Here is a 72,089-nt window from a genome sequence, read left to right as displayed (position 1 = left end):
GCCCTTCCTGCCTGCGTACTCGCGCTCGTACAGTGTGGGATCACGTCCTGTCATCGACCACTGTCAAAACATACAAAGATTTCATTATGTTAAAATTAAAAAACTCATAAACCCTAAACTATCGAACATAAAGAGCAATGCGAAAACACTGACAAAATCGGCCTCAAATGATGCCCATCCACCGCTCCCCAAGTGGTGCGAGCTCCCTGCCTCTACTCGCGCTCTGGCTGCATCCTTTTGTTGCTTCCACTTGTCGGGATTCTCGCGCGCTGCTTTCTTCGCATTCTTCCAATCTTCTTTGGCCAGCCCATCTGGCCTGTTCCACCCATGCTTGATTGCTTTTTGCACTTCGGAACGCTTGTGTTTGCAGTATTCGCGCATTCGAATCTTCATCAGGTCTTCATTGAAGCGCTGATCCCGTGTTGGAACGGGAAACTCATCATGAAGTATGCTGATGACTCTGGCTTTTAAATCACTTGGTACTTCACTCCATTTGTTTAGTATGTAGTGTTTAAACAGCTGAGAGCAAAGACCACGCATGCGCGAGATCACCTTCTTGCCGTCATCATCCATGATGATGCCGCCGCTGAAGTCAACGGAGTAAGGCAAGCCCTCTGACCGGTGACGCGTGAACCTGGGTGTCCCGGCAGGGGTCTCTAGCGACGTGTCGATGGGGGTACGGACGTCAGGTGTCTCCACCGGCGTCTGGGCCCCGAAGCGAGGAGTGTCAAGTGGGGTGGCTCCTGACGGAGTAGGTAGAGGTGTGTAGCTGCTAGGAACAGTCAGCCGCGCAAAACCTGGCATAGATGGCGATGCTGTGGCTGGTGTGGGGGCGGGCAAAGAAGAGGAGGGTAAAGAGCCTCGTCGAACACGAGGCGGTGTGGAGGCATCGGCGGCGGAATCCCCACAACAACCGCCACCGCCACCACTAGAGCGCCGGTGTCTAGACGAGTGTGAAGATCGTCTCGTCGACACCGAAGCTTCGGAGCGCGCCGAATGCTCCGAAAGAGAGGGAGATGCAGATGGAGTAGGAACGCGCGATGATGCGCCAGAGCGATGACGCTCCACGTACCACTGTCTCTGCTGCGATGACAAAGAAGAAAGAAACTCCTCATCATCCATACCTGCATTAAACACACGAATATTTAAACTTAATATTGAATGAATAGAGTAGACAATGACGCAAAGACCATTAAATACAATGACGTAATGACGCATATAAATACAATGACGCAATGAATTGAGTGATAGAAGAGGCAAGTCGAAAACTCAGAATTTTCAATCAAAAGATGTGAGCGCGAGTAGAAAAGAGCGTTATACACCATGGAAGGTACTTAGAGAGCCAGAGCTTTTACAACACGGAGCAAATTGTTCAAATACAATATTTGTGGCTTTAAGAGATCTCTCTCTCATCCTCGCATAACTCAGCATAACTTCCTATATCTATATAGAGCTCTCCGTTTAAACACATATCCTCTGTTTCATTTTGTAGCTCCTCTGCATGCACCCCATATAGAGTAGTAGCATCTTGATGCTCGTCTGGCACCACCGCAGCGGCTTCTGATTGAGCATCTTCTCTGATCTCCTCCATTGATGCCGTTTTGATTGGCACATGGTAGCCTTCATACGTCCTTGCACTACGAGGGGCTACCTCTATGACGTACCACCAATTTGATGTAGACTTTGTAGGATGAAATATTACCTGCCAAAGCCACATAACTTACATGAGAGCTTTCAAGCACATAACTTGTAAAAGGGGGATGTTAACTATTTACATACTTACTTGTTCACAATGCTCGGGTAGTACGAAAGTGTCTCTTAGGTCAGTCCATTTCTTAGTAGAATCCACCTCAAGAAAACCAGACTCTCCTCTACGCACAGTAGCGTTGCGACCCTCCATGATTATCTTGAACCATTGCACGTCGAACAAGTCGACAAAAAATCCTCTGTAATCGATCCTCAAAATCTCTTGTAGCGTGCCGAAGTAAGTGAGTTCCGCCACCACAAGATCTGCATCAGAGGAACGTCGTCGACTAGACTGTTCAAATTTTGCCATGATTCCACAATCTTGAGTAAAACGCTTTTTGTCGATCCGTTCCACCCTAAAATGTCGACCTTTACACCATGCTGCTGTGTATGACTTATACTACAACGAACAAAGATTATGAGTGGCCGTTCAAACGTTTAGAAATAAAGTCACTAGCTAGTCGTACATTGCAAACTTACCTTGGTCGCGCAACCACGAGAGTACTCCCACTCTTCCTCAGTCACTTCGTCACCGCATTGTTGTGCGCTTTTCAATTGGTTGTGCAACCATCTTAAGCTCATGAATGTTGGTAGGCTCTCCAGACCCGTCGGATAGTGCATCGGTGGTCGTCTTCCCCGTCTCCACTCGATTTGTGCCCTTTGTCGCTCTTGCTTTGCATCCTCATATTGTGAAATCCACTTTTGCATCACTGGATTGTGAAGCATGCAAAATCGGTTGATTTTAGCCTCTAGATCTTCCGTCATCTTCTTCTCAACACCGAGATTGCACATGACAATCCCAGATATGCGCTCATCATCTATGGTTCGCCATAGCGTGTCCCTGGCTTTATCAAATCCATCTAGCCACTCTCCAATGTACACTAGGGACTCTGATACCAACCAAACTTCTGCCATGCTACCCTCCGGACGTGCCTTTTGACGCACATATCCCTTAAGCGTTTTCATGAAACGTTCTAAGAAGAACATCCATCTGGAATGAACTGTGCCAGCTATTTCCACCTCATCAACTATGTGAACAAGAAGATGCACCTGAATGGTTAGCATGGTAGTAGGAAAATGTTTCTCAAACATGCACACAAGCTCCACAGCATTTAGTTTGGCGAATGGTATGGAGTCTACGTTGATCTCCTTTTGTGAGATCCATTGCACCAGCTTTGCAAGTTTGTAGATTGTGTTACGGATGTCGAGAGACAAACATCCCTCAATGGCAACCGGTAAAATAAATTGTAAAGTATGTGCAGCAATGATATTAAAGTCCACATTTTATGCAATGATATTAAAGTCCACTATGAACGTACCTGACACATTTTATGCCAATCGTGTGACTTCAAACCGGTAAGCTTTCCTTCTTTAGTAAAACACGTTTGGAGCGAGTGCATTACGCCAGTGGGGGTCCGCAAAGATCGAATGGTCTCTTTTACTTTGCGTTCTTGGGCTCCTGTGAAAATCCATGGTGCTTTAGGAAGTTTTATCGATCCATCAGACGCTGTTTGCGGCCAATATTGCTCCATACGATCCACATTTCTAAGGTCAACTCTAGCTCCCAAAGTATCTTTCTTGCCGGTCAGATGGTCCCATAGTAGATTACCCACATTCTTGAATATGTGAATTGGATCGAGCAAGTGATTGATCATGAGTCGGGGCCAGTATGGTAACTCGTACCATAGAGATAGTCTCTTCATCCCTGGAGGCAATCCGTCATCGCACATCTCCTTCTGCTCTAACCATGCTTGTGTAGACATCCTTGGTGGCTCTCTTCCCAAAAAGCCGTCGTGTAACACATGATTCTCTGGAAGATACGCTTGATGACCTTCGTAGATTTGCTTCTTCAGTGAGGGCGCCCTACGTGCATTCAGTCTAGGTCCACATGTGACACATGCTCTGTATCCGCTTGTTTGAAGCCCTGCATGTATACACATGATAATAGATTAACTATGGGAAAAAACAAGATTTACAGTGTCTGAGTGAGGAGTGTCAATAGATCACCTGAGCATTCTGTTAGCCCGGGATAGTCATGCATGGTCCACATTAGAATGCCTCTGATCAAAGCATTCCGTCGTCCTGTGTGTCGGCTCATATCCACCACCTCTATGCCAATCCACAATTGTTGTAGCTCTTCCAATAGTGGACAAAGATACACATCCATATTCTCCACTTTATATCGCCCTGGCACAATCAAGCTTAGCCATAGGTGCCCCTTCTTTGTAGTCAACCACGGGGGAATGTTGTAGTTGACGATGACAACGGGCCATACAATGTAAGATATTGATCTTTGACCAAATGGATTTACGCCATCCATAGCCAGGCCTAAGCGCAAATTTCGAGCTTCCCTGGCAAAATCCGACCATGTTTCATCTATATGTTTCCAGGCTGCGCAATCTGCAGGAATTCGTAGCACACCATCCGAAGATTTATTCTCCTCATGCCATGATGCTAGGGCGGCCATGGACTTACATTCGAAGAAATGCTTGATGCGAGGAAGCAGAGGAAAATGTTGCAAAACCTTTTGTGGAATTTTTGTCCCGTGGAGATCTACTCGATATCTTTCGGAATCACATTTCGAACACTTCTCCATGTCTATGTATTCCCCTCTGAAAAGAATGCAGTCATTAGGACAAGCGTGGATAGAATTGTAATCCATCCCCAAGTTTCGCAAAATCTTTCTTGCTTCATCTCGGGAATCTGGCATCACATTGTCAGCTGGTAGTATGTGCTCTTTAAGCAATCTACACAACATAAAAATACGATACAGTCGTGTAAAAATCTATCAGATCATTATACATTTAGAGTTTTATTAAAGTAAACTAATTGTAATAGATCACCTGAAAAGCGCTGTGACGCTAGTGTCACTCCATCCAAAATTTGCTTGCATGTTGAGAAGAACCAGGAGTGCTTTCAATCTAGACATACGTGCTCCATTATACAATGGCGTATCGGCTTCACTTTTCATATCATCATAGATAAGCCTTTCTGAATCCATGATCGTCTCGATCATTTCATCAATCTCGGGCTCAAACATTGCCTCGTTGGGAATGTGCTCTGCATGATCATCCCCCGAGCTGTCAGAGGCTACATCTTGTGGCCTCACATATGCTGCTTGACGAAAGCGCCTGCGAACACGTCTATTGGGTTGCAAGATTGCTGCTTGTTGGCCAGCGTCAGAGTTCGACGAGTTATAATTGGCAACAACTCGATCTATAATAGATGGATCGAACTCGCCAAATTCGCGAACGTGCTGCAAAGAAACACGTCTTGTCCGTCGCACAGCATGCTTGCATTGATTACAAGGACATAAGACCCTCGTTGAGAGATAGGTGTTTCGGTTGGACGGTCCCACATCCTCATCACTACTCATAATGAGGATAAAAATCTTATAACCTGGACAACAAATTTAATATTCTATTGGCATTCTTCGTCTTATCTCTCTCTCTCTCTCTCTCTCTCTCTCTCTCTCTCTCTCTCTCTCTCTCTCTCTCTCTCTCTCTCTCTCTCTCTCTCTACCTCACATTCTCTAGTCATGTCCAATCCCCGCACACCTCGGTCTAGAGGTGCATGGAGATCAAAACCACCGGGTTATAATCTCGTCTTTATTGGTTAATACCTATATTTGTGGGTACAAGAAATCTACAGACCCACGTCTACATGATACTGCATGTAGTGGACAAAACCCCTTTGCCTCTTCTCTAGCTGTAGCACTTCACAGCATCTTAACATCTTTTCACAGTAGATCTTTTCACTGTTCGTCTAACTCTAAACCCTAAACCGTAAGTAATTCTTGCGTGGACTCGATCTAACGTAAATAAGCGTAAATCTAAATAAACGTAAATCTAACTAAAAATAAACCTAAATCTAATTTAACGTAAGTCTACATCTAACCTAATCTTTAACGTCTTTTGGGATAGTTTCCTACGACGTTAAAACTCTCTTCTTCTTGTGTGTGTGTGTGTGTGTCTGGGTAAACCTAAATAAACCTAAGTTTAATCTAATATAACATAAATCTAAATCTAACGTAAATTATGTTATATTAAAAACAAAGAACTGGGATTATAAGAGCCTTAAAACTGATTTAACACATAATTTTTCACATAACTCGGCAAGAGTTGGCATTCTCATCACTAAAGATGTGAGAGTTAACTTCCGGCGGTGACGCTGCCTCATCTCCATCCACATCTGACGACAGCAATTGGCCCTTTGGACCGTTCTTGCTCTTGTTACTAACTTTGAAGTTGCTGTTGAATGACTAGAGGTTGTCTAGATGGTCATTGTCGGGGATGTAGTGACTCTTGCCGCCCTGAAGATCCACCTTCTTCCCTATCTTCTGAAGGCATTTCACCAGTACTTTTGGATCGACGGATCCCACCATGAGTGAAGGCAGCAATACCCTATATTCCATTGAGGGCTTTCTTCACCCGCTTCATGCAGACATCGCAGTCTATGGAGACCTAAATCTAATCTAATATAACGTAAATCTAAATCTAGCGTAAATAAACATAAATCTAACTAAAAATAAACCTAAATCTAATCTAATTTAACTTAAATAAACCTAAATCTAATTTAACGTAAGTCTACATCTAACCTAATCTTTAACGTCTTTTAGGATAGTTTCCTACGACGTTATAACTCTCTTCTTCTTGTGTGTGTGCGCGTGTGTGGATGTGTGTGCCAATAAAAAGAGATAAATGGTATAACCTTTCTATCACCCATGCCAAGTATGATAGATTGGTTATGCCATTTCCCTATTGAATAATAGGTCTTGAGTTCAACTCCTCGTCGGCTAGATCTTTAGGTCTTTTAATTTTAATTAGTTTCCTACGACGTTAAATTAGTTCCTCTCTCTTTCTCTCTCAATGTGTGTGCGTTTTTTTGTTTATGCATGTTTTCTCTCTCTTTTCCTCTCTCAATGTGTGCGTTTTTCGTTTATGCATGTTCTCTCTCTCTTTTCCTCTCTCAATGTGTGCGTTTTTTGTTTATGCATGCTCTCTCTCTCTTTTCCTCTCTCAATGTGTGTGTGCATTCTTTGTTTATGTATGTGTGTGTGCGTTTTTGTTTATGTTTGTACTCTTTCTCTCTCTCTCTCTCTCTCTCTCTCTCTCTCTCAAAAACACTATGTGTGTGTGTGTGTGTGTGTGTGTGTGTGTGTGTGTGTGTGTGTGTGTGAGAGAGAGAGAGAGAGGGAGAGAGAAAGAGGGGAAGGGAACATGAGAGTGAGGAGAGGGAAGGAGCATACCTGGCTCTCCTTCCTCTCCTCGTGTGTGTGTTTGTGTGTGTGTGTGTGTGTGTGGAGAAGAAAGAGAGAGAGAGAGAGAGAGAGAGAGAGAGAGAGAGAGAGAGATAGGGAGAGCGTTACCTGCTCCTTGCTTGAGGGCGCCGAAAAACTCAGATCTGAGATCTGAGTTTTTGGGCGCTCTCTGTTATTTTTTTTAGCCCAGCCGACGTCGCTATGAGCGTCGCAAATTTACAAATTTACTTGTAAATTTGCGACGCTCATAGCGACGCCGGGAATATTTTTTTTTTGAGCGTCGCTGTGTGAGCGTCGCTAATATGAATAGCCTCTTGTAGTGAAAAGTAATGCATTCCTAAACTTTCACTCATAGTTTACACATTTAATTTTTAATTAATTACGATTAGCAAATATTTGATGTATAGAAATTAGATGTAAAACAACAACACTAAGTGTGAATCCGAGTTGAGGAGGGTTCAAATTATAGACTCTCTTTGGAAACAAGGAGATTACTAGGAAAATTGACCAATTTAAAGTTCTAAGTGTATAATATAAGTGTAGTACAAAAAAATGGCTCCAAAGCGTGCTCGAACACAAGGCGCTAATGATCATGAAGCTGGTACAAGTAACGGTGGAATTTCTGCGGAAAATGCTATGTCTCCACCAATCGGACCAATCGGAGCTATGGTACAGGTTAGTATTGCAGTTTAAGGTTATGCATCATTGCATATGCGAGACCATAGGAATATATTATTTACCTTATGAAAAGAAAACACGGACCGAAACCACGGGGCTTAACCCCAAGAAACTCGTCATATGTTTGACAAGTAGGAAAGATTGTCTGGTTAAACTGGTTGCTGTAGGAAAGAATGTTTGTCCAAAAACTTCGGTATGGTTTCTCTCAAGTCTCTCTACTTATTAGCGCTGGTGTTATGTGGCAGTTGCCGAGGCGTGAGATGACGCCCACGATGGCACCGCTGATGCTGTGGTGGGAGTACACCCAGATTAGCCCAGTTGGATACTGCAGTTTTGTTTTGCCGTGGCATGAGGATGACGCCCAGATTGGCACCGTTGTTTCTGTGACGGGAGTACGTCCAGATTAGCACAACGAGTACTTGTCGAGCGGTATGGGACGCTCATGAGGACAAGGGTTTTTATGAATAATGTATACACCGATCGGACATAATAGCGCCAGTAGAGATTCTTGAGTGAACCTAATCCAAGGGTTGTTGGTTTAAAATTGGACGACTTCTTGTTTGACAATTGTTTGTAATACTGTTTGAAGGGCTATTTTAACGAACCAGTATCATAAATTAAGTAAAGGAACATGTATGTTTAAACAGTGTGGTAGTAATTAGATAACAAAAGAAGGGTGAGTGTGGTGTGGAAAGTGGGAGAATGATACCCCGACGGTATCATTCTATCGACGGGTGGACCCGATGAGTCGGGTAACTTTCCAACGCTAGAATTTTTTATTTTTTTTAGTCATAAATCTTAAAAGAAACAAACCTTGGTGGCTGTGCTTCTGAAACATGGAGAAAAAAGCGTACAGGTTGGCCACTCTAAGATTTATACTTTTAGGTATAATTGATTATAGATAGTTTTTAGATAGGGTTATGGTGGTCACGCTCCGCCATAGCGAGATAGGACCAATCCTTCACTAACGGTTCATGCCCGTGGCTACGTAGTAGCTAAGGCAATGTCCGTTGGTTTTTCCTTATCAGGATTGGAGACCTATCAAAGGTACTCCGCTCCTCTTGACAAGGGGCAGGGACCTCACACTGGTATCACAGCCTAGGTTAAAGCTTGGGGAGATTTTTAGATTGATGTTTGGATGTTGAAGGATGCGAATGTTTTAAATAATAGAAGAACCTAGAAAATTTGTTTTGAGTTTTTATATGGTATTGAAGACTGAACTTTCCTGGTACAGGAAAATGTTCATTCAGCCTACCAGAAATTCTAGGTGTTCACCATCATGTTTGAAAATGCATGCCAATCACCAAAGGGTGATGATGATTTTGGATAGGGTGTTTGCACCACCTATTCCAAGGGTGCATAGAGGATGGGGCATCAACTGGAGTCCATCTAGAGGAATCTATACCATCGATGCTGACAAGATATGGTGCATGGATACCAACCTCAAGAAACTTCGATGGGCAGAGGAGTTAAAAGTCATCGAATTTTATCTTTTCATTGGTACTAAGAATCCGGATGCTACTATTACCTTGGGAGGAGAAAAGATATCTCAGACTCAATGGGTCTATGACCAAGTTACAAAAGTTATCCATGGTGGTAGGATTCGACCCATATGTGTATCTCGTAGCTTTCAAGGGTGAAAGGAAACTTATTATTTTGATCCTTTAGCCTATCCTTTTGTAGTCACTAAACTCAAAATATAGAGACATTACAATCCTTGTACCTAAAGACTACCAACCTTGGTAGTAAATAATGTGTATATAAATAAAGTTTGGATTACTATTATCTTTTGCTTGTATTATTGTCTGATCAAGTCTTGCCTTAAAGTGGATTAAAGTTAGAGTATCCAATAAAGTTTCACTTAATCTATATTGCAAAGAGTGCGGTGTACACATCTCTTCAAGAGAAAAAGCTACTTCTCAAGCAAGCTAAACTTCCCTCTTTCAAAGCGGAAGGAGCCCTAGTTGAGCGCGATGCTGAAGTGTGGCTCGAAGAGATGGAGGATTATTTTGCTGTTGCTCGTACTACTCGATAACCAAGCAATGTTGGCTATGTTTCGTCTCACGGGGGATACCAAGCTTTGGTGGAAACAACACTGCAAAGATAATCAAGTAGCTCAAAACACTCAAACTTGGGAAGACATTAAGTATGCTGTCAAAGGACGTTATCTTCCACCTACACACGAATCCCTTAAGATGAATGAATTCTTCAACTTACGTCAGTTTCATCTTACATTGGAAGAATACTACTCCAAATTTGTGACTCTTAGGCACTATGCTCCGCCAATGACCGCAGATCAACAAGTAGCCCGTTTCTGCCAAGGGCTAAATTCTCCTTTAAATACTCGTCTAGAAGCCATGAGGCCTATAAATTTGCAAGATGCTCTTTTAAGAGCTAAACCCTTAGCTAAAGAGATGTCAAACTCTCAAAGGGTACGAAATGGAAATTTAAGGAATGCTAGAAGGAGAGGACGGCCTATGATGTGGAACCAAAGGCAAGTTCACCCAGTTCACCAAACTCATCCAATAGTTGCAGCATCAGCAAATGGAGCTCAAAATGCAGATCTTAGATGCTATGAATGCAACGAGCTAGGACATTCCAGGAATGTATGTCCTCGGCGAGTCTCCGCAACAAATACACCTAATCAAGCTATGTCTCCACCAATCGGACCATTTGGAGCTATGGTACAGGTTAGTATTGCAGTTTCAAGTTATGCATCATTGCATATGCGAGACCATAGGAATATATTATTTACCTTATGAAAAGAAAACACAGACCGAAACCACGGGGCTTAACCCCAAGAAACTCGTCATATGTTTGACAAGTAGGAAAGATTGTCTGGTTAAAGTGTGAGGTCCCTGCCCCTTGTCGAGAGAAGCAGAGTACTTTTGATAGGTCTCCAATCTTGAGAAAGAAAAACCAACGGACATTGCCTTAGCTACTACGTAGCCACGGGCATGAAACGTTAGTGAAGGATTGGTCCTATCTCGCTATGGCAGAGCGTGACCACCATAACCCTATCTAAAAACTATCTATAATCACTTATACCTAAAAGTATAAATCTTAGAGTGACCAACCTGTGCGCTTTTTTCCCCATGTTTCAGAAGCACAGCCGCCAAGGTTTGTCTCTTTTAAGATTTTTGACTAATAAAAAAAAAATTCTAGCTTTGGAAAGTTACCCGACTCATCGGGTCCACTCATCCATAGAATGATACCGTCGGGTATCATTCTCCCACTTTCCACCCCGCACTCACCCTTCTTTTGTTATCTAATTACTACCACACTGTTTAAACATACATGTTCCTTTACTTTATTTATGATACTGGTTCGTTAAAACAATCCTTCAAACAGTATTATAAACAATAGTCAAACAAGAATTCGTCCAATTTTAAACCAACAACCCTTGGATTAGGTTCACTCAAGAATCTCTACTAGCGCTATTATGTCCGATCGGTATATACATTATTTATAAAAACCCTTCTCCTCATGAGCGTCCCATACCGCTCGACAAGAACTCGTTGTGCTAATCTGGACGTACTCTCGTCACAGCAACAACGGTGTCAATCTGGGCGTCATCCTCACGCCACGGCAAATCAAAACTGCAGTATCCAGTTGGGCTACTCTGGGTGTACTCCCACCACAGCATCAGCGGTGCCATCCTGGGCGTCATCTGACACCTCGGCAACTGCCACATAATACCAGCGCTAATAAGTAGAGAGACTTGAGAGAAACCATACCGAAGTTTTTGGACAAACATTCTTTCCTACAGCAACCAGTTTAACCAGACAATCTTTCCTACTTGTCAAACATATGACGAGTTTCTTGGGGTTAAGCCCCGTGGTTTCGGTCCGTGTTTTCTTTTCATAAGGTAAATAATATATTCCTATGGTCTCGCATATGCAATGATGCATAACCTTAAACTGCAATACTAACCTGTACCATAGCTCCGATTGGTCCGATTGGTGGAGACATAGCATTTTCCGCAGAAATTCCACCGTTACTTGTACCAGCTTCATGATCATTAGCGCCTTGTGTTCGAGCACGCTTTGGAGCCATTTTTTTGTACTACACTTATATTATACACTTAGAACTTTAAATTGGTTAATTTCCCTAGTAATCTCCTTTTTTCCAAAGAGAGTCTATAATTTGAACCCTCGCCAACTCGGATTCACACTTAGTGTTGTTGTTCTACATCTAATTTCTATACATCAAATATTTGCTAATCTTAATTAATCAAAAATTAAGTGTGTAAATTACGAGTGACAGTTTAGGAATGCATTACTTTTATGCATGACATTTCTAATCCAATTCTAACTTCAATTCTATACTTCAACTAAATCAATTTTTAGTATTATTCAAAATTCTATTTAACATAATTGACAATAACATTGGTGAATGAGAATTTGATCATGTATAATAAGCATATGATGAGTTCTCTTATGTATTAACTTTCAATTAATAATATATAAGTTAATAGTGGAGATGTACTAACTAGAGAGAGTAGGTATATTTAGAGAGATTAGAGTAAGAGAAAACATACACACACATCTTTTCTCAAGTTAATTGAATCTTACTATCCATTAGAAAGATTAGAGTAAAAGAGAACACACATACATACTTTTCTAAAGCTAATTGAATCTCACCAATCTATTAGAGAGATTAGAGTAAAAGATAACACACACACACACACACATATCCTTTTTAAAGCTAATTGAATCTTACTATCCATTAGAAAGATTAGAGTAAAAGAGAACACACACACATACTTTTCTAAAGCTAATTGAATCTCACCAATCTATTAGAGAGATTAGAGTAAGAGATAGCACACATACATCATTCTTAAAGTTAATTGAATGCTTAATTAATACGCACCTTACTAGAGTTATTGCTCTCTTAGTGGTTTGTGGACGCCTTCTCTCTAAGAGAAGTGGCAGCACTTCGTGAGCACTAAAGAGAAAATCTCTATGTCTAAAGTGTGAGCATGGATGCTCTATTTATAGCAAAAAGAAAAACATCCAACTTTTTTTTCAAAAAAAATTATTTTTTTTTATTTTTTTTATTTTTTTTTCCAAAAATCATACCCGCGTTTTTGGTACCCTTGTGGTACCCATGAGCTTGACCACTTTGTCATTATCATCAAAAGATAAGGCCACACAAGCCCCCTGTCATTAAGATTAGCCTCTCCTTTTTCATGTGACAGTGTGTCCCACTTTGTCCCCTCCTATGTGATCCATGTGCTTTCATTTGTCATCCCTGTGTATTCTTTTGTCTTTATAATTATTTTATTTATTTCCTTAATGATAATTTACTTTACATTTTTAAGTTAAACTTTACACTAGTAAAAGAAAATTCTACAATCAGTAAATAAGTCTTGCAATAAGTTAGTTAGTGATTCATATAGCTAAACATGTCTGAATTTTGTAGCGTAAATAATTTAATTTCTAGGTTTTCTCAACCTACGATTCATAATTTGAACTCGAATATCTTAAATAAGGAGTGATGGTTCAAAAAAATACAAATGCGTAACAGAACTTGTGTGCAATTTGAAAGTAGAGACCTTACAATCTCCCCGACTTAGAATTTGAGATGCCCTCATCTCAAGAACAGTGAAGGGTAATCCTTAAGAAGGGATGTCTCATATTCGCAAGTAGCATCTTCTATAGGGAAATCCTTCCATAAGATAAGATGTTGTTTGATGAATCTATTCCTAAGCTTTCTCTCTCGAGTTTCTAGGATAGTATCACGTTGGAGTTGTAGAACATCTTGAGCAGGTAAAATGATTTTCTCATCATCAAGGACATGGTTAGAGTTATATACATAAGGTTTTAACAGACTTACATGAAATACATCATGCACTTTGAGATGAGAAGGGAGTTTTAATCTATAAGCTTGATCACTTACAACCTTGATTATTTCGTAAGGTCCACAATATCGGTAGCTAAGCTTCTTATACCTTCCGAGAGATAGATTGCTCTTTTTGGGTTTTACTCGTAAGGAAACTTTGTCCCCTTCTTTGAAAATCCGATCAGATCTTTTTAAGTCGGAGTACTTCTTTTGTCGATCTTGAGCCGCTTGAATATCCCTTCGAATAGCTTTGGTTTGAGCTTCCATTTCTTCAAGCATTTTCTTTGAAGCTTCTACCCTTATAGTGGGGTCAAAAAAGTTAAGAGGTGATAAACATTCTTACCATAAAGAGCATTAAAAGGTGTCATTTCAATACTTCTATGAGTAGAGGAATTGCATGCATACTCTACCAAGGGTAGGTATTGAATCCACTTGCGAGGTTCTCTATTGAAGTAGGCTCTAAGGATGTCTTCAATTACTTGATTAACTCTTTCAGTTTGGCCATCAGTTTGAGGATGATAAGCAGTACTAAAACATAAATGGGTTCCAATAGCTTGAAACAATGATACCCAAAACTTTGAAGTAAACTTGGCATCACGATCGCTAACAATCCTCTTGGGTAAACCATGAATTTTGAAAACCTCCTTCACAAACAAATGAGCAATATTTGAAGTTGTAAAGGTTGTCTTGACTGGGATTAAGTGAGCCACTTTACTAAGCACGTCGACTATGACCATGATTGAATCATATCCAGCTTGGACAGAAGGAAACCCGGTGATAAAGTCCATGCTAATACATTCCCATTTCATTTGGGGAATATCTTAAGGCTGTAATTTACCTGGCATCTTTAGTCTCTCTGCCTTAATCCTTTGACAAGACAAACACTGCTTGACATAGCGAAGGACATCACCCTTCATACCTTGCCAATAATAACTTCTGCGAATTGCATTGATGGTTTTGGCATAACCTGGAAGTCCTAAAGTTGGGCCATAGTGTGCTTCATATAGGATAGCATTCCTTAGGGTAGAATCCTTAGGTATGCATAGTCAACTCCTATAGTAAATTTTCCCATCTTCTAAGGAATAATGTAGAGGTTTAGGCTGATTTGATGATACCCTCTCTTCACGTAGGATACTAGCAAGCATCTGGTAATCTGCATCTCTGACAGCAGCATAGGAGACCTTGTCTAAAATAGGGTTGTTAGCCATGGAAATTGCCCCCAGAAAAGCTTTATGGCTTAGGGAATCTGCCACAACATTATCCTTACCTCGTCTAAATTTAATATCAAAATCATATTCGTGCATGAGCTCTATCCATCTCCTCTGTCTCATATTAAGGTTACCAACTTAAGACTCTTGTGATCTGTTACCAACTGGAATTTGCATCCCAATAGATATAAGCTGGTGTATGGGTTAGAAGCAGTGGTGCCCATGGAATTTATAGTGCCAAGCCTCAGGGTTGCAATTCAAGAAAAATTATCCCCTGAAGAGTCAGTCAGTTAGCAGGAAGGAAGCTTTACTGAGGTTGGAAGAGGACAGAATCCATAGCCAGTATGTTGCAGATATTATTCAACAAAGAAGACAAGCTTGGATTAGCAAAAATATCAAGCTCAAAAAATTTTCTTCAAGTGATTGGGTGTTGGTCTATAAAACCAAATTGGGATTGGGGCCAGGCAAACTCAAACTCGGGTGATATTTACACTAAGCAAAGAAGAAAGACAAAACAACCAAGGTGGGTCCATACTTGGCAACAGTTTTTCAATATGTTGAGAGACGGAAGTGAAAAAATAGACCCGGTGGCCTCTACACCAAGACTATGCACAATGGCCTCATCATGGGGAATACACAATAGGGGCACCACCTAGCAAGATATGCGGCTAGGACGCATACATATACACAATGAAACATGCATGGAAAACAATTTCAAGATCTACGCCCAAATGTGGAATGGGGTGGTCGGAGAATAAGGTGAGAGGAGTGGTGAGTGAGTGAGAATGGGCTCGCTACGCGTGCATGTAGTAAGGAAGATAACGAGGTCAGGGATACATGCAAGTATGCTCACTTCTCATACAAAAGGTGGCGAATCCGCACACCTTAAGATGGAAGTAGCAAAATGATAGGAATATGAGAGGGAGAGAGAGTGTGTGTGTGTGTGGTGGCGAATCCGCACACCTTAACATAAGCAGAAAAAAAAATGGCAAGGAACAAGCATATACCATACTCACAATGAGATGTATCCAAAGCGACACAAAGTATGGCACCAAGATGGAGTGTGTTGATTGCTTGCAAAAGATGAATACAATAGGTAGCGTATGGCAGAAAAATGAGAAGGGAACAAGATCGTAGGAGGCATAATGGAGAGATGGGAGTTGATGGCGAGGAATATCATGAGTGTATCCACCCTTCTTCTTCTTGAAATTGTGCCTTCAACCCTTAATTACAAGTGGTGTGGAGGTGTGGTGCTCATCTTTTGTGCATGGTGATGGTGATGATGATGGTGTTGTGATTATGTGATTAGGGTTCATGCTACAAGCATGTAGCACAAGAGTGTGTATGGATAGGTGTGTGTGTGTGTGTGTGTGTGTATCTCCCCCCCAAGTGAGCTCTCATGGCCTCCTTATATAGGGAAGGAGGGAAGGATTTAGCAATATTTCTATTTGAGGTGAGTGTCCCACTTTGGTGACTAGGAAAATGGGGTGCATGTGACTGTGGCTCCCATCTTGTCTCCTCATTATTTAAAATACCAGAGTCAATAGAGAGAGAAGAAGAGAGAATGTGGGTAGGATGTAGAGGATAGGAAATATTTACAATAGTCTAGCTTTGGATAAACATAAGCTTATTAGGGAGAGAAGAGAAAGGTAAGAAAATTATAAGAGAGGTTGTCGAAGGTGGATATTTGTTGATGAGGATGGATCCTCCAAAAATGGTGATAGAATTACTCTAGACTAGACAAGACCTCATTAAAAGAGCCTTGTCTCTTGTAATCATGCTTGAAGACTTGTAGAACCATAGCCATTCTAGAAGGAAGAAAAGTGGGGATGGCCTGTGTCACCATTACACGAGAAAAATGGGGTCCACTACAAAAATCATATCTCCGTGTTCATAACTCCAAAAATTCTGAAAAAAAATTGAGCTAAAAGTTGAGATCACGAGCTACATCTTTCATGTTGAACGCTCCTTCAGATTCGGGGTTCTTCTTTACTTAAAAAATTTAGCCAAATAATGTATTATTTGTGGCTGCAAAAGTCTTTTGGTGGTCCCCTTTGAGTGGACTTCTCTCTTGCCTTCAAGTGTAAGCTCCTTCATGTGTATGAAAACATGACCTAGAGTATTGAAATGATTGGCAATCATCTAGGTGGAGGTATTATTGAAATTTGAAAGTGGGGTTGAGGTTTGAAAATGAAAACTAGTGAATAAAATATTTGGTAGAGTGGACTAATATATATACATGAAAAAAAATATTAGAAAATACTAGAATATATATATATATATAATATTTAAGGTCAAAAGAGAGATCAACAAAGAAAGCTTACTTATTATGCTACATCGTGATTGATTAGCATAAGTATTATTGATTTAATAAAGGCTAAAACGTTAGTGAAAAAGGGAAGAAAAAATCAAAAGTAACTTATATAATAGGAAATATTTTTGGTAAAAGAGAAAAAAATATGGGGGGATTCCCATGCATGGAAAAGCATGCCTCATTAGCCCTCCCCCTAAGGCTAGAGGTATTCATTCCTCTAGCTCTGTTCGTGAGCATGTTGAAATAGAGTAGGATTTCTCCTTGGTGACTGGTAGATCCTTGTAGGGAATAATGGATCCCTTGGAAGCATGAGGCTCCCCAAAGTTCTTTTCGGTGTCCACCTGGGTCCCACTCTAAGCGTAAATCCATTGTATGCAATAATGTCCTCTTCAGAAGATCACACTTATAATGATTCTTGAGTCCACAAGCTGCACAAGAATTAACTCTTCCATAAGTGATAGAAGGTATGGAAAGAACTTGATCATTCCTTGAAAGTATTCCAAAGCGGGACCATGCATGGCTTCCTTGTCCAGACACATAGCCAAAAGGGAGTAAGAAACCATAATCCTCATATCTTGCTTGTTTTCCTTCTTCATGCCAAATTAATAGAGACCTGTTGCCCACATGGATAGATTGCATGGTTGATGCCTGTTGCACAAGAGAGCCCACCATGTACAAAAGATAAACTGCAAACTACATTTTGAAAAATGACTCCATGTTACCACTAGTATGCAAAACCATTCTTCCTTGATTGGTGTGTCCTAGATTGATTCCACTGGTTGTTGATGTCAATCCTTCCACTCTTGTCGCAACCCAACTTAAAGAGCTTCCCAAATTAATGTTACACACAATGTTCACAGTTAGAAAGGCAAACCTAAAGTGCCAGTAGACCTCAATTGCATTTCTCTGCATGAGTCTTTCACCAATCTCGTGCCATAGGGGTAGTTGAAGTGTCTTCGCCACTTTCACATGTGGTTGAAAATTTGAAGGGTCCACCTTGTTGTGGTTGAATGTGAAGCCCATTACCTCAATGGAGCTATCACTTCCTTCACTCCCTGTTGACTCCTCCTCTGAAGTGGTTGAAGATTCACCACTAGAAAACTCATCCTCGGAGGTTTCTAGATCCATGTCGCGTTGTTGACCTATCTTCATGTCGTAAAGTATTGGCCTCCCTTTTGCATCCTTCATCTGGATTATGCCGGTGTCCCAGTCCTGCTTAGCTCTCATAGCCATAAGCCAAGGCCTCCTTAGAATGATAGGATAGCCCTCCCCTTTGTGTGGCATGACAAAGATGTCCACATCTACCTCGGTGTTGAATGCCTTTATCCTAACTGCATTTATGACACCAACACATTGAACTTTTAAATTATTTTCCATTTTGGCTCGGCATGGTGCCGGCCGACTCACCTCTAAACCCAAACGGTGCATCATTTTTTCACTCATGACGCATATTTGTGCGCCACCATCGATGTAGATATTGGAGATGTGTTGCCCTTTGATGTAAGCATCCATCACTGGTAGTATGTCGTTTAGATTCCTCCCAGAGATAGCCCCAGCTATCTTTGGCTTTGGTCGCCTCGTGTTAACCATCTTTGTCCATTGTCTCCTCACCCTAGGTGCTAGGTGGAGTAACTGGGACCATGTGATTTTTGGGCCCTGCACAGAAACATCTTGAACCAAATCATATGGTTTAGAACATTCACCCAAAGAGAAATCTACAATGTCAATTTTACGTCGTGACTTGGACGGCTTTTTGCTAGATTCCTCTTTAGTCTTCATCTTTTCTTCCTTTTGGGAAGATTCACCATGCCTAGCGCGTTTTATCCCAATGGCATCTACTCCTTTAACCTTGGTCTTATCCTCCTCCACTTTCTCCTTTCCCTTACCTTCAAGACTGATGACACTTACTGTTTGATTGCCCCCTCATCCTCTCTTAGCGATGCAACCCATCGCCCCCATAAATCTACAAACTTTGACTCATATGATGCGTATTCCAACATACTGCCCTGCTTCAACTCTGTCAACAATTGCCATAGCTTCTCTGATGTTGTGCCCTCTCCAAAACGCTTGACAAAGGCTGCTCTTAATAAGTCCCACCGTTCCTTGGTTGCTTGTGCCAAGGCATTGTACCATGATCTTGCCTCCACCTTCATTAGAAGTGGGAAGATGTGCAAGCGCGAAGCATCATCATCTCTTGCAAAGATGACACATGCTATTTCCAAGTTGTCTAGAAAGTCTGCAGCATCCTCGCCCACCTTACCAGTAAAGGTTGGAAATGCTACACTTGCCATGATTACTGAGAGAGAGCTAGAAAGACACACTTCTTAACTTGCAAAATTTTTTCTTCTTTACAAGGAGGCGTGTATACCCTATTATACTAGGACATAGATTAAAACTTCAAACGGTACATTGCCTTGTACCAAAGGTAAAACAAATGGCTGATCTGATGCCAGAACCTCAAAAAACCGCTCCCCACCCGGCATGGTGTCAATGACGTGCTGGTAGTGAATCTTCAAGTCCAATATTACCTTGATTGAGCGTACATGTGTTGGTATGTGTGATCTGTCTTGAGGTAGGTTGTACTGATTCATGTGAAGCCTAGAGGTGCTTAGTCATTGTCCAAGCTTGTAGGAGAGGGTGGTGTTCCTTCCTGAAACAAACTCAGTAGATCCTTAGTTTCTCTAGTGAGAGTGTGAGCCAATGCTTCTGTTATCTGTGCTGCAGCATCAGGTGCGACTTGAAAACTGACTATGATGATTACCTCGGTGACTTGAGTTACCCGATTCTCAAAGTAGAATAGTGTTGATTCTCTATTGAGCAGAGCTCCTTCCATTTTGTTGTTGTTGGTTGGTTGTAGGTTGCGGACATGGTTTCCACCTTCTCCTTCTTCTTCTTGGCACTTGGCCTATGTATATCCACTGGGTTTGGCGTGTTGGTTGACTCTCCCACTTCAAATCGATTACCGTTACGCCTGGCACTCGAGCTTCGATGGAGATGCGGAGTTCGTCTAGTTGTGCTTGGAGCTCTTCTTCTTCTTCTGTCGTCCAGTTAGAAAATCCTTCATACTCATTCATCCATTCACAATAGTTTAGGGTTTTCGGTCTTGTAAACTGAAAGGTTTCAAGAGCCCACCTTAGTGGGGGCACCAAATGAGAGGCGGAAGTGAAAAAATAGACCCGGTGGCCTCTACACCAAGACTATGCACAATGGCCTCATCATGGGGAATACACAATAGGGGCACCACCTAGCAAGATATGCGGCTAGGATGCATACATATACACAATGAAACATGCATGGAAAACAATTTCAAGATCTACGCCCAAATGTGGAATGGGGTGGTCGGAGAATAAGGTGAGAGGAGTGGTGAGTGAGTGAGAATGGGCTCGCTACGCGTGCATGTAGTAAGGAAGATAACGAGGTCAGGGATACATGCAAGTATGCTCACTTCTCATACAAAAGGTGGCGAATCCGCACACCTTAAGATGGAAGTAGCAAAATGATAGGAATATGAGAGGGAGAGAGAGTGTGTGTGTGTGTGTGTGGTGGCGAATCCGCACACCTTAACATAAGCAGAAAAAAAAATGGCAAGGAACAAGCATATACCATACTCACAATGAGATGTATCCAAAGCGACACAAAGTATGGCACCAAGATGGAGTGTGTTGATTGCTTGCAAAAGATGAATACAATAGGTAGCGTATGGCAGAAAAATGAGAAGGGAACAAGATCGTAGGAGGCATAATGGAGAGATGGGAGTTGATGGCGAGGAATATCATGAGTGTATCCACCCTTCTTCTTCTTGAAATTGTGCCTTCAACCCTTAATTACAAGTGGTGTGGAGGTGTGGTGCTCATCTTTTGTGCATGGTGATGGTGATGATGATGGTGTTGTGATTATGTGATTAGGGTTCATGCTACAAGCATGTAGCACAAGAGTGTGTATGGATAGGTGTGTGTGTGTGTGTGTGTATCTCCCCCCCAAGTGAGCTCTCATGGCCTCCTTATATAGGGAAGGAGGGAAGGATTTAGCAATATTTCTATTTGAGGTGAGTGTCCCACTTTGGTGACTAGGAAAATGGGGTGCATGTGACTGTGGCTCCCATCTTGTCTCCTCATTATTTAAAGTACCAGAGTCAATAGAGAGAGAAGAAGAGAGAATGTGGGTAGGATGTAGAGGATAGGAAATATTTACAATAGTCTAGCTTTGGATAGACATAAGCTTATTAGGGAGAGAAGAGAAAGGTAAGAAAATTATAAGAGAGGTTGTCGAAGGTGGATATTTGTTGATGAGGATGGATCCTCCAAAAATGGTGATAGAATTACTATAGACTAGACAAGACCTCATTAAAAGAGCCTTGTCTCTTGTAATCATGCTTGAAGACTTGTAGAACCATAGCCATTCTAGAAGGAAGAAAAGTGGGGATGGCCTGTGTCACCATTACACGAGAAAACTAGGGTCCACTACAAAAATCATATCTCCGTGTTCATAACTCCAAAAATTTTGAAAAAATTGAGCTAAAAGTTGAGATCACGAGCTACATATTTCATGTTGAACGCTCCTTCAGATTCGGGGTTCTTCTTTACTTAAAAAATTTAGCCAAATAATGTATTATTTGTGGCTGCAAAAGTCTTTTGGTGGTCCCCTTTGAGTGGACTTCTCTCTTGCCTTCAAGTGTAAGCTCCTTCATGTGTATGAAAACATGACCTAGAGTGTTGAAAAGATTGGCAATCATTTAGATGGAGGTATTATTGAAATTTGAAAGTGGCGTTGAGGTTTGAAAATGAAAACTAGTGAATAAAATATTTGGTAGAGTGGACTAATACATATACATGAAAAAAATATATTAGAAAATACTAGAATATATATATATATATAATATTTAAGTTCAAAAGAGAGATCAACAAAGAAAGCTTACTTATTATGCTACATCGTGATTGATTAGCATAAGTATTATTGATTTAATAAAGGCTAAAACGTTAGTGAAAAAGAGAAGAAAAAATCAAAAGTAACTTATATAATAGGAAATATTTTTGGTAAAAGAGAAAAAAATATGGGGAGGTTCCCATGCATGGAAAAGCATGCCTCAATGTCAATAACAAAAGTATCTTGCAAGGGAAGAGCTTTCTATCACCAGGACAAATGATTGAAGACTCAGGTTCTGCACAAAGAAAAGAGAAGAGACAAAAACTGCAACATGACAGGAAGCCCTTACAGATGACAAAGGATGTGGACACACTGATGGATGCAAGTTATTCACAGAAAGAATCTTTAGATGCTGTAAGAGTAAAGTTAGATTAGGAATTTGGAGATTGTTTCCTGAGCCTATAGTTCAGGAGCTCTGTGACATGTCTAAAGCAAGTTTTCAAAATGTATCTTTAAATGAGGTGCAAATTGCATTGGGTGTAGTAAAGGAGTATGTTGAACAACAAGCAATGGATTTTACCTTATAGAGCAGGAAAAATGAGGGATTGCACAATGAGGTGAAGCAAATCAAAGAGGGTGCACTGAAAGAAAAGAAGACTCGGTCTAAAGTGGAAATTTTTTAGTAGCAAGTAAAGAAGTTGACTGATAGCCAAAAGCTCATGAAACATGAATTAGCCTCTTATAAGCAGCTAGCAAACTACAGAGAAAAGAGTTCAAGAAGAATTGCACATTGGAAAGAAGAGTGACTAGGTGTTCTGCAGGGGCAGTTGACTAAAATGACAACTTTGAATGCTACACTTGAGAGCAGTAACATGGTTTTATTGAATAGAGTGATAGCATGCAAAAGAGTAGAAGAAAAGATCATGCAAATGTCAAAAGAAGAGCTAGGTGTAGAGGGTTTGTATTTAGCTTCAGCTGTTGTGGAAAAATCAAAGACTGAGATAATGGAGTACATGAAAGGAGTGTGGGAGCAGATCAAACTGAGAATGTATGATGTGCTTAGTAAACCATATCAAATGTTTGTAGAGGAAGAAGCCAAAGAGGAAAATTTGATTGTGCAGAAGCAATTTGATGAACTGAAGAAGAAGTATGAGGAATTGTAGTTGCAGTTGGAGCAACAAAGAAGTCATCAACCCGAACAAGTGATTACTCATAGTAATATTGTAATGCTGGAGCAAACCGAAACTAAAGTTCGGGAATAGTTAATTGAAGGTGCAGTCACAGTTGTAGTTGCAAATGAAGAAGTAGGTGTTGCAGATGGACAACAACAGCTTAAAGATCTAGTATTGTCTATTGTGGATGACATACTCATTGGAGAAGATGTTGAGGTTGCAATGAGAGAACGTGAAGTTGAAGTGGATGCAGCAATTGGTAAAGATGGTAAGAAAAATGCAACAAAAGGGGAAAGTTCAAAGGAGCCTGAAGATAAAGAACATCTTGAAGTTGAAGTTTTTGATCAAGGGATGGGTTCTCACAATGTTTGAGAAACATTGCCCACCAGGAGTGCCATGTGTTAGTGCCTGATTTGTCAGGGTACTTACTTTTGAATGTAACTAAGGTCTTAGCTTTAAGCCTTAGGGGTTTGTTTACACAATAACTTTATGCCTAAGTAGTTTAAGACCTTCAAATGGTCATATGGAGTGTAGCAGTTTTTCGGATGTAACCGACATGTAGTTTTGGCAGTTCCTTGTAGTCGTGCTGTTGTTCTTGCTCTGTAGTTCAATGGTGATGATGAATATACAGTGAATGCATTACTTTCTTACCTTTATTATGGTGTTTCTTCTTCATCTACTCTACAGTTCTGTGATTATATGTGCAGTCTTCTGCTTCGTTTTCCTACATACTGCCTGTTTCTTGTAATTAATGCTTGTTAGGGTTGTGAGCCCCTAACCCCCCCCCCCCCCCCCCCTCTCTCTCTCTCTCTCTCTCTCTCTCTCTCTCTCTCTCTCTCTCTCTCTCTCTCTCTCTCTCTATGGATATGACAATGGTAACTAAGAGTTTATCAAGAAGCTAAGAGAGAAAGGTTTGTCTGGAGTGATGCATGCTCACAATGTGAGGAAAGAAAGCTTGAATGTGATCAATAGTTGAGCACTCAAGAAGATGATGATGCTTAGACTCTTGAACTTGCAAGGTGCATACTGTGCATACATGAAGGGACTCTTCCCAAAAGCCCCAATTTCGCATCTCACATTAAAGGAAGTGGAAGCTAAGCCGAATTGTTGCTATGTTATGGATTTCGGATGAAGGAACTTATTCAAGTCTGTAATTGTACAAACAGTTTTCTCTCTCTCATCAAAGAGCATGCTTTTGTAATTGGGGTATGGTATAATTGGGGTGTGATGCAATGCAAAAAGTGCGAGCCTCTAGCTTTTCCCAATCCCGCGATACATTGGCATTGTGAGAAAGTCTCAATCACTATAGGGTCTAGCGATGTGTAATGAAGAAAATGTGTTGCATCCCATATTCCAAACCATGTAGGCACATCTTGCATCCATCATGAGTTCAATATTCCGCTTCTAAGAATCTTTTGGACTTTGTTACTTCCCTTCCATGGAATTTTAGAAACTCCAAGTGGCGAGCTTTGATGTAGCTGTACCATGTACTCCACAAGTCTCTCCATGGCCAACCTCAATGAGAAGTGACCCCAACCCAAAAAGAAGGAGTCTATAAGGTGTTTGCACATGGCAACTCTTGAACTCAAATCCTAATGTGTGTAAGAGAGAGTAGGAAAGTGTGTGTGTGTGTGTGTGTGTGTGTGTGTGTGTGTGTGTTGGCGGGAGGGGGGGGGGGATTTACACAGGCTTTGGCAATAGTTTCCATATGGTGAAAATAATTGCATCCAATGGTCCATATCACCTTTCTTGGTGGGCCATCCATCCTTCTTTTAATGATTTATAATATCTCCTCCTTTGCCATTTGGTCCTCCTATCTTTAGAAGCATCACATTAGTGGGAGCATTAAGAAAACATATTTGAAACTTCTCCAATTTGGAGAGGAGGATCATTCATGACTCACAAGAGCAGAGGCCATGCTTTTATAATTAGCCGCGGCAATGCACAGGTCACATACTAGTTTCTTATAATATGAAGGCATTATATATTCTTTTGTTTTAATTTTTAATGTCTTTTTATTTTACTTCTTTTTATTTTATTTTGATTCAAAATGCTGATGTGCAATTGTGCATCTTTTATCTTATTATTTAAGTGGGATCCTTTGTAATATATAACCCATTTGTGAGTAGGAGGTAGCGGCTCGAAGAAAATAAAAAAATGGCCCATGAGTGGAAATGACAAGAAGATGCATGAGGAGATTCAGAGGTAGAAGAGTGAGAAGGGGGAGGCATGCCACCTCAATGCCATGCCTCCCAATTAGGGATATATATATATATATCGCACTCTCTCTCTCTCTCTCTCTCTCTCTCTCTCTCTCTCTCTCTCTCTCTCTCTCTCTCTCTCTCTCTCTCTCGTCCTTCCTCGGCACAGGCATAGTGGAGAGGATGTGGGGGGACTACTTTGAAGGTGCAAGGTGGGGGAAGCTTCTAAAGGTGCAAGCTCGCAAGGAAGGCAAATTTGCAGCTTGCAGGGATGCGTCAGAGAGGTAGGGAAGGGCAGCATGCAGACGGGAGAAGGTTTTTGCGACACGGGCAAGAGTGAGGGTTAGGCGATGAGGGCAGGGAGAATCTTGAAGGCATATTTCAATTAATGTATTTTAATTTAGGCCAGCCAATAGGAGCCACTTTTTAAAAATAGATAATACAAATTTATATTAAAACACAAAAAAATTCCATATCATTGTAGGCACTTATTTAAACTTACTCTCCCTCGTCCCCCCTTAACTTAGCATGCCTCCGTGCCTCTTCACCTATTTTTGGTATTTTGATGTGGACGGGTGTAATTATTTCTCTTTCTTGGCATTGTCTTTTGACAGAAAGGGACGGTGTATGCTAAGGGAGTTTCATTTTGTGTAAAACGGAGCACCCTTCAAATTTTGAAAGATATGTTTTATTTTTTTTCTCTTAATCTATAGTCTCTTCTTTTCATCGTTTCCTTCCCACCACCACCCCCCCCCAATTGGAGTGAAAGGTATTGCCAATGCCTATCTCCAGACGCCTTGTTCATTGGAAGGACAATTGTAAATTTTGCCCTTTGATGAAGTAGGGGGTACCATCTGGAAGATATATATATAAAAAGGGAATCAAAGCAAGATGCGTTGAGAGGGGAAACTTGAAGCCGTATGGCGGGTGTCAGGCGATGCAGCAAGCGAAGCAAGCAAGTGTGGGCAGGGCGATGCAGCAGGCAGAGCAGACAGGTGCGTGCAAAGGCAGAACGACAGATATATGAACCACAAGTGAAGACATACTTTCATTATTATTATTTTAGTAATTGGCCCAAGGGAGCAAGATGACTTGCTCGCTGCAGAGGTTACGTGAGTAGTTCGTAAGGTGAATCTTGTTGAGGTGGGGGTTCGAATCGGTATTATCCCTTTGTAAGGGTAGTGAATCATTGTCACTTGAGAAAAGACAAAGGGAATCTCACAGAGAATCTCAAGAAGTAATTAAATAAAGGAAAGTTAACAAAATACCCATGAAAATTTCAAAAATACCCTACAAATTTCAAAAATCCCAAAATGGCCGCAGTATTTTGTCACAAATTCCCAAAATGCCCTTCAAATTTTCCAAAATTCCCAAAGCACCCATAGTTGTGAGAGTAAATTTCTCCAAAAATAAAAAAATTTGTAGCTTTTCATAAGAAGACTGATTGTCTATCATACAAGATGCTAAACTAGAATTCGAGTTGGTTATGTAGGCTTTGGAGATGAATCGCTTCATTATTTTTAGACATAATTGCCTTTTTTGTGAGGTACATGCTAAGCACTCAAACACATATCTCAATTGTCAAAAAGGAATAAAGATTAGAAAATCTTGAACAAGCCAACCAAAATAGATATAGGGTACTTTGGAAATTTTTGAAATTTGAGGGATTTTTTGGGAATTTTCACAAATTAGAGGGGTATTTTGGTAATTTTTCCTTGAATAAAATAGAATGGGAGCCATATGTCTCTACCACAACAAAAAAATCAAGAATCAAAGATGCTTGGAGAGATTCTGTCTTTTTACTCAATTAAGGGAGGGATATAGACCCGCTTCTCTTCTCTCTCTTTCTATTTTGGGGCAGCACTAACGAGGGCTGTGTGTGTGTGCGCGTGCGGCAGGTATGGGAACAGGATGGGCGGTGTGGGAATAAGCTTTTGGAATTGTAACGGGTATCCATGGAATGAGGGAATTGGCATTAATGAGCTTACTAGTGACTCCGATGTGATCCTTCTTGTCGAAACATTGGAGCATGATGCGCAACAAATTCTTGGATTTGACAAATACGATGTGCATTCTTTGATGTGGGACAAAAATGCAAAGCAACGAAGAGGCCAAGGGGGCATAGCATGTATGACCAAAAAGGGTTTGAAAGATGTTTCCATTGTCAAAGAAGATAAGTATAAACGCTACTTATGACTGAAAATCAGCCCACCAAATGGTCAATTCATGTTTGTGGCTGGTTGCTACATTCCTCACTATGACTCCAACTTTTATGCTCGCTTGGATATGGATAGAGATCAGTCCTTTGTTGAACTAGAGGAAGACATTTTTCATTACAAGGATCAAGGTGAAGTCATTGTTTTTTGAGACATGAATGCTCGCACAAATACGTTACAACACGACACACAACAAGTTGACATGCCACATGTCTCAAGAAGAATGGACGACTCATACATGTATAATCGAAGTTCTAATGATGCGAAAGAATTGGATCACTATGGAAAGTCACTTCTACATATGTGCAATAGTACCGGAATGCTCATTGCAAATGGTGTATGTCTATGGCAAGGCACCAATGACTTTACATGTAGAAAGCACAATGGTGATAGCGTGATTGACTATATGTTGTTCTCGGAAGCCACTCTAGAATGCATACAAAGCTTTACACTTGGTGAATAAAAACCGGAATCGGATCATAGGATGTTATGTATTGACCTCAAGTGTGGTAAACAACTCGAGCATGTAGCCTCCAAGGATCATAGGATGTTATGTATTGACCTCAAGTGTGGTAAACGGCCCAAGCATGATGTGAATCATTTGTACTTACGTCTAGACTTCAAACGAGCACTTATATATGTTGATATAGTGGACTAAATGTTAAGCATGATAGAGCATCAAGAGAGCCCAACATTAGAATGCAAGTGGAAAGTTTTCAAAGAAGTAATTTGCTCTTGTGCGAAGGAATGCTTTTCGGTGAAACACGTCTTGCAAAAGGTCTAAGAAGGGTAGCACCAAGAAGAAATGGTTTAACATGGAATGTAGTCAAGCCCAAAAACACTTGCTAAGATTAAATGCAAGCAAAGACAAGGAAGTTTACTTTGGAATGTTCACACACATACAAAGCACTTGTTCAAAAGAAGAGGCGAAGGTGGGAAGTCAAAAAACAACTTCTTTCAGCGCAAGAGAAAGCACATGCATATGAAAAGTTTTGGCAAAATCTAAAAGGCATGCACGTTGAAAGCTTTGGTGACTTGACGCTCGAGGATATGTATATGCATTGCAAGAACCTCTATGAGCAACCCAATGTTGATAAGATGGAGTGTTGTAGCTCCCTTCAGTTTATGTCTCCCTTCTTTACCATTGAAGATGTATGCCGCGCACTTGAGAAACTTGCTACTCGCAAGGCAAGGGACCTTCAAGGTGTCAAGGCTGAAATGATTAAATGGCCAAGCAAGAAAACATGATATTGGATATGCGATATGTTTAACCTTGCACTTCAGCATGGCATGCTTCATGATTGGAGTGCAAATTGGATCAAACCTTTGCACAAAGGAGGAGATGTTGGTTCTTTGATGGCAAAGTTATTTGGATGTATCATGGAGATGAAGATAAGTGAATGGGCTGAAAAGAATGGCAAACATGCGCTTGGCCAAGCACGTTTTTGAAAGCATCATAGCACTATTGATCACCTTGTCACTCTTCGAGTTCTTATGGAAGTGTCTCGGTTGAAAGGAAAAAAGTTGTATTATTGCTTTGTGGATTTCAAGAAAGCTTTTGACATGGTACCGCGAGGAAATTTTTGGAGACGTATGCAAAGCCTTCAAGTGCTGAGAGACTTTATGCATGCAGTCTTTCGCATCTACCGAAAAGTGATAGGTCAATTACATATGGGAGATAGAATTTCAGAATTTTTTGCAAGCACCATTGGTGTCAAACAAGGATGCCCACTTTCCCCAACCCTCTTTGGGCTACTCATTGATGATTTGGAATGCATGGTTCTTGATTTTATGCAGTAAGAAGGCATAGAAGAGGTTAAGATCGGAAATGCGATGATCATGCTTTTGCTTTATGCCGATGATGTAGTGCTCGTGGCACATACCTTAGAAGATGCCCAAAAGCTTATGAGTGTCTTGGAACGCTTTGCCTACATAGCGGGCTGATCGTGAATGGATCCAAAACCAAGGTTATGCTTGTAAAGACCCTCAATGACGAAAATCCATGCATTGTATACAAAAATGAGCAGCTTGAAGTGGTAGATCACTTCAAGTACCTTGGCCTTGAGGTTCCATCCAATCATAAATGGAAGGATTGTGCAATGCGTCGCTTGGAAGCCGGAATTATGCATTTGAGAACATGTGCAATGTTGGAGAGATCAAGTGTTAGGCTCTCAAAAAGTTACCTCTTGACACATTGGTGACATCGGTGCTTCTTTATGGAGTGGAGGTGTGGGGTGGAAGCATTGGGAAGTCTACTTGGAAAGAGTTTGAGAATGTCCAAAAGCATTTTCTCACCAACTTTCTCCAAGTCAAGACACAAACACCCTACATGCTCTTACTTCTTGAGTCCCGATCGCTTCCCATTGAGGTCTTGGGCATGCAAAGGGTTGTGGAGTACATGCTTAAGACACAATGTAGCCCTTTGCATCGACTTCCTAGAATCGCATGTGAAGCAAGTCAAAAGGTCCAAAAAACATGCAATAGCAAAATACTAATTTCGGGGTGGATGCTTGACATCAAGAAATGGTTTGGAAGATGGGATGCATGTCACTTGGTTAAGGATGCGTCGATCGACTCCGAAGTTAATGAGGCATTCTTACAACGCCAATGTATCACGGCTTGGGAGAAATCCGGAGGTTCTCGCTTCAGCCATTACACCACACATGTTGCCCCAAACTACAAATCTCTCTTCTTTCTCTGAACGAAGTAACCGAACCCATCCCTACATCCTTGATCCCATCCCGTTGAGTGGGATCTGCACCATTGCCTCCATTCGTCTTAGCTCCCATTCTCTACGTTGCGAGACAGGACATTGGGGCACTGGCGAGGAGTCTCATCGACTTTGCACCTTATGCCCTAGTCAAGTGCGAGAGAGTGAGTACCACACACTACTTGAGTACTCAGCTTTTGACCACATTAGGTCCTCTTTTCCCCATATATTCAGCCATGAGCTCTCCATACATACCTTCCTCTCCCAACCACGATGTGGACTCTTTATTGCGATGCTCATTTCAGCCATTTTTGAGCATCGAGAGTCACTTATGACCTCCACTCACACCACATGACATGTTCATTTGGTCCCATAGGTCATATTTGACCTCCGAGGACGATAATAGAACTATCTCTCTCTCTCTCTCTCTCTCTCTCTCTCTCTCTCTCTCTCTCTCTCTCTGACTGTAGGCACATGAAGTGGGGTATGCCATGTTGCGCGAGGCGAGGTGCACAGTCTGCAGAGCCAAAACTGAGCACGGTGGGGGTGCATGAGGAGGAAGGTAGCGCAGGGTGAGTTTGCGAAAGCAGACATGCAGCTCAAGGTTCTTTTGACGCTCAGGGGGGGGGGGGGGGATCTCCTTATTGATGGAATTTATTTTCAATCAAGCCATTATGCATGGGAATCTCCTTGTTGATGGTATTATTTTTACTCAAGCCAATCTAGTAGGCGATACATATTTTTTTAAAAACATCCTTGGTGAGAATCTTGCCTAGATTCATGGAGAAAGGTTTTGAAGGATGGAAGAACAGGAAGGTTGAAAGGTGAACTGTAGTTTGCATGAGAGGAAAATTGCACTTTGACAACTGTCACGGCTCCCTCTCTCTCTCCCTCCCTCTCTCTCTCTCTCGCACACACACAGACACACACAAAAGATGATAGATGAAAAAGCGAGCAGTGCCAAGGGCTATGGGCACGTTGTGTGGCGTTAGGTACGCACCTCGAGTGAGCTCGAGTCTCTCTCTCTCTCTCTCTCTCTCTCTCTCTCTCTCTCTCTCTCTCTCTCTCTCTCTCGCTTGTGTATAGTGATGTTGGGGATGTCTTGTAGACCCGCTTGTGCTCGTGCTCGGTATAGCAGTAGGGGCATGTTGAAGGAGATGGAAACTATAGCTTAGGGATGCACCGCGGAGGGTCGCTCGATGGGGGAGGGATGCAGTATGTCGGAGACCCGTCCACACAAGCGACGGCAAGAGGGATCAGGAGATGACCAAGGTGGGAGCAAAATGTTTGGGGGGATATTCTTGGCTATTGTATTTTCATTTAGGGTGAGTGAGGAGGTCCATTATGTGGTAACGATTTCTTATTTTGCATGACTTGAGTTGGTTTATGGTGGGGGTTAGCCTCTTGTGTATTGGCTTGATCTTTGATTAGATTAGTTGTGTTGGGAAAAGTCGAGAATCAATAGACCATACCACACATGCCTGTCATTAGGGCGGGTTCAGACGAGCCCGCCGGCAATGTCTGGTGTTTTTGCCTCCTCCGGCTCGTTGGTTCACACAGAATGGCGGCACAAAAGTCTACTAAAAGGCATGCAGAGCCAACAACCAATTGGGACTGGTTGAGCGGCGAAGCTCACTGGCTGCCAACCTGTGTGAATGGGTTCAAGTCGGGCTGCCCGCGTTTTGTGCTAAAAAGGTGGCGGCAGCTTCAGTCTTCGGGGGGGGGGGGGGGGGGGCTTGCCCAACTTTCAGTGGGTCCGGAGAAGAAATGTTTTTCCCCAACCCAATCTTTTCATGCCAATGTTTGAACCCAGCCTAAGTTTTCTTCAAGTCCTAATATTGATTTAATTTTAATTTCTCCATGTCGATTTATCCACGTCAATGCCCAATAAATCTACAGCAATGAGAGCGGCTTTGTCCGAGGTTCTGAGCATGTTGGAGGTCATCTTACACGGGCAGAGTTGCAGGTAAACTGGCTGGTGCGCTAGTTGCTGCTGACACCGCGATGCAGGCCTACTATGGGCATGCTCCAGGGCTTCGGATTGTTGCCGCCTCTCGCTCCGTCAAGACCTCATGGTCTAAGAAGGAAACCTTTCTCCTTCCTCAGGTAAATTCTCACACAATCATAATCCTGTGTAAGGCCTTGATTTGTAAAGCTACATTCCCCTACATGCCCCTTTAAATGTTGATTGCACACTGCGAATTTCTTGAGAAACGCTTCAATTGTGTGGCATGAGAGAGAGAGAGAGAGAGAGAGAGAGAGAGAGAGAGAGAGAGAGAGAGAGAGAGAGAGAGAGAGAGAGAGAGAGAGAGAGAGAGAGAGAGAGAGAGAGAGAGAGAGGCTACGTGCTGCCTAGCTGCACTTTTACAGCATTGTGATTACTTCTTTGCTTTGAGACAGTGAGATAGAGGCTCTCTTAAATTCTTGGTTGTGATTAGTTTCTTGCTTTGAGATATTGAGGCAGAGGTTCTCTTAAAATTTTGGACTGGTTGGTCTTGTTATCTTTAGCTCTAAATACTCTCATATAGTCATTGAGTTGCTTTCAAGATATTTAGGGTATGTTGCTTTTGGGCTATGCTCTATAATATTGTGCAAGTTTTGTTGGCTATGGGAAAGAAGGACTTGTCTTCCATATTAGTAGTTGCCTTCTTCAACGTTCCTATTGCATGTTTCTGTCACAAAGTGATGATGCGGCGTGTCCCATTGGACCAGAAGAGAAAAGTTAGAGGTGAATTGGATTGGAGCCTGAAGCCAGCGTAAAATGCGGCAGGAAATGTGGTGATGAATCATAGAGCACACATATGGACGTGTTGATGTGGCATGTGGACGTTCGGCTTGCTTTTCAATGCCTGTATGAAAGCATTGACTCTATGTGCTTTTGTGCATCCTTTTTTTATAGGCAATTGATTTGATGGTTTTAGAGTTTGTAAAAGCAAGTGTGAGTTTAAAAGTCGCTTTTGGGGATTTCTTTTGGACCCATGTCTATAAAATTTATATTAATACGTCACAGAGTACAACTACGGGGAAGTCCAATCTGCAATTGTGCAACCATGCATTGATATGCCGGAGTGCGCTCACAAGGCTCATATTTAAAGGCACTGAGACCCGAAAGCAAACTTGCTAAAAACAAGGGCGCAAGAGGTAAAACTCGCACGTCTAAAAGCAATAGGATCCAAAAGTCGACTACCCGCAATGTCTGGGTGAGAAAGCTGCTTGGCCAGCAAGCCGCAATTCGTTGTGGAAAACGTGACGCTATGTGGTGCATTTCCGGGAGGTTCGTATGTAAGTGCTTCGCCATCTACGTGTGCCGGCTATCTCTCTCCTCTTATCAGCAGGTAGGGTTGCCCGATCATAACTTCGTGACATCCATAAATTTTATGGCCTGGCAATATCTTGCTTGGAAACTTCTCTACATGCTAGCGACTGAATGATTGATTTACTCTTGAAAATGTGTGTTTGTTTGAGTATTAGAGGTGCAATGACTGCATCATTTTGCTCTAGTCATGGGTAGGGGTAATACAAATGATTGATAGAATTTAGTGCATGTTGAAATCTGCTAAAGATTGGTAAATTTGGATGTGATGGCTAAACGATTCATTGAATTCACGGTCTCGATGGGGACATAGATGTGAATATGCTCGAAGTGCATGAAGATGTCAGGTGCACATAGCTCTATGTCACGTGGACATGCTACATCGACTTTCAGAGTCAATCCTCTACATAGTAGTGTTTTAGAGCCCAGGGGATTAAGTATCGGCAATTTTGTTAGTCTTTTCAGAGGACTCGCATGCCTAGACAAATCCGTTAGATTAGGGTTTTCAATTTTGGAACCCTCTTGCATAAATGGTTTGTACACACTTGCTATTAGACTTCGGTGGGCAATTGGCATTACGGTTAGAGAAACCTGTTGTGTCAATTCCTGTAGCAATTAGATTTCTGAGCTGGGAGATTGTGCGGTTTGATGCCCTAGGTGATACCTCCTCCTCCGGCATCAGAAAGTACGAGAGCTACCAATCGGCAACCTTCTCAGCCATCTGTTCCGATCGGGGTAGTTTTCAGGAATATGGTGTAGCCATCTGACTCTGATCCAGTGCAACCGTCTTTGCCACCGCCATTGCCTCCACTTCCACCACCGCCACCGCCACCGCCACCGCCACCACCACCAGGCTACAATGGTTGGAGCCCATATGGATACCCTTATTTTCCATACCCGGGATATGCGCCTAACCAACCCAAAGATTTCAAAGATGGCGGCACGACAGTCAAATTTTTCACCTTTTCCGGGGTGAAAGATCGCAAGAAAGCATTGCTGTCACGCGACACATCCAACCCTATGTGTCCGTGGACAAGCTACAGCGTGATCAGGGTTCAGTTCAGTCAAGTCAGTCTAAAGTAGGAAGTGATCTGGCACTTTGTGAGTTTGTTCGCAGACCGTGCATGTCCAGACACTTTGATTAGATGCATATCCTTTGGTTGCACAGCATGACCATCAGATTCCAGCCAGATCCCAGTAGTAGCATTTTTACAGTGCATAGGCCTATTTTCCCTATTTTTGACATTTTTCACTTATTATTTTTAAGCGAATTTTATTGGAAAGTAGATAGGGCAATTTTGCTAAGTTTGTATATAAGCAAACCTATCGCTAGCACTTTCTGGCAGAAGAGGCAGCAGGAGCACACTCTCAACAGGCAACTTCAAGAGCCCTAGCGTTTTTGCATCACAGCAGAAGGCTGGCGTTTTTGGACCAGATCAGCCAGCGTTTTTGCATTAGCAACAGCCTGGCAATAGCAAGAAGCAGAAGACTCCCAACGTTAGTAGATTATCCACAGCCAGACCATTTTCAGCCCTAGCGTTTTTGCATCTGCCAAGCATTTCAGCGTTTTGCAGATCTACCGCGACGGAACCAACACAAGCATCAGCGTTTTCAGTTTTCAGCAGCTAGCATTTACAGTAGAACCCCCAAACCTTGCAAATCTCACCTTCTCGCAGTAGTTCCTCGCCGCACGGTCAAATTCCGCAAGGTTTACAGATTCAGCCCGGAAAAAGCAGATTTCAGCATTTGCATTTTCAGCGCGTTGTCGTTGCATCGCCGTCGTCACCGACATAGAGTCAGAATTCAGTAGATAAAGATTTGCAGATTTCAGTCCTTAGCGTTTTCAGATTTCAGCCCGTCTCGTTGTCATCCTCATCGTGGTCGACATCGTCGGCAAGTCCAAGCATTGTAGAGATTTGTGCAATCATAAGTAGACCGCTCTCGCCATAGAGAGTGGGGCCTTCGGAGGAGGGTTTTACAATGTCTCTGGTATCGTATTCTCTTCTCTATCTCTTAGTCTCATGCACTTCCATTCATTGTGCCCATTCACTTTGTTTGTGTCCATTGCACTCTCTCACTAAAGGAACAGAAGGCTCTCCCTTTCGTAAGTAAAAGGAACCCTTGAGCACAGTTCGGAGCACTCATCTTGAGCAACGTTCAAACATTCATTCCGTTGCACCTTACAATTGCAGTCCCTACAGCAATTTGACAACATCTATGCTTTGGGAAACTATACAGAAGAATCCAAAATTTCTTAAAGTAAACAACTGCGAACAAAGTCGTCCACATCCTTCTTGAGCTCGGCCAAAAGAAATAACGCTCCACACCTTTCAAAATGGTGTCGATGCCACGGTGACCCGTAAAAGTTGGACAATGACACTCAGTCAAAACCTTTTTCCTCAATGGCTGTGTGACGCACAACATCGTTTTCTTCATCAAGTAGCCATCCCGTATGGAATATCTTGCTACTACCTCCCCATTTTATTTGAGTGAATACATCGGAAAAATCAGTATTGGTGGTGAATTGATCAACCATATCCTCGAAGCTTCTATGATGAATCGCGTGGAAAGAAGCCAAGACTAAGGGCTTTCGAGACAATGCACCTGCCACCAAGTTTTTCAGTCCCTGTACATGGACAATCTGGAAGTAAAACTGTGACAAGACCCACCGCTTCTGCTTTTTCGAAAGCTGCTTCTGTGACAAGAAGTAGCATAAACTTTGATGATCAGTAAAGACAGTGAATCGGCTTCGAGTAGGTAATGTCACCACTGAGTAAGAGCATGGATCACTGCCAATAGCTCTCTCTCATAAATCTGTGCTGTCAATTCTGGCCTTGAAAACAATCGGTTTTCATAGGCAATCACATGGCCTTCTTGCATTAAGAGTGCTCCCAGACTACGACCACAAGCATCACATTATATGTCGAATGACGTTTGCAAGTTTGGCAAAGCCAACACTGGTCCAGTAGTCAGTTTTTCCTTAAGTGTATGAAAGGCAGTCACCTCTGTCGGTCCCCACGAGAAAGGGACTCCTTTCCAAGTCAAAATGTGCAAAGGGGAAGCTAGCTCTGCAAACTTACGAATGAATCTCCGGTAGTAAGAGTCCAAAAAGCTTCTAACTTCATGAACATTCTTCAAGTCGGGCCAATCGCGGATAGTGTCACTTTTGGGCGAATCCATCGGTACCCTTTCTGTTGAGACGATGTGTCCCAAGAAATGTATCTCAGGCAAGAAAAGTTGCTTTTTTTTGACATTTATAAGCAATTTATGCTTCCTTAATGTCTGGAAAACCCACAAATGATCGGTATTTTTTGAAAATTCAAAAAGTCATCCTGAAAGCTGTCTCGTATAGACGTCTCCAGGAGCAATACAGATCTGATGATAATCACTCTTATATCAATTCGGCAAGTAGAATTTTGAAGTCTGTCTAGTATATCGTCGATCCTCGTAATGTGGAAATCTGTTCTGGTTCATTGTTTCTTTATCTTGGCCTTGGCTAACTCTGTAAGGTGGCTGGTTCAGTGGTGTACTACCATGAATCAATCATGTGATCTTCACGACGTAAAGGAGGTAACTCGCTTTTTACGCCTTCATAGAAAAAATCAGCCTCTATTTTAGAAAATCTTGTTGTTTGTGTTCGAGGTCAAACATATTCGACCTTCAATTATTATTCAGTTCTCGCTGTTGCCCAAATGACCCCTTTTGTGTATATTTTTTAAAGGTTGCTAACCTTTGGCCAAGTTCACATTGAACTTGGCCACTAACTTAAAAATGGTCCTATACTTTAATAAAGGGAATGAGAGCCAAACTCATACTCTCAACTATTCCTCTTACGAAAACGTGCAGTCTCTCTCTCTCTCTCTCTCTCTCCTACTTCGACCTCTCACGCCTCATCACAGCACACCAGCGCCTCCTCTCCAAAGCTCAAGCCTTGGACATCTCCTCGTGCTCTATCACTTGCACACATTGCTGCGCACTCATCAACTGGTATCAGAGCAAATTTAGGGTTTGCTTCCAAACCTGTAAACGCTGATTTTCAGCCAAGGAGGTCAACTTTCACGCGAGGTTTTGCAATTTTATCGCCGAAGGACTTGTCCCTGGACACTAGAGGGCTCCTGGCTAGTCAAATTGACCTAAAACAGGCTCAAATTAGGTCAAAATCAGCAAATTACAGGTTATGACAGGAAAATACAGGTTTTGCAAATCATGTATTAAGGTGAGAGAACATCTTTACTAGGTCCCCGCTACCCGAAAACAAAGAAATTGCTGAAAAACAGGTCCCAAAATAGGTGTTTTCAGCAAATTTCAGATTTACGCAGGTTTTTGCAAGTGTATATTTGATGCATCTACATTGAGGAAAGTGCAAATTGATGCAATTTATGCACATTTGACAAGTTTTTGGCTATGTATGACCATTTGCAATTTGATACTACAAATTGGGGCTTTTGCTCATACTCGCCGAAATTTCCTGCGCAGAAATTTTTTGTGCCTAAATTGACCCATTTTGTCCCAAATTGCTCCTGTGACCATTTGGAGCTGTAGTGCATACTTTTGAGGTTATACTCCGGTTTTGGTGCATTTTGCCCAAAAAATTCAGCGTATTAGCCCTCTTATTCGTGCATCTATGGCCTCATCTTCTTCGGATGTGAAGAATCTCTTCGAGATTAGGAGGTTGGATGGAACAGGTTTCGACTTTTGGAAAGACGGGATCCAGGGAATCCTATTTCTTAAGGATTGTGAAGGGGCACTTGAACAGGTAAAGCCACAGAATATGTCGGATGAAGCATGGGTTAGCATGAACAAGAAGGCAGTTACAAACATCAAAATGGCCATGACCGATGAGACAGTCATTGATTTGAAAGGTCTCACAAATTGCGACAAAGTACCTGTAAACAACGACAAGTGCTCTGTAGCGCTCTTGGACTCATCTACCTGCATGCCAACAAGTTTTCGCATCAAATGCACTTGGTTGGCAGGATTCAGGTTTGCCTCCTTTTGATGATAAGCTGAAAACTATCTTCTTGCTTATGACCTTACCTGATTCATGGGAAACATTGGTGGTTTCATTGTCGAATAACCCCAATTTGACCTTTGATGGTGTTAGGGGTTCTATCTTGAATGAGGAAATCAGGAGGAAAGCAAGTGGAGAGGGAGGTAGCTCTGTCAACATGGTTAGAGGCAGGACAGAGAAGAAGATGTCTATGCACAAAGGAGTAAGAGTAAGAGCAAGGAAAGGGGAAATGCCAGCAAAGGCAAGGGTGATGTGACTTGCTATCAGTGTGGGAGGAAAGGTCACAAGAAACCCGATTGCAGGTACTACAAAGCCGAGTTAGAACGGAAAAAGAATGGCGGAGACAAAAAGAAAGAGAAGAAGGAAGTCAAGACAGATGCACAGGACAGCTCAAAGGACAAAGCGAAGGTGTCACGTGACACATCCCAACCCTATGTGTCCGTGGACAAGCTACACCATAGCAGGGTTCTCGTCAGTTCAGTCAAGTCTAGATTAGCAGTGATCTGGCACTTTTGTGAGTCTATTCGTAGACTCTGCATGCCCAATCACTTAGCATAGATGCATATCCTCCGGTTGCACAGAGCATGATCATCGGAATTCCCATCAGAATCCATTGGCATCAGTTAGGGGAATTTTTCAGTGCATTTAGTCTATTTTCCTATTTATGGTTATTTTCACTTATTAATTTTAAGTGACTTTCCAACAAAAGTAGGTAGGGCAATTTTGCTAAGTTAATATATAAGCAAACCCAAGTTAGCACTTTCTGGCAGAAGAGGCAGCAGGAGTTTCCCGCTCAACAGGCAACTTCTCAGCAGTACCTCCATCACTTGGCGTTTTGGAGTTCCCACCTCGCCTACACCATCAGAGCCCTAGCGTTTTGGATACAGACATGAGCTCGGTGTGTTCTCTTGCAGTTACCGCGGCCACATCAGTTCCCCGCATTCTCCCCTTGCATGATCGCCCCACAGCAACCCTTCAGCCCAGCGTTTTTCATTGCAAAAACGCTACACCCTCAGCAGCGTTTTTCATAGCAAAAACGCCAGCCAACCTCAGCCCTTTCCAACAAATTTCAGCATTGCATAGACCTGCAGTAACCAGCGTTTTTCAGCCTCCATCATCAACAGAAAACGCAGCTAAAACATGTACCACAGTCAGTGTTTTTGGCCTCAGCTTGACCCCCGTCAGACCCATCATTTTCAGCCCTTGAAGGCAGCCATAAACAGATAATTTCAGCCCCGAAACAGTCCATGAAAATCAGCAGATAAAAGTCCACAGATTTCAACCACCAAGTCGTCGTCGTCATTACCGTCGTCGTCATCGGCAAAGTCCCATTGCATCAGTCCATTGCATTCGCATTGTACACCTTTGTGCAATCAAAGTAGACCACTCTCGCCGACGAGAGTGGGGCCTTCGAAGGAGGGTTTTACAACCTCTCGGGTTTCGTATCTCTTCTCTCTCCTTCTCTCAGTCTCATTCACTTGCACGCACAATATCCACTCACTTTGTTCGTGATCATAGCACTCTCCATAAGACGGAAAGCTCTCTCTTTCCCTAAGAACTAAAAGGAACCTTGAGCAATAAAGATCACTAATCTTGAGAAAATACAACATTCATTCCGCTGCACCTTACATTGGTATCAGAGCTTTGGAAGTGTTCTGCATTATTCAAGGAAAGAACCACAAGATTTTTTTTTTTGCTTGTTGCGATCGCATGAACCCAAGTTTACTTGGGCGTGGCGATTCCTAATCGTGTTTTGTTGAAGAGTGACAGGAATCCCAAGAAAGAAGGGTTTGTCCAGCCTCTCCTTGTGTCTCTTTTCACTCATTGAGAGCGGACCGTGCACTAAGCGGCCGGCCAATCGACGTGAGGTGGGAAAAAGCAACCTTGGTGTGAGCGCAAGGCCGCCAAGGGGTGCGCCCGCAGAAAAGGGTAGAACTCGGGTGAAGAGAAGATCCTTCTCCAACTCGATTTGCAAGCGAAAGAAACCCTCAAGAACCTCAAGATCCTCAAGAACCTCAAAAACCTCAAGACCCTCAAGAACCAAGTTCCTCGTGAACTTAAGAACCAAAGATCCTAGTGCATGGTCGTCACCCGAAGCGGCATGGATACTTCGCATTCAGGTGATGAGCATGAGAGCAGTATGTTATGCCCCTCTAGTGGGCTTTTCATTTGACCAATGTACAGTTGTGTGGGTTCATGCACGATTTCCGAGGCAAGAGCCTCTTGCATAGGTACTGGATTAGCTAGCGGCTAATCCCCCGCAGGTACAGGTGAATTCGGAGAGGTTTCACGCCAGAAATCTCGTCCAATTCAAAGGGCAAGTAGCCCTACAGGTGCGGGAGCTCGAGGACTTGCTACGGATGCGACCGGCACGCGAAATGGAGCCCGAAACAGTAAATTACAGCCTGCTGTGTATTTTTGCAGGTTCAGGGTTTTGGCCCTAAACGGTCCCTAATACCCCCAAGAGGTTCGGGGATGCGAGGGGACCGTTGTACAGGTGATCTGGCGCATTTTCGGGGCTGCAAACAGAGAATTCAGCGTGCTGCAGATTCTCGCCAGGTTTTGCAAAGTGCCCGTATGCGTCGGGAAAGTCATTCAATGCGAATACTGACTGTGAAGGGTCCTAGTACAGTTATGTTGCCGAAATCGGGCCGGAATAGTTGAAATTCAGCCAAGCTTGTGCGGGGCAGCTTGTAGGGAACCGCAACGTTTATTCCCTCTTTTAATCAATAAAGAAATGCCGAAAGGGGCGCCTAAGTTAGGGGCCAATCTGGTGTCGGTCTTCTCATACAGGTGCAATCTAGCAGCCTGTATCCCTTTCCCCTTTGTTGTGTCTTGAAAGTGCAGGTAGAATAGACGACTAATAATGGGTGAAAGCTAAATCAAGGTTTGAAGTAAAGTCTACCGCCCTTTTTGGATTGAACAGGCCAGTTTCACTCTTCCTTGGCATGACACAGTTTCCGAACGCGCACATGATAGTATGCGTACCAAACATGGGCATTTCCATTGTGATTTGCCACAGTTAATTGATTTCGATCAAACATCTAGCGCATTGTTTGCATGTGTTTGATGAACGGGTTGTCACTCTGTCTCTATGTTCATCTACATTGCATACACAGTCTTTAGCGAAGACAAGATTTTTTTCCTTCACTTTGCATGGAATGGGTATGTTCATGGTTTTGTGTTGGAGATGGTTTCAGGAATTTTCAGCCATGGAGATTCTTGAAGACGAAAGAAGCAGGACTCTATACGAAGTTGACACAAGAAAGGAGATTCACAAGATTTTGTGTCGCTTTCGGCGCGGCCCAAAGAAGCAAGCGTTGCAGACCTTTATGAAGTTCAAGTACCGCTCGACCCACACAGGAGAGTGGGCCAGTGAAGAGTCCCTTCCAGGATTCCGGATGCTGTTGGCGATCTCCCTCGATGCCATACAGTTCGGTACCAGTACCTCACTTTGAAAAAAAGGGGATGTCACGTGACACCTTCCAACCCTATGTGTCGGTGGACAAGCTACACCATAGCAGGGTTCCCGTCAGTTCAGTCAAGTCTAGATTAGCAGTGATCTGGCACTTTTGTGAGTCTATTCGTAGACCGTGCATGCCCAGTCACTTAGCATAGATGCATATCCTCCGGTTGCACACAGCATGATCATTGGAATTCCCATCAGAATCCATTAGCATTAGTTAGGAGAATTTTCCAGTGCATTTAGCCTATTTTCCTATTTATGGTTATTTTCACTTATTAATTTTAAGTGACTTTCCAACAAAAGTAGGTAGGGCAATTTTGCTAAGTTAATATATAAGCAAACCCAAGTTAGCACTTTCTGGCAGAAGAGGCAACAGGAGTTTCCCGCTCAACAGGAAACTTCTCAGCAGTACCTCCATCACTTGGCGTTTTGGAGTTCCCACCTCGCCTACACCATCAGAGCCCTAGCGTTTTGGATACAGACATGAGCCCGGTGTGTTCTCTTGCAGTTACCGCGGCCACATCAGATCCTAGCATTCTCCCCTTGCATGATCGCCCCATAGCAACCCTTCAGCCCAGTGTTTTTCATTGCAAAAACGCTACACCCTCAGCAGCGTTTTTCATAGCAAAAACGCCAGCCAACCTCAGCCCTTTCCAGCGAATTTCAGCATTGCATAGACCTGCAGTAACCAGCGTTTTTCAGCCTCCATCATCAACAGAAAACGCAGCTAAAACAGGTACCACAGTCAGTGTTTTTGGCCTCAGCTTGACCCCCGTCAGACCCATCATTTTCAGCCCTTGAAGACAGTCATAAACAGATAATTTCAGCCCCGAAACAGTCCATGAAAATCAGCAGATAAAAGTCCACAGATTTCAGCCACCAAGTCGTCCGTCGTCATCAGCAAAGTCCCAATGCATCAGTCCATTGCATTCGCATTGTACACCTTTGTGCAATCAAAGTAGACCACTCTCGCCGACAAGAGTGGGGCCTTCGGAGGAGGGTTTTACAACCTCTCGGGTGTCGTATCTCTTCTCTCTCCTTCTCTCAGTCTCATTCACTTGCACGCACAATATCCACTCACTTTGTTCGTGATCATAGCACTCTCCATAAGACGGAAAGCTCTCTCTTTCCCTAAGAACTAAAAGGAACCTTGAGCAACAAAGATCACTAATCTTGAGAAAATACAACATTCATTCCGTTGCACCTTACAGAAGGCCAATGTGGCTTCTAGTGTTGTGATTGAGGAGCTGTCAGATGTAGAGGACATCTTGTGTGCCACTTTGTCAGATGATGATGCTTATGACCTTGATGCCTCTCTTAATGTTCATTCACAGGACATGCAGATCACCAAGAGTGATCTTATTGTTACTTTGTTGACTGTGAATGATGCATTATCCCAAACTTGGATAGTTGATTCCGGTGCTTCATTTCATGTGACTCCTATCAAGGAGTGTTTCTCTACTTTTGATGCAGGCAAGCATGGCCATGTATACCTTGGAAACAATCATGCATGTTCCATTGAGGGTATTGGCACTGTGTATCTCTCCATAGATGGCACAAATGAGCTTGTCTTGCATGATGTTAGATATGTGCCAGGAATCAAGAAGAGTCTACTTTCTGTTGGTCAGATGTATATGCATGGTTACAACATCTTGTTTGAGAGAGGATCATGGAAAATGACTAAAGGCTCAAGGCTGATTGTAAAGGGCACAAAGAAAGGGACACTTTACTGTATGCATGGAAAGGCCATGTTGGGCAAGTTTATTGTGTTGGTTGAAATTAACTCTCACATGGAGTTATGGCACAAGAGGCTTGGCCATATGAGCCAAAAGGGCCTTTCTAAGCTTTGTACTTTGAACAAGCTTGATGCTAAAGGCACAAAGCTTTACTTTTGTAATGAGTGTCAATATGACAAGCAAGTAGAGCGTTCTTATTACTCTGGTGTCTCTCGTAAATCTTGTGTGCTTGATCTTGTACATTCTGATGTATGTAGCATGCTTACTAAGTCTATGGGAGGTGCATGCTACTTTGTCTCCTTTGTTGATGATCATTCTAGGAAAATTTGGGTTTATTTCCTTAAATCTAAGGATGAAGCCTTTGCTGCGTTTAAGAAATTTCATGCATTTCTGACCACCCAAACAGGTAGAAAGCTGAAATGCTTGCGTACGGACAATGGGGGAGAGTTCACAAGTGCTGAATTTAACAAATTTTGTGAAAATTTGGGCATTAAGAGGGAGCTTACTGTGCCATACAGTCCCTCTTCTAATGGTGTGGCTTAAAGATTCAATAGGAAACTTTGTGAGAGGGTGAGATGCATACTGTCCACAGCTAATCTCTCTCATGGATTTTGGGGAGAAGCTTTGAAAACTGCAGTGCATATATGCAATCGATCCCCTCACATGTCTTTGAAAGGTGACATCCCTGAAGAGGTTTGGTCTGGCAAGCCTGCTTCATGTGATCACTTACGCATTTTTGGTGCGAAGCTTTTGTGCATATTAGACCTGAGTTGAGAAGCAAACTAGATGCCAAGTCCATTAAAGGCCTCTTCATGGGATATGGTGAAGAATTCGAAATGGGTTACTGGATTTGGTTACCTCAGCTTAAAAGGGTTGTATGCAGCCGGGATGTTGTTTTTAATGAGGCAACGCTGCTTCAAAACAATTGTGCCTCAAAGCATGACCATAAAAGGGTCAAATTTCAGCATGACCAGCCACCTGTTAGGCCTATTCTTGACCCTTAGGATGCACCACATATGGCTGAAAATATAGATGATCCAGTGGTGTTTGAGTCAGATGATGTTGGGCAGCAAATTGAGGCTCCTGAAGGGCATTTGCAACCACGAAACAATGCTGAAAATGATGTACAACAGCCCATTGTTGATGATTTTATCATGCTACCTGATGTAGACCCATTACCGGATAATGTGGATCATTGGGTGAGGCGGTCTACTCGTCTAAGACGGCCTGTGAGTAGATATGATCCCTCTTTGCATTACATTATGTTGACAGACGAGGGGGAGCCTCTTACGTATAAAGAGGCAAAGACATGTGAGCACAACGACAAGTGGGAGCTTGCTATGCAGAAAGAGATTAAAGCTTTGCATGCTAATCATACTTGGGATTTGGTGGAATTGCCCAAAGGAAGGAAGGCTATTCCTAACAAATGGGTGTATAAAATCAAGACAGTTGATGCAAAAGCCAAGTATTAGGCAAGGTTGGTTGCAAAGGGATATGTTCAAACCAAGGGCATAGACTTTCAGGAAGTGTTCTCTCTTGTAGTGAAGATGACCACTTTGCGTGTATTGTTTGCCATAGTGGCTGCCCTTGATTTGGAATTGGACCAAATGGATGTACATATCGCTTTCTTGCATGGTGATGTGGAGGAAGAGCTTTACATGAAGCAACCCGAGGGTTTTGTTATTCCTGGCAAGGAACATTTGGTATGTATGCTCAATAGAAGCTTGTATGGGCTGAAACAATCATGTAGACAATGGTACAAGAAGTTTGACCAGTTCATGCGCAAACATGGTTACAAAAGAAGCCATGCAGACCATTGTTTGCATATCAAACGTGATGAGGATGGCAGCCCTATCATTCTTGTGCTCTATGTGGATGATATGTTAATAGGTGCAAAGAAAAGTAGCACTGTTGATACTCTTAAAGAGCAGTTGAAATCTGCATTTTCAATGAAAGACCTTGGGGCAACTGAACATATACTTGGAGTGAGGGTTAGAAGGCAAAGGGACCAACGCATATTGTATTTGTCGCAAGAAAAGTACATTGAAAAGGTGCTGGACAGATTTAACATGGGTGAAGCAAAGCCTCTTGGCGTGCCATTACAGCCATATGTCAAAATCTCCAAGAATGATTGCCCCAAGTCAAAGGAAGAAGCCAATGACATGCAAAGTGTGCCTTACGCTTCAGCTTGTGGTTCACTTATGTATGCTATGGTTGCTACTAGGCCTGACATAGCCCATGCAGTGGGAGTTGTGAGCCGGTTTATGGCTAATCCAGGCAGGTTGCATTGGGATGCAGTGAAGTCCATTATGAGGTACTTGAGAGGGACTAAAAACAAATGCCTCTACTATGGTAAAGGAGCATTGGAGTTGAAGGGATTTTGTGACTCTGACATGGCTGGTGATGTGGATACACGGAAATCCACAAGTGGTTATGTGTTTACTCTTGCAAGAGGTGCTGTTTCATGGTGTTCTAGATTGCAAAAGATCGTTGCATTGTCTACTACAGAGGCTGAATATATTTCAGCCAATGAGGCTTCCAAAGAAGCCATTTGGTTAGCACGTCTATGCAGTGGTTTTGGTTTGCCTGACAAGGCACCTATGCTCGGTTGTGATAGCCAGAGTGCCATATGTCTGGCAAAGAGTGCCATGTTTCATGCACGCACAAAGCATATTGATGTGTAGTATCACTTCATTCGAGAAGTGCTTGAGGATGGCCTTATTACATCGGTTAAGGTCCATACATCCTCACTAAGTGCTTACCCAAAGCACAACATCAGCTATGCATACAGATGGTGGGAGTCACGTAGCTTAAAGGCGCCATTTATGCCTTTAAGTGGGAGATTGTTGGGTTAAAGGCCCAAATGACCCCTTTTGTGTATATTTTTAAAAGGTTACTAACCTTTGTGAACTTGGCCACTAACTTAAAAATGGTCCTATACTTTAATAAAGGGAATGAGAGCCAAACTCATACTCTCAACTATTCCCCTTACGAAAACGTGCACTCTCTCTCTCTCTCCTACTTCGATCTCTCACGCCTCATCTCAGCACACCAGCGCCTCCTCTCCAAAGCTCAAGCCTTGCACATCTCCTCGTGCTCTATCACTTGCACACATTGGTGCGCACTCATCACTCTCAAGAAAAAAATCGAGTAAAGAAACTGAATTTCTTCAAGTACAATCTCTTTGCCCTTCATTTGTCAAAGTCGCTTTCTTAGCCCGATAGTCAACCACGGCGATGTTCTTCTGGTACAAGGGATTTCTTGGAGGACATCACACCCTTCCTAAGGCATGATATGTCCTTGTGTCCTAAACACCCCTGACATTGCAAACGAAGTTTGCCAATGATTGGTGTAATGGCAACATCTTGTCTGCGTGTCGGTAGAACTGCCTCCGCGTGTGGCCTCAGCCTGTCGGGCGTAATGCCAAGTCGAGTTGCCAATTCATGTGAAAAGAAGTTGGCCTTGGCTCCTCATCAAAGAAAATGAGGGCTTCCTGATCTTTAACTTTGCCCCAAGTGCGGCAAAGTTTTGTACTTTCGTTCATCTGATTCGGGTCGGTTCGGGTTGGGCCCCACGCAATGTGGTACCAATTCTGCGTTCATCTTTTCTTTTCTTCTGTACTCGGCTTTTGCTCTGTAACTCTCAAGTTTATCTTCTGGTGGTACGTTGGTTCATCGTCGTTTCAAGAGTTCTTGTCCATCTTGTTCTGTGAGTACGGTTTCTGCTTTTTTTTAAAACTCGTTTGTCCTTTCGGCTTTCCTCCCTACCTGAGAGGAGAAGCAATGGCCACCCGCCATCTCGAGTAAATCGTATCAATCGGGTAATTATTCAGGTGTTTCGCCAATCTCGTGTCTTTGGAGTACTTAATCATAAACTGAATAGTTCTTTTATGCACTATTGAGCTTCCGACTAAGGAAAGCTACTCGACGACCATGCTGTTGAAGCACAGTGCCTATGGCGACATTGCTCGCATCCGTCCACACCTCAAAGGGGTCATCCCAAGAGGCAAGGATGAGACACGAGGCTTCTGTCACCACAACCTTGAGAACTGGGAAAGCCTCAATGGCTGCCTCGGGTAAATCCACGCGCTGACGGCGAGTCTTTACCCCTTTCAAAACATCAGTCATAGGTACGGCAATGCGTGAAAAATTCTCTATGTGCGAACTATATGCTTGACATAAACCAAGAAAAGAACGCACATCATATGCAGTCTTGGGCAAATCCCAGTTACGTACTTGTTCCACCTTCGCGGGGTCTAGCTTGACGCCTTCTGTAGAAATGATATAACCCAGATAAGTAACTTCAGTGAGAAAGAACTTAGATTTCTTAGCTGCAATGTACAATTGACACTCATCCAAACGGGTCAATACCCTTTCTACATCCCTTTCATGTTGTTCCCACGATGCAGGAAAAATGAGAATACCATCAAGAAAGATGAACACACATACACCAACCATATCGCCAAAACGGCCTACCATGAGACGGTTAAATGTACCCACGCCACATGTCAATCCAAAAGGCATAACCACATACTTCCATTGCCCTCGCTCTGTGAGAAAAGCGGTCTTGAAGATATTGCCTTTGAATACCCTTACCTGATGGTATCCACTCTTGAAATCGACCTTGCTAAAGACCTTTGCCCCATTGAGTCTATCAAGGATATACATATACTCAATGCGAGGCATCAGAAACTTGTTCTTGACGATCATCTTGTTCAATGCTCTGTAATCAACACACAAACGAGACGAACCATCCTTCTTGCGGACAAACAAAATGGGATCAGCAAAAGGACTTACACTAGGACGTATGAATCCTCTAGCCCACCAACTCCGTGAGTTGCCGCTCTAACTCTTCTTCCTGTGTCTTGTTCGAACGGTAGGGAGCCTTATGGACAGGCTGTTCCCCCTCCGTAAGCTCGATGCGATGGTCCTCCGGCCGCTCGGGTGGGAGACGGGGTGGCAGATCATCCTGCAAAAAGAGATGCTTAAACTTGGTAAACAAAGCTGAATACTTGTCTGGAGCCTGAATGCTCTGGGTAACTGGAGTAGCATAGATGAATGCCGCTTGTGCTCCTCGTCGTAATTCATGCTTTACCCACATGAGAAATGAGAGGCAAAGAATGCAGACCCTCCTCAGCACGAATGATCATGGGAGAGTCATTCTTGGCATTTACTGTGAAGAGTGTTGTCCTCCCAATCAATGAGAGGGTTGTGCTCATGAAACCATCTAATGCCCAAAAGCATATCACATCCTGAGAGAGGAGACACGACAAATTTTCTACGGAAAGCAACTTGTTGAACTGTAAACAACACATCAAGGCACTCTTGCGTGATGAGAGAGTCCATACCGGGAGTGAAGCTAGACACCTCAAGAGGAGATGTCTGACTAACCTCTAGGCGGGCTCTCTCTACAAGAGGCACTAATCACATCATGCATACTGCCTGGATTAAACATATGACAAAACGCTCACCCTTTACATGACCATAACACTTCATGAGAGAATCATCAATGTGTGTGTCAGAGACATGAGAACATTCAGCTTGGTTCATTAAAGTGCTTGTGGTTGTTGTGGGTGCCTTAGGTTCTTTAGGTGGGGCTGCTGTCTTCGGACAAGCCGCTTTAATGTGACCCTTGACGTGACATTGATAACAACAACCTTCCTTAGCATAAGTGACTTGTTCTTCTGCCGTTATGTATCCTGTTACAATTCCTTTTGCGGCTTTTTTCCATGAGGGATGAGCTTAGGTTTAGCAGGTGTTTTAGCTTTACCCTTAGATTCATTGTTTGAGTTCTTTTCCGAAGAAGTAGAGGAAGATTGGCTAGAAGAGTTACCGTTCTTACCGTTCTTACCATTCTGAGGGTTCTGAGAAGTCTGGGAGGTACTTTGAGACGACTTGTTCTCCTTAGGCTTTCCCTTGTTGTGCTTTGTCTCTTGGGAGAGAGCAATTGCTATTGCCTTGTTGAGATCCGCGGGGTTGAAGACTTCTTACATCAAACTTGATATATTCGTCCAACCCAAAAAGAAGAACCTCTTTGCGCTCATCATCCGATTTGCGTAATTGAGTGCCGAGCTGCAAAACACGGTTAGAAAAGGACATGACTGGCCTACCATTTTGCTTGATGCAACCAAGAATGAACAACACTAGCATCCATCTTACCGTCATACTTACCGAAAGTCAACTTCTCTTGACGGGGTTGTTGGAGTCCGAATCTCGGCTTGCGCCACTTGATGAACCACCAACCTCTTTGGCTGGCTCGGGTTTCGAGGTGAGAACATGTCGGACCAACTCTTGCATGCGTTGGTCTCTTTGCGCCTCACGCTCTGCCTCCAAGGCCGCTCGTCTCTCTTCGGCCGCCTCCTTTCTTGCTTCGGCCGCCAAGCGTGCTCACGCTCACGCTCACGCTCACGCTCACGCTCACGCTCACGCTCACGCTCACGCTCACGCTCACGCTCACGCTCACGCTCACGCTCACGCTCACGCTCACGCTCCTAGACTACACTTTGCTTCTTGGCCGCCAAGCACGCTTGCTCGCGCTCACGCTCCAAGTCGGCCTTTCTTCTGGCTTTTCTTTCTTTTCGTTCCTCGGTTGCCAAGTGTGCTCGTTCACGCTCGCGATCCCAGGAATCATGTCTTTCTTGGCACTCATGCTCCAAGGTAACGCGTTGCGCTTCTTGGTGTAACATCATGTCCATCATCGACTTGACCAAAGCCTCCATAGGATTTGGTGCAATCCTTGGTGTAGATGTCAAGACTCATGAGGTTCTGGAGTCTTGAGGTGCTTGAGGTTTCTTCTTTCACTTGCAATCTGTGTTAGAGAAGGATCTTCTCTTACCCAAGCTCTTCTCTTTCCCACGGGCGGCACCCCTTGGTGGCCTTGCGCATACACCAAGGTTGCTTGAGGTTTCTTCTTTTACTTGCAATCTGTGTTAGAGAAGGATCTTCTCTTACCCAAGCTCTTCTCTTTCCCACGGGCGGCACCCCTTGGTGGCCTTGCGCATACACCAAGGTTGCTTTTTCCCACCTCACGTCGATTGGCCGGCCGCTATGTGCAGGGTCCGCTCTCAATGAGTGAAAAGAGAAACAAGGGGAGGCTGGTCAAGCCCTTCTTTCTTGGGATTCTTGTCACTCTTCAAAAACACGATTAGCAATCGTGATGCCCAAGAGGACTTGGGTTATGTGTGACCGCAACAAGCAAAAGAAATTCTGTGGTTCTTTCCTTGAGTGATACAGAACAATGCCAAAGCTCGCGGATGTGAATGTTGAACACTGCTGAAGATGAGTGCTCCGAACTGTGCTCAAGGTTCCTTTTACTTACGGAAGGGGGAGCCTTCCGTTCCTTTAGTGAGAGAGTGCAAGTGGTCACAAACAAAGTGGATAAACACTATGAATGAAGGTGCTGAGACTGAGAGATAGAGAGAAGAATACGACACCAGAATGTTGTCAAACCCTCCTCCGAAGGCCCCACTCTCTATGGCGAGAACGGTCTACTATTGATTGCACAAATCTTTACAATGCTTTGGACTTGCCGACGATGTCGACGACGATGAGGACGACGATGAGACGGGCTGAAATCTGAAAACGCTAAGGGGCTGAAATCTGCAAATCTTTATCTGCTGAATTCTGACTCTATATCGATGATGACGTCGACGATGATGATGCGACGACGACGCGCTAAAAATGCAGATGCAGAAATCTGCGTTTTCCGGGCTGAATCTGCAAACTTTGGTGGATCTGACCGTGCGGCGAGGATCTGTTGCGGGAAGGTGAGATCTGCGAGGTTTGGGACTTGCTGTGCGGAGTCTAGACGCGGAAAACTGAAAACGCTGATGCAGAGAATGTCTTTACGCCAGCAATCTGCAAAAACGCTAGGCTGAAAATCAGATGCAATAACTCTAGGGCTGAATCTTAGGTCTGTAGCAAAAACGCTAGGCTTCTGCTGTGTCCTGCTGTTGCCGGGTTGGATCTGCAAATGCAAAACATTGGCTTATCTGCAATGCAAATGAAAACGTTGGCTGATCTTGGTTGCTTAAAAACTCTAGGGTCTTCTTGCTGTTCTTGCTGAGAAGGTGCAATTGAAGGTGGTCTTCTGCCTCTTCTGCCCAAAAGTGCTAGCGCTAGGGTTTCTTATATATCTGCTTAGGCAATTTGCCCTACCCAATTCCCAACAAAAGTCACTTAAAATAATAATTGAAAAATGGCTAAAATAGGGAAAATAGGTTTTCTGCACTGTAAAATGCTCTTGATGGAATCTGATGGTAATGTTGATGATCATGCTGTGTGCAACCAGAGGATATGCATCTACTCTAAGTGCCTGGACATGCACGGTCTGCGAACAGACTCACAAAAGTGCCAGAACACTTCCTAAGCTAACTGAACTGAACCCATGTCATGAAGTAGCTTGTCCACGTACACATAGGGTTAGATGTACACGTGACAAGAAGTGCTACTAGCTCAAATTGTGTGGGTATATGTGTGATCGGTGATACAATGGGTGCCCATGACAAGAGAAAGATACAATGGATAATGGATCCATTCTCATCTGTACTCTGGATGTCGAGATAGTATGGCTCGAATCCTCTGTTGTAGTCTCTGTCGATGCTGTGAAGCTCCTCGCCTCAATCGTGGGCGTCTCCATCTCCCTAGTTCCAATGCTCGATCAATGAGAGTACCGCGGGTGTGAGTATGAGCTGAGCTTTGAAGTGGTGGCTACTCCTCTATTTGTCGAGTGTTCAGTGCGAAGAAATCAGTAATCTGTCTCTGGGATTGTCTCTCTCCAGATCTCCTCAGTAAACTATCTCTGTGTCTGGGTCCGAAGACTTTTGTGAATAGACAGTGGAAGTGACCCCTTATCTTGTAATACACTGCACACTGACATATATAACGTGTCTCCGTCTCTGGCTCTGTATGGCGTAGGCGGCATATCCTGCTTGCTGCTGGTATGCCTCTGAATCTACTTGTCTCAATCTCAAGCTGGTGTGAAGATGTCCGTATTTGACGAATGGCACACGGTAACCCATGAGATAGATGTGTATCCATATAGCTGGGACGAATCACAAACCCATCCCTTGAGAGAGAGAGAGAGAGAGAGAGAGAGAGAGAGAGAGAACATAAAATATCTTGCAACTGGTAGTAACTTCCAAGTTTACACCTATCTTGTTTTGCCTTTCTAGGTAGTTACATAGTGGTATTCAATTCTAGTCTTTAGCTTACATTAGGATTTAAGAATTTGTTATTTCAGAAGGTGCCTAGTGGAGTTTGATTTCTAGTATTAATTCTTTGTGACATCTTATCCTTGTTTGTTTACAGTTGAGTTCTTATTTCAAGTTTTAGTCAAGTTAGCTTCTTAAACTTACTTTGCTTATGCCTTTTCTAATTTAAGAATTTAAGTGAATAATGGTTTGTTTTTATCTAGATTTGTTTAGTAACAAATAAAGTGATTTAGTTTTTTATTCAGCTGTCTTCTTGTGTCCCTTGTTTTTGTATTTTGGTGAGTGTTTTAGCCTCTCTCATATTCGTAAGTTCAGATTTTTCTGACCTTATGAAGGTGTATTACATTTATCTTGTTCTTTGCAGGCAATCGTGAGACTCAACCTTCTTTTGTAACGAATTGTTAGCAGTGGGGAAGGCTAGCTTCACAAAATTTTTCTTAATTCGAAATTGTGGAGCTACAACAGAAATGCAAATCTCTTGAACGTTTAAGTGACAGCCCATGCTCGCCTTTGCAAGACCGCTTTACGGTGTGCCTCGCTTACTTTCTCACGGAGCTCATCTTCACCGGCACCCTGACAGTCATCTCTTCACCTTTGATTCCGATGACGATGAGGATGCAGATGAGCTTATTCTTGTATGTTGTTTGTTCTCTCTTGAATAACAGGTCTTGAGCTCAACTCTCCTCGTTGGATAGATCTTTAAGGTCTCTTGTGATAGTTTCCTACGACTTTTACTCCTCCTCCTCCTTCTTCTCTCTCTCTCTCTCTCTGTCTCTCTCTCTCTCTCTCTCTCTCTCTCTCTCACACACACACACACACACACACACACACACACACACACACACACACACACACGCATGCACACGCACACCTGTGCGCGTGCCACGCACGCGCGCGCGCGCCACGCACACACACACACACACACACACACACACACACCTACCTCTTTTGCATTAGTTGTTCGTCTTTTATGGTTTTAGCCTGTTATAAGTTTTTGCAAGGATAAATGCGCTCCATTGGTGCTACATGCTTTGTTACTAAGGAATCCAGCTACATTCTTACAGCAGGCCTTGCAAAAGAGGGTTTAAGGGCTTTCCTTCTCCATAACAGCATTTTTGGTTCATGCATTTTACTCTTTTCCTGATGGATCATTGTGATCTTGAACGTGGTAATATGGACAGTCTTTTCTAGTTTCATATTCTAATAATGTGTTGTTTTGTTGTGCATGCTCAAGTGCTTTTATCCATGCATCTTGAAGTGCATGAAGCCTTTACAAATGCTTTTTTTTTTGGTGGAGAAGGGGGGGAATGGGGCATGGAATTTGAAGCTTTCAAAGGATTTTTATTTGCTTTGTAACATAATTGAATCTAGGGGTGGGCTAAATTCCAGTGCTACTGCTTACAAGAACCCTGGCTACTGCAAGGAAATAAGGTGGAAATTTAGCCCATGGAGTGCTTTGATAAGGCGTTAAGACTCCATATCTAGGGAGCTGAACTCTGTAATGGAGACCTATGATCTTGCTCTTGAATGTAGCTTCAACAATAGAAATGTTGCTTCAAAAACTATTTGTGTTTGATACCTAAAGTAACGAGTTTCGAACTTTGGGTACATGTGGTTGTTTTGGAACTATCTTTGACTTAACTTGGCAGAAAGCCCAAGGGTTTCTTGTGGACATTCGTTGTGAGCTGATGAGAGTTAATCTCAAAACTTGAGTTTTGTCATTTTCAGAATTTTCTTGAAATTATAGTATGCTTGTGGATGTCACTGATGAGTCCCCTGTCCATTTAAACCAACATTTGGACCCTGAAAGGTGGCTGGCTGAACTGGTATAGCCTGTGGAAGTGGCGTCCTAACCACTTGTTGGTGGACAAAAGGAACTTTCCTTGGAGGCCCAACTGACTTCGCAACATGCGAGTGCTCCGTGCCCTACTGCGATGCATAAGGGACTTGGGCTTGAGCCTCAACAGGCTCTCTTGCATAATAAAGTTGCCTTGTCGGTTGTGACACTGGTGGAGCTTGCAAACATTGCATAAACCTGCGATTCTGCACCAATTGAGAAAACACATTCATAGCAGCAACCAACTGTGTCCTGAACACATCCTCGTCTAGTTGCCCAGTTATAAGGCCTTGAACTTGTGGAGCATTCACATCAACAAAAGGTACAGACAATGGTGGTCGTGAACTCTCGCCAGCCTCAAAGCTTTGGAGGAACTTCTTGTTTGTCGTGTGAAGAGTAACCCTCTTCCGTGGCATCCTTCGTCCTGTCAGCTATAGTGTAATTCCAAGTACCCATGCTTTGTGTCTTCGCCGAAACCCAACCAAGGCTCACTTCTCAAGGAAAAAGTGATTTTGTCGAGGCAACGGAACCATGAAACCGGCTCGTAGGGTGGTAGACTTTAGCTTTCATCCAATCTTTACAATGCTAAACTTTATGACACAGAGAAACTTTAGGAATAAACCTGTGAATGGAATTTAACACTTCAAACAAAAACACGGCTTGGCAGCTAGAGTGCTTCCAAGCAGACAATGACACCCTGTTGGCCCCAAAGGTTGGCGTTCCTTTCGGTATTTCTTTATTCTTATTACACTTAAGAAAAATCTGTAAACTTCTACAAGCTGTCCCACTTTTATCGGGCTGAAATTCCCTACCCAATTTTGGCAGCATAACGATAGTAGAAGTCTCCACGGACAAAATCCCAAGTAAACAATGACTTTCCACGCACTTTACAAAACCTGGCGAGAAATTATAGCACGCTGAATTCTCTGTTTTTGGCCTCCAATTGGCACCAAACACGTGTTCGGTGATTCCCTAGCTTCCTCGAAGCTCTTGGGACTTGTAGGCATCAAAACTGGCCAAAACCCTACACCTGCAAAAAATTACAGCAAGCTGTATTTCTCTGTTTTGCGCTCCGATTCGTGTGCCGATCACTTCTATGGGTAGCCCTCGAGCTCCCGCACCTATAGGGTCACTTGCCCTTTGAATTAGACGAGATTCCTCGCGGGAAATCTCTCTAAATTGTCCTGTAGAAGCACCCAAGGCTTTCTCGAGGCCTTCCTGACATTACCTTGCAGTTTGGGTGTGAAACCCGAAACCTGCAGAAAAACACAGCAGGCTGTAATTTTCTGTTTTGCATCATTTTGAGTAGAGCAAACACGTCTACGTGTGTCTCAGAAGCTGCAATGAGGGTACCGCGAGTGTGAGTATGAGTTGAGCTTTGCAGCAGCGGCGGCCGCTCCTCTGGCACTCTAGTGTCTGGTGTGAAGAAATCGGTAATCTGTCTTTGGGATTGTCTCTCTTCACATCTCCTCAGTAAGTTGTCTCTGTGTCTGTGTAACTCAAGTAGATACAATCCAAGGCATCTCTGGTCCTGATAGTTCTAGAGAGGGGTCCAAAGCCGTTTCTGAATAGACAATTGAAGCGACCCCGAATCCCGTAGTACATTGACCTCGAATCCCGTAGTACATTGACCCCGAATCCCGTAGCTCTGTGTGGCATATGCGGCATATCTTGCTGGCTGTTGGTATCTCTCTGAATCGAGAGTCTCAATCTCAAGATGGTGGGAAGATGTAACGTATCTGAGCAATGGCACACCGTAACCATGAGAAAGATGTGTATCCATATAGCTGGGTTGAATCACAAACCCATCCCCTGTGAGTTGGAGAAGATGCTCTTTATAGAAAGCCACCTTCGTATCCAACTCCGTCGGTTCTATCCATGTCCTCTTGGTGTCCAATTGGGCTAGGCCCTGACGAATGAATCTAGCAATCTCCACCCGTGTAAGAGAGAGTGATGGTGCATCAAGGAAGTACTGGAAAGGGGGTAAGTTGTCCATGCTAAAGCCATGTATGTGGAACCATGATGACATTTGGGCATACCAGCATGATGTGTCCCCCTGTGAAGCTAACTTTCTGGAGGACCCAAGGGCCAATTGGGCATATCTATCTCTGGTAGTATCCCATAAGCTGTGCATAAAGGAGACTGATCTGGTAAGTGCCTCTATCTCCATTGGGGGGGTACCGAGGCCTTGGCTCTAATCAACGGAGGGATCATAGATACCAAGGGCCTTGTCAGGTGCAACGGAAGTGTTTATGGATTTAGCTCGAATCTATTACTCCGCGCAAATAGAAGGGACACTTTACTTCACTTGAAAGAAGTGAACTAAATTGAAAGAAAGAGACAAGAGAGAGAAAAGAGACAACACAGGGATGTCGGGTCTATGTCGATGATGATGATGTCGACGACGGCGACGACGACGACGATGACAACGATGGTGTCGATGACGACAATGACGAGGCTATGGCTGAATGCTGAACTGCTAACTGTGCCTATGGAAATGGGAACTGCAACCACAATGAAGCTAGTGCGGGAATCTGCAAAACACTGGCCTTGCAAAGCTGAAAACGCTGGTTCTGCAAATCTGAAAACACTGTTCAAGCAAGCTGAAAACGCTGATCTGCTTCTTGAGAAAACGCTGGGCTGCTGGCTGTCTTGCTGCACAGTCTGGTGCACCGCCACTTCTGGGGTTCTCTGCCTTCTACAATTGCTGGCCATGGCTGCCTTTATAGGTTGAATTGGCTGGGTCGAGCAGCCACAGGGATAAGCCTCACGATTCCATAAAATGGCTAAAGTCACTTATTAATTGAGTGACCCAACTAAGAGGTGGTTCACGCGGCACAGAATGTCTACATGCTGAAATGACTGTTTTGTGCAAGAGAGGGTAATGTAACTATGACCAGCCTGGACATGCACCTCCTACTAGAGGCTCAGAAAGGTGCCAGGCTTAGTCCTAAGCTACTGGATCATGCTAGACTGTGGCAGAACATGTCCACGTAGCGCAAGTGAAGTGCGCACGTGAGAGGCCTCTGCATACCTCTCCACCCATCTTGACCTAAAGAGGGTCCCCAAAGTTGAACCCCATAGAGCGTAGCTGAAGCTACTAAGGTGTCAAAGAGCCAAAGTTTTGTTTGGGGTTCCTGGATCAGAACGTGTGAATACATCCTCTCCAATCCTCCCAAGGCCACATACACTCGGGTTAGTCTAGTCTCTACTGCAAAGAAAACCTTGGCCCATTGAAGACTATCCCAAGATAAGTGTATGCATTTGTGTACTCCACATTCTCCTGACCATAGGTGAATGTAGGTGTTGATCTCGTGTGGTGTTAAACACCATAACCTTGGTTTTACCAAGGTTTACAGACAATCCACTATCCTCTACAAAGCTATGTAATGCATCCAAATGCCGTTGCATACCCTTCGATGAGTCCGATATCAACACAATATCATCAGCATATAGTAACAATGGAATCCATGTCCCTGCCAATTGAGCGCCTGTTCAGTAGTCTGACTGGGCGTCATGCATGTCGGGCCAAAGTGATCCGGATGCTTTGATGCAGCCTCTGTCGATGCTGTGTAGTCCTCTGCAGTCGTGGGCGTCTGGATCTCCCTAGATCGGTTGCTTGATCAATCAGCGTGCCTCTGGTGTGAGGAGAATGTGAGATCTGTTGGGGTAGTTGCTCCTCCGGCTGCCCATTGTCCGCTCTAAAGAAGTCTGTAATTTGTCTCTGAGACTGGCTAGCCTCTCCTCTCATCAGGCTCTCTCTGTGTCTGCACAACTCGAGCAAAAACAGTCCCAAGCATCTCTGGTCCTCATACCCATAACCCCATGACTCTAGAGAGTGGTCCAAAGCCCTCTTTGAACAGGCAGTGAAAGCGGCCTTGTATCTCATAGTAAATGGGTAGTGGCATGTGTAGTGCAACTCTGTCTCAGGCTCCATGTGACATAGGGGACATGTCCTGGCCTTTGTTGGTACTACGCTGTATCTACTAGTCTCCACCCGAAGCTAGTGTGAAGATGTGCATATCTGGCCAATAGCACATCGTATCCCATGAGATAAGTGGGTTTCCATGTATCTGGGCCTCATTACAAAACCGTCCTCGGTAATCTGGAGAAGATGCCCTCTATAGAAAGCCATCTTTGTGCCCAACTATTGTGCCGACTGCATCCAAAAGCCCTCCTGGTATCTAGCTGAGTCAGGTCCTGGCGGATGAGCCTGGTGATCTTGGACTGTGTAAGAGTCAGAGTGGGTGCATCCAATGAGTACTGGAAGGGGGGAAATCTGTCCATGCTGAACCCATGTACGTGAAACCATGATGTCCATTGTCATCTCCCCATACCAGCATGTTGTATCTCCCTGCATAGCTAACTATCGAGAGGACTCACGGGCTAGGTGGGCATCTCTATATCTAGGGAGGTCTTACAAGCGCTGTATGTAGGAGACTGATCTTGTAAGCACCTCAACCACTAGTGGGGGGGCAGCCAGCTCTGCTCGAATAATGTCCTGTGGTACTGAAACATTGGCTCTAATAAGCCGCGAGATCATAGAGACTAGAGGCTTCTCCATGTCTCCCCATCCATCAATGTGACCCGACCTTCTGTGATGGTCCAATGAAGGCCACCAAATCTGAACTCCATAGAGCAATGCCGAAGTCACTAGAGTGTGAAAAAGCCAGAGCTTTGTCCGAGGCTCCTGAAACTGAATTTGTGAACACATCCTCTCCAATCCACCCAATGTTGCATATGTTCTGGTCAATCTAGTCTCTGTTGCTCTCCTCAATGAAAATGCTGCTCCACTAAAGACCACCCCAAGGTAGGTGTAAGCATCTGTATAATCCATTGTCTCATGGCCGTATGTGAATGCGGGTGCTGACCTCCTTGTCCACTGTGTGGTGGTGTTAAAACACCATAACCTTGGTTTTACCAAGGTTGACAGACAAATCACTGGTAAACTTATGCAAAGCATCCAAGTGATGTTGCATCCCCTCCAGAGAGTCGGAGATCAACACAATATCATCAACATATAACAATAGTGGAATTCATGTCCCTGCCAGCTGTGAACCTCTATCACACTCTTTCTCAATATAGTCAGAAACCTCATCCACATAGATACCAAATCAAGTAGGAGAGAGCGGGCAGCCTTGCTTCACCGCAATAGTGGAGTGAACTAATGTAGACAACCCCTATGGAGTGCGTACATTCCCCACTACTGACGTGTATAATGCCATGATCCCCCAAATTAGTTCTGTGGGTACTCCCATCTCTTGTAGTCTGTGCATCAATCTAGCTCTGGGCACTGTGTCAAATGCTTTGTGGAGTCCACAAAGCCACAATAGATCTGTCTCCCATGTGATGTGCCCTCCTCTACAATGGCTCCGAGTGTTAGAATGTGGTCAAGAGTAGAAAAACCTCTCCTGAACCCTGCCTGCCTGGTTGCGTGTTTACTGTCCCTCTCTGCACATCTACTCAGCTGGTGCTCAAGAATGAATGCGTACAACCGTGCCAATGTGTGTCCAATCATGATAGGGCGATAATCCCCAAGCTCATAGGGTTTCCAGACTTGAAGATAGGTACAATAGTAGATAAACTCCAAGTATGAGGCAGCCCTTACACATGGCACGGTAGAACATCACTGCTAGAAGCTCTGCGAGCAGATCCTTGGCATGTATAAAATATTCAGCCACTAAGCCATTATGATTATATTCTCTCCCAGTCCTTATCCTATCAATGGCCTTCTTCACCATCTCAGCTGTGAGAAAGCACCTGTGTGTGGGCATGGCTCGAGGGGGGGGGATTCGGGAAGAGAGGGCTTTCCAAAAACTTTGTAAAGAGATGATGCATATTGGCCCTAGGCCTCTGTAGAAGTAATGGTTGGAGGGGGGGAGTGCTCATGAAAGAGTCTCCATGCCTCACGTGAGTCCTGACTCAAGAGTAGCTGATATAGATCCTGCACTAGTCAAGCCAAAAATGCCCTCTTCTTGCGCCGCACTAGGCGTGGGAAGGCAATTCGTGACTCTATGTTAGTGCTGTCCCCCAAAAGCACCTCCCTTTGAAGCCTGGCTCTCGGCTCGCGGCACTCCTCATCATACGAGCTGTTCTAGGGCATGCTCCCAGAACGTCGTGTCTGCTCAGGTTGGATGTGTGGGTATGCCTCTGTTGTTGCGTCATGCAATGTGAGTGTCAGTATAGCAGTAAGCTCCTCCAGAGGTCGCCCTGGCTCCTTATTGCACATGCGTCTGTAGATCCCATCTATGTAGACAAAATCCATCTCTCATGTAAAGGTGTAGCGAGTAGGGGCTGCTACCCGTGGTATGTGTGCTATACTAAACTGGAAAGAGATGGTCATCGACACAAGGGCATGATCTACTGTGCCACCAACAGGTATGGGTCCAATTATGAGGTCGTGGATACTAGAGATAAAGCTCGACTGTGCCATGACATAATCCACTGTGCTGGATCCATGTCTGTGTGAAAAGCATGTAAAACCTCTGGTAGCGGGAAATCTCTGTAGGCCATTCAAAATGGCCAATCCATGTGCAATCCCCACGTCTATCAAGTGCCGTCCATACTCTGTATGCTCCACATCTTGTGATAATCTAGGTAGGCCCATCTTTGCAATATCCAGCTCCGTCAACATCTCTAAAGTACCATAAAATACTGTTTGGTGATGGGCAATCCTAGCATTGAAGTCTCCCAGGATGATAATGTTACCATCCCTAGAGAACTCCCATATGTCATCATCCAAAATAGAAAAGGGGGTACTGTCCACTAGGTGGTGCATATACTGACGTACTCGGAGAAAAGTAGCAAATAGCAATGTAGAGGTTTCTGCCTGTCTCTGCCCTCAATCTCACCCACATGTACCTAGCCTGCTCATCCTTGCGGGCTATATGTATCAATGGCTACAAGTCCTCCCTGAATAAAATTGTCACTCCCCCTGAGTCTCGTCCTATGTGCTCTGATGGAGTGTCTTGTCTGCAAGCTATCTCCCATTTGTATCCGTTGACATGTGGCATAGACCGCCCAGGGGCGTGATGTGTCTCAGAGTAGAAGATGATGTCCCTCCGAGTGAAACTATCCTCAAAAGCACCCACATCAAGGCGTAGAGATCCATTACAATTCCAAGTAGCAACTTTGAGTGTGGTCCCATAGGTCTCGCACCGTCATGTGGAGCGCTTCTCCATAATAACCACTCATCCATCTCTATGGAAGGCCACTTTTCCTTTCTCTTGGGCTGTCCTTATCTCAGTCATAACTTCTTGCATATGAGCAAGCCGTGAGAGTGTGAGGTCGTCCCCAAGGAATATCCCCATCTTCTTTAGTGTAGGACGCCTCTTCAAGAAATCCTTTTTTACTTCCATGGAGGAGAAGCGAAGGATCAATGCTCTCTCCTTTGAAGTCTCCTCACTTCCTTTTCTTTTCTCCTCACTCTCCATGCCTATGTATGAGTCGCCTCCCTACCCATCATAAGTAGAAGTTCTTTTACTTCCCCCTCCACCATCACGGTCTTTTAGACCGGTCACTCGTACATGTAAAGCTCTAGCCTTCCTCCTTTGCTCTTCCTCTAGGGTCATGTTGATGATTGTGGGAGTGGGGATGGCTATTGGTTCTTTCTCTATCGCTTTTTTGGCGACTTCTATCCATTTTTTGGCCTCATTTACCTTCTTTTGTGTTTTTGTGATTACATCTACCCACGATGAAGTCTTCGCCTCATGTTGCTTCTCTTCTTGATCTTCCGCACTTGTTCTTTGATGACTTTGAGTTCCTCTGTCTTCGAGGGCTGGATTTCTCCTTCTTCAAGTCTACTCCCACTCTAGTTTCCGCAAGCTCTCGCTAGAGGGCTGAGACCTCTTCTCAGAGTGCTTGGACTTCCACCTAAAAGTCTTTCTGCTTTTTCCATTGCTTTGCCCTCGTTGAAGACCATTTGGATGAGGTTGGCCTTTTCTTTCCACCATCCTTCCATCTCCGTTTTCCACTCTTTCATCTCTTTTTCCACCTGCGTTATCCTGTTGTTCGTGACCATGAATGTTACCTTTGTTACCATTGAGGAAGACTTGCACACGGGTGAGCTGCTCTTGGTCTCCATTACTGAAAACAGTGCTTCAACAGCTCATTTTCGAACCGCTGCTCAAGCTGACCCTTTGCTTGCCGTAGGCAAGCAGCCCCTGTACCTGCTTGTTCTTTAATTACAGCAGCACCTTGCATGTTAATTTATAGTAGAATAAAACCTTGTCGAGAGTGGACCATGGCAGGCTGTACTGGACCGTTAAGCGAGGCTGGCTGCTGTTCGGACAGAGCGGAGCGTGGGGTGTGGGCAGGTCTGAGCGAGGGGCTGCAGCACAGGAGCACGCTGGACAGAGCAGGCTGGACAGAGCAGGTAGCGTGGAGAGAGAGAGAGAGAGAGAGAGAGAGAGAGAGAGATGAAAATGAAATGTTATATTAACGTCTTCAAAAGACCAAAGTGATCTATGAGATGAGAAATTTACAGATGGATCTGATACAAAGCCCTTCTAACCATAGAGTTTTTGCATATAGGGATTTTAAAAGGAGATTGATTTACATATCTAGAGTCATGGAGTTGGGTTCTTTTTCTTATAAATTATTTGAGAAGTATAATATAAAGATCCTATTTAAGCTCTTGTATACCCTTGAGAACTACTCTGAAGATTTGGAGCTAAGAGAGTCTCATAGTACTCAACTTCGAGTACTGCTAGGCAAATTTCTGAAGTCCAATTTAGGATAAAAAGCTTTCAACTATAGTGACATCGGACGTAATCTTAAAAAGCAAGAAAGGCTAGCAATCTCAAGTATTGATTGCCCTTGTAATAAAACTGCCTTTTCTTCTTACGTAAATGGAGCTTTGGGTCATGTAGTTACTGCCGATTGTTCTATTCTTCCTTGAAAGACCTTTTCTCAAGAGGTACTAAATATAGACTCCCTTCCTCGAATGACTCTTGCCTTCTCAGAGCCATAGAGAAAGGGATTTCTCGTTTTGTATTAAAGTTTGAGGAGTCTTTAGGAGTTCAAGGTGTTTTTACCCATTGGAAGTTTGTAGTCTTCAAGAAAGCTTCTTTGAAATTAGCATCTTACTCTAAGAACGTTTCTTGAGGAAGGACTAGCTTATCTTCTTCTGATCGTGATGCTCTTAGGAAATTTCATCGTGATTTTGTAATCTCTTATGTAGATAAGTGCTCTAATAACTTTGTTGCTACGCGTAAAAAGTTCTATTTAGAATGCTTGTTAGGTGAAGTAAACTCTTAGACTTGCAATGTTTGTGATCTTTCGATGCAAGAGGTTATCTTGAAACATCAAGACTTTTGTAAGTCTTTTGGTTTCAAGTGCTAGCCTAAATTACCTTTTTTATATACGTTTGAAGTTCCACAAGCACCCTATGAAGCTTTTAGATTTATAGCTGCTTCTTGTAACACCTTTTTGACTAAGGTTTCCAAATGGCTTAGTTATTGTTTCAAATCCATTTTACCTAGCGTAAATGAATTGTGGAAAATCTGCTAAAGAAAGCAGACGTACCTACCAATTCAAGTTGGATTTTAAATGATTCAATAGATGTGATTCCTGCTATAAAGTTTTTGAACTCTTCAAGAAGCCACACTTCTCCTTTATGTCTCCAAACTTTTGACTTTACAACGCTATATACGAAGCTAAATTTGGAGGACCTTAAATTGAGAGTAAGTCTCTTATTTTAAAAGTTTTTGCGTACAAGCTTGAGAAGGATAGGTACAAGGCGTTGCTAGTAGAAAAGTAAGCCTTGAACTTTGACTTCTTATGGTTAAAAAGTAAGAATGTAGATGTAGACAAAGGAAGAAAGAGATTCACCAGGATTCTAGATGACATTGACATTATCTTATCTTGGTTAGATTTTCTTTTGGACAATTTATATATAACCGTCGGTGACTCTCTTTCAAGCAAACAATTGGTATCCCTATGGGCACCAATTGTGCCCATAGGTTAGATTTTCTTTTGGACAATTTATATATAACCGTCGGTGACTCTCTTTTCAAGCAAACAATTGGTATCCCTATGGACATCAATTATGCCGTTTTTCTTGCTAATTTCTATCTTTTTACTTATGAGTTTGATTTTATGGAGCGTCTTGTCCTTGCTAACACTTGTCCAATATCTTTGCACAAGTTATGCAATGTAAGATGCTTTGTAGATGATCTTTTTGCTCTTGACGTTCCTTCTTTTCAAGATTTTATGGACTTGAATTCGAGTTCTGTAGGTGGAGGAATTTATCCTAAGGAGTTTTGTGAACTTAACTGTACCACAAATAGTGATTGTTGTGCCTTTTTAGATCTTAAGATTTTTCAGACTCCCTTGGGATTAGAAGTAGGTATCTATGATAAGCGCCTTGAACCAGAATATGCCAATCTAAATATCATCTATATGCCTCACATTTCTTTAAACATTTCTCTTTTAGCTAAGTACGGTGTCATTTGCTCTCAAATATTTAGATTTTCTGGTCTTTGTTTGAGTAAACTTGCTTTTTTTATTCAATCGTGCCATCTTATTTCTTTACTTGTTGAGAAAGGATACTCATTCAAAAGAATCATGAAAAACGTTCGTTCATTTTTGCATCGTAGTAAGTATATTATTAATGTTTCTTCTTTTGGAATGTTCAAGATAATCAATAGTAAATTCAATAAAAGTGGAGAGCTTAAAAGCCCACTTATTGTTTGACCTAGTAACACACTATTTTGTTGTTTTGATCTCTAGCACTTCTAGTATTTTTACTCTAGCTTGACAAATGCTAGCCGTCATCATGGTTGAGTATGCCCATCACCTCCGGAGGGTGATAGAAACTCAGCTCGTTGGTTTTGTAGAGTACGTCCAAAGCATGAATGACCTCTATACAAACCTGCACCTACTCTTGGGCACTGACGACGTGAGTAGGGATGTCATGGCTGTTGTCCAAGCTATGCATGATAAAGGTGTTAATCTTATTCTTCCTGTTTGACAAGCAGCGAAGTTGAGGTCATATATTGTCAAGTTTGGATTTTTGTACTTCTTTGGTTATTTTGTAGCCTCTTCTTCGTAGGTTTGTAGTAGTATTCAGTTTTCGATTTTGTATTTAGCTTAAGTTAGGACTTAAGAATTTGTTCCTTTAGAAGTTGTTGTGTGAAGTTTGATTTCTAGGATTAGGTTTTTAAGATGCCTTATCCTTTTTTGTTTAAAGTTGAGTACTTGTTTTAAGTTTTAGCCAAGTAAGCTGCGTCAACTTATTTTGCGCATGCCTTTTCTAAAAACATTTTTAAGTTAATAATGTTTTGTTTCGTAACAAATAAAGTGATTCAAATTTTTTTCTTTTTCTTTTCTTGTGTCCCTTGCTTTTATAGTTTAATGAGTGCTTTATTCCCTCTTATAAATTCGTGACTTCAGACTATTCTAAACTTATGGAGGTATATAAAAATACTAAAGAATCCTAAGCTGCTAGATGTGAGCTAAGCAGCTAGTTGGGCTTGAGAGAGAGAGAGAGAGAGAGAGAGAGAGAGAGGGGGGGGGAGTCACTGTCTGGACTCTGATCCCCATGCTTTGCTGCACCTTGGCCAAGTCACTAAGTCGTCACAAAGGACTGATTGTGTCACAAGGTGGTGATGCTGGTGAATAATGAATGTTGTTTTCTCGAGTTCTTAAAGAGAACTTAAATCTGGATTTTTTTTAATTTTATGGGGGAGGGGATTTATAATTAGCAGGCTTTCCCTTTTCATGTTAAATCTTTGTTGTTATTGACTGTCACCTGCAACGAAGGTAATCTTAGTGCTAATTAACTCATGATCGTGATAAAGCAAGGAATGCTCTCTGTGAGGGTCTTTAATTAACAGTTTTTGTAGAAGTATTTTAGTGGTTAGATTAATGATTTTGAAGTTGTTCAGCTCGATGAACTGGAAGACTTTGCGGATGTCAAAAAGAGCCATCCTTCAAAATTACCTCTGCTTTTACCAACCACAGAGAAAAAGCTTTCTTCTGGGGGCACGCTAAAGAAAACGTTGAAATTGGTGGCCAGTGTACCCGCCACATTGGAGCCCTCAAAAACAAAAATACTCGATGCTAAAGAGTGGGGAGGATCCTTACATTCTATTAATAGCAGGTCTGTTAGAAACAATGGGAGGAACCATCTTTCAGGGCTCTCTGAAAGCACTTGGGAAGAGAAGGCTTATGAGTTCATCAGGAAAAAGAAGTTGAAAGAAAGTCTAGCTGACACTCAACAAATTACAAGGGCTCCGGAGAGAATGAAGGCAGTTGTCCCACCTCCCGAGGTAGTCTAGTTCACTCCTTTTAAAGAACGTTTAGATTAATGTCGTATTTTGCAGAAGTTTGTCTACTACAAGTATCAGGACTGATTACCATGGTGTTTGTTTACCTTGTAGTTTATTAAAGCTCAGATTCCTCAAAAGGATTTAGTAGCAGGACTGGAGCTTGAGGAGAAATGCCAGCCGGTGGTTGAGTACCTTCTTTCCCTTGGACTTGACGAGAGTACTTTGCAGAGGATTGGGAGAAGGCGCAAAGCATGTTTTAATGTGAAAATCAACAAAGTCAAGGAAAGACTCGGGTATTTAATGAGCCTTGGGATCAAGAATGAGGATATTGGCAAAGTGATTACTAGGCATCCTCAAGTACTTGAGTATACAGTTGACCGTATGATGAAGCCTCGTGTTCAGTACCTTCAAAGCATTGGAGTTCCGGAAGCGAGGCTTGGAAGGGTCCTAACAGTCTCCCCTTCACTGTTAAGGTGCAGCTTGGCTGGAACTCTCAAGAAAAGGGTGAGGTTTTTAGTAGAAGAAGTTGGAGTAACAGAGGGAGACGTGCCAAAGATTGTACTACTGAGCCCACAGATTCTTACACAAAGTATCACTGACTCTTTGAGGCCACGCATAAACTTCTTGTTGAAGAAGGTTGGTCTTAGTCAAGAAAGGGTAGCAAAGATGATAACAAAGCATCCACAGTTGCTTCATTATAGTATCAGAAATGGCATTCAGCCGCGCCTTGATTTCTTAAGCAGCATTGGCTTGAGTGATCATGATATTTCTGTGGTGCTTGGCCGGTCTTCCCAGGTAAATCATTGCTCGCTGTCTCTCTCTTTCCAAGTTTCTGCATGTTTGCTTGTGACAATCGGGGGGAGGGGGCCAGACAGTGTGCAATGCAGTGACTGCAGGGAGTTCTGACTGCTGAGGTGTCAAGTCCTGATTGCACCAGCTGCAGGCGGTTCTGATTTCTGACGGGGGGAAATGGGGTGGCTGCAAGGCGCCATTGAATTTCTGACGAGCGCTGACGTGGCATGCAGTGATTAGCACGCCCTGCAGAGTATTTCCTTGAGCTGAGGTATCAAGAATCCATCGGCCGCAGGCTGCAATTTTGAGGGAGGCTGCCCCCCGACTCCCGACTGTGACAGAGCAATGTATGAATAGTATATCCGATTGTGTGGCATAATCAACTAGGCATTTTGTGTGGTGCAGACATGCTCAGTGATGAAGAACCTTGTAATGTGGGTTATTTTCTTGGCTATCTTATATGTTGCAAAGTGCTTGCTGCAGGTTCTCTCACTTTCAGTGGAAAAGTCTTTGAAGCCTAAATGTGATTATCTAACTAAGGAACTCAAGTGTGGATTGCAAACCATTGTTAGCTTTCCAGCCTACCTCAGTCTTTCACTTGAACAGCGCATACGACCCCGGCATGAGTTTTTGAAGCTTTTGGGAAAGCTTCCTAGTGGCCCGTTCCCTATGTGCGCCCTTGCTGTAACAGACCAGGAATATTGTGAGAGGTGGGCTAAGTCAACAGTGGAAGAGTATTATTCTTTTCGGCAGTCGCTGCGACTAAGTCATTTTGCAAAGCAATTTGCAAAAAAGAACAGGTTGCAGTTTGGAAAATGATGCAGCTAGCAAGGTCCCTTGTGCATGGGAAATATGCATGTAGAGCTTACGGATGAGATGCAAGCAGGGTCCTTCTGGAGGGCAGGAGTGCTGACAGTGCCGTAAGCAGAACGTACTAGTCGGTACGACCATTATAAGGACCCGATTCAGATTGGCTGTTTTTTCTATGTGAACCATGTCAGAAATTGTGCACTAGCAGTTAAGACCCTCCTTGTCTTGCTTGCTGCGATTCAAGTTGGAAGCCCTCCTTTCTAACACACAGGCTGTAGCATGTGTAAAAATGAAAAATATGTAGATGTGTATTGCTGTACACAACGATCTTTGTAAGGTCAATGTACAATCTTCCTGCATTTTAATAAGGTGTATTCATTCTCTTTCCACTTATTGTAAGGTCAATGTACAATCTTCCTGCACTTCAATAATATGTATTCATTCTCTTTCCAGTTTATTGTAAGCTTTGTCCCGGGTTATGTTTTGTCAATGCTGTTCTTAGAACTCGGATGGCCTAAGTGTTTTGGTTCAATCAGTTAAGTCTGTTTCTTGTAGTCATCACTAAGCTATATTTATTAAAGTTCTCCGTTTCCCCTTATACATTAAATAGTGGGCTATCTATAGAGTTTTGGAAGCATGAGGCAAACAAAACTTGGAGGCTGATAGCAGGAACCCACCCAAGAGAAGGAATGTCGGCCAAAATTATCGGAAGTACAAACATCTCGATCCTTATGACCTAAACATTGAGTGGTGCAGCTCACGCGGCCGTGTAGGAGGCGTCTCACACATCACCTTGAGGATAAACAAGGGCAGAGAAAATTGTGTCATAAGTTTTAACAGTGGTGAAGATGGCTTACATTCAAAGAATGTGATAAAAAAGTCTTGTAAATGCACGGAAGAGGAGTTGGTCGATGCAGAGGATTGATCTTGGGATTGAAAAGAGTGATCCTATAGAGACTGAGGAAGCAAAGGTAGAATCTTCACAAGGGAAAGCGCCCCAAGGAATCCATTAGGAAACCTAGAGACATGTCGTTACTCTACAAAAATGAATATGCACACCTTGCATAGGCTCACCAAATTTGAGGTGATTGAGCATCATGGGGCCTTGCCTGGCACTGCAAGTTGAGCTTGTGCCGGACAGCAAGCCAATAAATAGTGCTCTTGTGCTTGATGCCGTCTACAGCCGGGATTGAAACCAGTGGGCCCAACTGCCATGTGAGAGGGAAATATGGGACAGGTCTACAGGCATCCACACATCAATGTGCAGATTGCTTGTATTGCAAAACCAAACAAGTTTTTTTCCAAACCGACTGGAACATCAAAGAAAGGACCTTTGGAGTTGGCCAGTTGTAGAGATGTATTGGTTCCAAGGTTCCAAATGCGATGGCATGGAAGGTTGCCTCGCACATCCATTTTTACTTGATACATTTTTCATAAGATCAAACTCATGCACCGCAATGTGTAAACAGTAGGGAGTTTTTCTAAGTCTCTCCTTAATGATTCAAATTCATTCAAAAACTTGCTCCTGGCCTGTTTACATGTAGAATTTATATTTTTTTGGCAAGTTTTTACCCATTTTCTGATTCTAGTTAGGAGAAATGACAATTGTTTGTCGCAAATAAAGCGCCGGATTCCTCATCAATTATGATAATACAGTGATTTGCAAAATTTAAGAGTGCAGCAAATCTCTTGCAAGCACTATATTACCCCGTTTTTCCTTATCTGATTTCATTTCAATCATCCAAACTTTTTTGAGTGTTTGTCTCAACTCCTTATAATTGAGCCTTTTGCTCCGTATTTGTCAAGTGATGTTCCTTTGTTGAGGTTCTAATCTTTAGTATTTGTTATTCTTGTGTTTTGGTTTCCTTTGCTTGTGACAATTAACACATGGTTATTTTCTTTGGCACAGTCTTGCACACCTTTTTTTTTTTTTTTTGTAAATCGATTTGATTAATTTACTAGTGGGAAACCTCGCTAAAAACATTCATATGAAAGTTGTTGCATCTCTAAGGTGATATCACCAACTTCCAAAGCAAACCGTAACGATTGTCTAAGAGAAAGCTCGAAGAGAGGGAATGGGTCCGCATGAGTACGATGGAACATGTAAGCATTATGCCGACTCCACAAGGTCCAATAAGCCCAGTATCTGACCCACATAAAGAAGACCGCAAAACGCTGTAGTGTCAGTGAGAAAATGCCAAATGCCCAGAACCTTTTGTGAAAGACAACCCCATGAAAACGGAGCCGCATACAGGCCAATACACGCCAAAGGAAGTCTCTAGTAAGACGGCAATCCCACAACAAGTGACAAATATCCTCTTCTGCAGTCGAGCAACGAACACAAGAAGAAGGATGAACTCGAAGCAAACAACAACAAAGAAACATGCGCTCTTTCAAAAAGGCAAATGGCTTTTCCACAAGGCAGAGAGGAGCCTCCTCCACCAGAGGTCAGATTTGTGCATGCGCCAAAGGGCATTACAATGACCATCAAGCCATGGTTGTGGTAGAAGAAGAGCATAAATTCGACCTGCAGAAATATCTCAAAAAGGTGTTTCCCGAAGGGCCCAACAAACATGCGATCACCATCGGGCAAAGGTGAAACATGCAAAAAGTCGAGCAACATGCTTTGAAGCTCTCTCCAAAACTGACGGTAATGCATGCCCAATCCAAAACGGCGAGCAACAAAGGGAAACTCAAAAATGTATTCGGCCTCATCGACCACATCCTCAACCACACGAATACCACGTCCAAAGAGAAAGTAAGTCTGACGAGGGGAGCGGTCGACCAAAGTAAGAGAGAATGCCCGGCTCCAATGGAGACTTTCCAAACGAATCGCATCACCTTCCTGCCGAGGATTCCACGATAAATGCATCGTAACCTCTTTCCAGGAAGATACTAAAGTGGAAGCAAGAGGACATCCAGGAATGTGCCCTTCCATCTTGCCAAAAACCACCTCCCAGATAGAGGGTTGCCAATGGCCAAAAGCAGAGGTAACAACATGCTGACCAAGGAATACAAACATCAGAGTCCAAGGCTGAATTTGTTGCACAAGAGTAGGCAACAACATAGCTTTCCTCGCAAGAACATGCCTCAGCAAATCCAAAAAATTAAGTCCACCAAGACGTTTAGGAGTGCAAAGCTTCTCCATCAACATCAAGCGTAAGTCTTTTTTCAAAGCATGAGTCCGCCACAAATGGGACATAATGTTCGACATAAGAGAATCAAGGCATTTCCGAGGCCAATGCATCAGTGGCAAAAAGAACTGAACATATGTCAACAGGATACTTTGAACAAGTTGCAGACGAACATGTAAGGGCCAAGTAGATAACTTCAAGTAATGCAATTTGACATTCAAATGTTGCAGAACCCAATTGACTTTCTTAGAGCGAGTAACATTCCATCCAATTGGATAACCCAAATGCCTAGTGA

At 43.1% G+C, this 72,089-nt stretch overlaps 1 protein-coding gene across 2 annotated transcripts; it reads left to right on the top strand.

The window, feature by feature from the left end:
• Positions 1-30,698: 30,698 nt before the first annotated feature.
• Positions 30,699-69,047, top strand: LOC147465017 (transcription termination factor MTERF9, chloroplastic-like). 2 transcript variants are annotated; one of them, XM_086517455.1, is made up of 5 exons: positions 30,699-30,784; positions 32,171-32,318; positions 66,675-67,058; positions 67,170-67,853; positions 68,334-69,047. In XM_086517455.1, the coding sequence occupies exons 1-5, from the start codon at positions 30,699-30,701 to the stop codon at positions 68,667-68,669; spliced, it is 1,638 nt and encodes a 545-aa protein (XP_086373581.1). In that variant the 3' UTR covers positions 68,670-69,047. The 2 variants fall into 2 exon arrangements, with proteins under 2 accessions (XP_086373581.1, XP_086373587.1); XM_086517461.1 differs by lacking the exons at positions 30,699-30,784; positions 32,171-32,318 and adding an exon at positions 53,317-53,584.
• Positions 69,048-72,089: the final 3,042 nt, after the last annotated feature.

Source organism: Adiantum capillus-veneris, chromosome 1 (assembly GCF_014529385.1).
Source record: "Adiantum capillus-veneris isolate H3 chromosome 1, ASM1452938v2, whole genome shotgun sequence".
Classification (NCBI taxonomy): domain Eukaryota; kingdom Viridiplantae; phylum Streptophyta; class Polypodiopsida; order Polypodiales; family Pteridaceae; genus Adiantum; species Adiantum capillus-veneris.
Note: the sequence above shows the minus strand (reverse complement) of the source record. Positions and strands in the feature narration are given on the sequence as shown.

Excerpts from the sequence above, each read along its gene's own strand:
- LOC147465017 (XM_086517455.1), top strand. The coding sequence starts at position 30,699 with ATGCCATGTTGCGCGAGGCGAGGTGCACAGTCTGCAGAGCCAAAACTG. Across the intron at positions 30,785-32,170 it reads GAGGAGGAAGGTAGCGCAGG|AGTTGCAGGTAAACTGGCTG; the intron begins GTGAGTTTGCGA and ends TTACACGGGCAG. Across the intron at positions 67,854-68,333 it reads TGCTTGGCCGGTCTTCCCAG|GTTCTCTCACTTTCAGTGGA; the intron begins GTAAATCATTGC and ends TGCTTGCTGCAG.